Consider the following 70,222-nt stretch of genomic DNA (forward strand, 5'->3'; position numbering starts at 1 on the left):
CGCGGACAACTAAGATCGCGTTCGCCGTTGTCTTGGTTTATTCTAGAAAATTCTACGGCGCTATCCAGAGATTTACAATTGATATATTTCATATATTAACATTTAGTCGTCTTCAATATTCTGAAGTTCTAAGTTCACGACAACTGATGGTCTTTAAAAATTATTGTACAGGATATAGTCGATACAGATATTATCTTGAAATTATTGTTGAAACCTGTGTGATGAGCTTTTGCTCTAGTATTTGTCATAAGGAAAAAGAAAAGACCAGGCTCTATTATTTACAAAGATAAGTACCGTATGGGTTATCATGAAATACTTATCAACGCCCAACGGCCATCTCTGCTTTGAAACTTTCATTATTGTTGTTGACTATTTTTATATTATGATACAATTTCACTACTGCCAATTTTTGAGTTCGATGAACTTTTATGGGTAGATACTAATAATAAACTAATATGCCAATCCATGTGCGTACAATATATTTAATGAAATATATTTACTCCATTTTGTAATTTTAAGGAACATTCCAAAAGCTATATACATTAGCATACCATTGGTGACGATGTGTTACTTGTTGGTGAACGTGGCGTACCTCACCATTATGTCGCCTGACGAAATAGTACGAAACGAAGCTGTTGCCGTGGTTAGTATAAGCACACACACACACACACACACACACACACACACACACACACACACACACACACACACACACACACACACTCACGCGTGCAATTACATTTATACGCTCACATAATACATGATGATGACAATTTCTACTGTGAAATAAGAACATTTTTCAGATGTTTTTATTCGTACCGCTTAAGATATTTAAGAACAACTTAAAGTATGTATGGTAAAAAGAAAGTTACTAACCCTCGGAATATTCACTCCTCATGCGGTACGTTTGTCTATAATCAAAAATTGACATTATTATACCTACACTGTATTATATTATTATAAATACCTATTTCATGGGCGTTCGTTCGAGAGGCACTAGCTTTTTCTATACTTTACGGCCTTACGGGACTGTATGAAAACAAAATTAAATTGTATGTGCTTAGCTCTTAATATTATAAAATTGATTTTAATAAATAAATGCCCATATACGCACAGACGTGTTTGGTGTTTACTTGATTTGAGTAAAAAAATAACCAATGTGCTTTAAAATAATTGTTACTTTTGATGCCTACTTTAATTGAACGCCCCCCTCCCTTACCACCTGTAAGACGAACAAATATTTTTATGCCCACAATATGGTAATACATTGAAACGTTGTGTTTTATTATTAGACTTTCGGGATCAGAGCGCTGGGGTCCATTGCCTGGGTGATACCGCTGTCAATCACAATATCCACTTTCGGATCGGCCAACGGCACATTGTTCGCCGCTGGAAGACTATGTTTCGCCGCCAGCCGTGAAGGACACCTGATGCACGTTCTTTCGTACATTCACATAAAAAAGCTCACACCCATGCCAAGCATCATATTTCACGTAAGTCAATGAGTGACGGCTCAGATTTTAGGGTCGTCCGATTTCTCGAAGAGGCTGTTTTTTTTTTAAATATTATCATTGAGCAACGAACCGTTATAATATTTATAGTGATGGTCAGCGATACCGAATTTGTTTTGATATCATATTTTTAAAACGTGATATATGGAAAACGCCTTTAAAACTATTAACGATTCGGTGAAAATATAAAGAAATTTGAAATCAAATCGTCTTCACTATTAGAATCAATTATTACAATCCTTCACTATAGTACTATATACTTAAAATAAAATGCATCTCGGAAAAGAAGAATCCGCTAAATCTCAAACGATGCGTCACGGCTTTTCAGCTAATAGCATGTCGACCGCTAAGCCTCTTGCAGTTTAGCATAAATATTGACGTTTGCAACACTATCAGCTTATTTTCTTTTTCATTCTTTTCTCTCGAAATTCCCAGGCCTTTCTTCAAATAAATCCGAGAAACAGAATTGAGAATGTATATAATATTGAATCACAGTCACTCGTTCGTTCCTCGTATTGTGCTATTGGCACCATGAAGTATAATAATTTTACCCTATTTTAATATGTCCGCCCTCGGCTTCGAGCTACCAACTGTGATGCTGCCCGCTATTTGATTTTAGTCGATCATAACGATTGTGATGGTGGCCTCTGGTACGATCAACTCCCTAATCGACTTTTTCAGTTTCACGGCATGGATATTCTACGGAAGTGCCATGTTAGCGTTGCTGGTGATGCGCTACACGAGACCCGACGTGCCAAGACCATATAAAGTGAGCTCAAGTAATATTTAAGTAGGTATTTTATAATATTAAAAAAACTACTTGCTGCCTGTAACACCAAGACATTTGTTCAGTATAGTTTATACGTAACTAAAATAACAATAAAATGATGATGATCTACCGAAATAAATCGATTGACTAAATAGTAGGTTAGGTTTAGACCCTTAAATTATAAATGTATAATATATTGCATACTATTATCACAGTTTTGTATTACTTAAGTTAATACTAAGACTTGACGTATTACAAGATTTTTTTTATCGATTTTTAATATAAATAATAAACTGTAGACGTTCTTAATCATAATAATAAATTAAAAAATTGTTTTGAGTGAATGAACTGGTGAAATGTCGTACCGCGAGGGAGTAAAATTCAAGGGAGGATTGACAATCCTGACCGTTCTAGTGTATTAATAATGTCAGCTTACCAAATCTGAAAAGTAATGACAAAATAATGGAGGTTATATAAAAAAAAACTTTTCAAATTGATATTTAATATGTATATAAATAGTTACCATCGTACCAATATTAAATAATATTTGCCAATGGACAACAAATGACGTCCAAAATATTAGACATGATATAAATCCTTATTTGTCTTTTAAAAGTGTAGCATGTATCTTAAAACAATAAGAATTGTTTGTAATCTAAGATAACTCATGGGCCTCCACACGAGTTTTCCTCAGTGAGGCCCAGTAATCTTTCGATATTAATTAAAAAAAAATCAAACAAACAAAAAGTATTTTTAGTTGCCTTTTTATTAATAATATATTCTATGTAGGTACATTTACTCTATATAAACGTATTTTATAATTATAGAAACAACGAGTAAATGTGTTAAAACGCATGAATACTGCATAACCCGGGGTAGATTTCACAGTGGCAAAACAATTAATAACGAAAATCCAAATGGCCAGCAATATGTGTATAATTTTTGACGTTTCTTGGACTAGATCATTATTTTTTTCTGCGGGATCTGTATTAATGACAGGACTCAACCGCGGGAGGGTAAAACGCGTATCGAACAAATACCAAAGTACTCGAGTACCAAATAAGTAGAACATAAATATACATACTTTTTTTTTTTTTTTCGTTTGAACCGACAGCAGAGGAGGATCTGTGTGAACACTACTACTCATAAATATACATACTACATACCTATACGACTAGTATAACTAATAGAAGTATTTTTTATTTTTTCAGGTCCCCATAATCATTCCGTTAATCATATTTGTTATTTCCCTTTACTTGGTGGTAGCGCCTATAATAGATAAACCTCAGATCGAATATCTGTATTCGGTAATGTTTATGATAGCTGGGATGATATTTTACGTGCCGTTCGTACGTCTGGGATACAAATTCCGTATAATCGGTGAGCTTTATACTTAGTGTGGAATGACTGTGGCAATTCGGACACGGCACTGCGACAGTTCAAGTTATCTCCGTACAATACACCTCTTCATTAATTCGATTTTTTTTTCGTATGTATAGATCGATGGACGGTCATTATACAGTTGCTGTTGCAGGTAGCGCCCACTAAATTAGTGCTACCAGAGTAAAGTTGAATACGCAGTCAAGTCTTCCATTAATTGCATATCCAGTTATCAAAATAGAATACAATACAGTTTAATATGTATATCAGTAAAGTTGTACTGTATAATTTATCTATAGTTACACAAATCTAAACAATTTGTAAAAACGTCATTATTAAACAGTGGTTTTTATTATTTTATATTTTGTTAGTGATTATTATATTATCTAGTTAAATATTATGTTGTATACATATATAATATTATATTGTATCGTCCACTATATTAAAATACATTAATAAAGAGTTGTTTGGTGCGAATAAAATTGATACATTTGATTATTTTCTACCTATATTCTATATACACATGAAATATTATAATATGATGTTATATATTTGTTCCAAAAATAGTGCATATACAAAAAAATACAATTTTTGATGAATAAAAAAAAAGAATAATGTGGTTTATTTTTATAGTTTGATAGAACATTTGTATTAAATTTTTTTAATCCTAATTTTTTAGTATAAAAATTAAAAATTGTTAAGTTAAGTTTTTAATTACAATAAATAACTAAATGTTTTCGTAAACTGCAGGTATTGCATTTTTTTTGAAATCTATTATTTTGCTAAGTATTGGGAAAAACCTACCTCAAAATTGAGGATCAAAGCTTTTTAACTACTCCTAAAGGTGACTTCCGGTAGACATTAAAAATATACATCATTATGAAAATAAATTTCTATAAAAATGTAGTAAATATTGCTACTCAATACTCATCAATCCGCTCAGCATCTGTATAGTGTTATGAAAATAACATACAACAATCAAATTAAGTACCTACTGATGTATTTCATGTTTGTAATCTACAATGTCACCTCTGTTGGATACTGTTACAAATAATATATTTTATTGTTTTATTATTTAATTGTAATTATCAACCATTTATTAACATCTTGAATATTATTTGTATTTATTTAATATTTCATATTAAGCTCACTAACAGACACTTAGTAGGTACTTACAATTTAAATAACGTATTAATATACTGGACACAGTATACTGTAGCAATTTCAATGTCATACTCATATCTCAGCCTTAAAAATAATATCTAACAAGGAATTAACAAACGTTATGTTAAGATAGACGATGAGATGTACATACCTGAGTACTCTTACAACCCGTAGAAGACAGGCAACTGAAATTACTGAAAACAGTTCTAGTTTAATGCAAATATTTCTGTCACGAAAATTAAGATAATTAATGGTATCTGCAAATATTTTACTACGATAACATTAATCTTCATCGCGCCGTATGAAATGGATGAAAATTACGCAATACAATGACAGTAACGGGAGAAGAGACACTGGCCTGATAAAAAGTAAATATAAATGTGACGAATAATGTGGTATACCGGGCAGTGTACAAAATTCAGGCGCAATTTTATACTGCCCGAGCAATTTGAATAGCGAATAAAAACAAATTATTATTTATGCAACTTGTAAAAACAATACATTTATTCGCTACGCTATGAACCCAAAACTGATTTATTATTAATACTATAATTGCATTATTACCCGTGTATTAAAAATATTTAGAATTTTATTATTTTCTATATACATATTCGTACATGGTTTACTAGGAGTACGTATATTTTTAGTAACACATAAACATGACAACCTTAATGATTATGTAGTAGGTACCTATCGGTGTTGTACGGTTATACAATATACATGTGTGTAAAATAAAAAAGGTTAAATCTAAATTCCAGAAATAAAAACTTCCGAGTTTCCATATTGTGCAGGTCGACAATATAATATGAAATGTCTAATTTATATGAAAAATTAAAATCGATAAAGTGAAAGTCAAGAAATATTTAAGAAAAAATTGTGCAAGTTAAAAAAAAGGAATTATTATATAATATAATTTGGTATGCCAAGTATAATAATAACAATAGGCACAATTTCAAAACTTTCAACTCTGAATCCTAAATAATACCTGAAAGCTGTTAACCTTAATATCTAATTTAATTTTGAAGTGTATAATCCTAAAAACTACACTCTTTACACTTACTTATATATTGTAATAATATCATAAAAGGTTACGTTAACAAAAAAGTTTTATTTTTAACGAGGTTCGATACCAACCGTTTTAGAGTGGAGAAATGAATGTATTGATTTTACAATATTATGCAGTGTTTATATTTTTCCGTCGTCATCTTCTAGAGCAATAAAATACTTCAATTTCCAACTTTGAGTGAGGTTTCTGGTAGAAAACCAGATATATTTGGTACATTAGGGAGGAGTGGGTCAAAAGTAAAATATTACAGGTAGGTAATATTAATAGCAATCGGAGAAACACAATATTAAGGAAAACAGACATTTTTACTCAACACCCATGTTTATGACAAAATCAGTTTTGCTTCCAAAACGAATAATAGTAGATGCATGAAATTTTCACCAAACATTTTTTTTAACGTTTTATATACTTGGTAAAATTTTCAATTTATAAACTCTTTTAGAGCTTTTATGGATATTTTAAAATATTTTAAAATTGAAAACTAAGATCCTCATAAGTAGTTCATATTGAAACTAAAAAATCTAAAAAATATATTAGAACATATATTTCTTTTATAGACATTCTAAGTCAGAAGAATTACGATTTTGGTTATTTTTTGTAGTCCAAAAATAATACTCTTTTGGGCTTGAATCGTTTACGTATATTATTATGTTTTTTTACACACAATAACATTCTCGAATACAATGTTTTTTGTCAAAAATTAATTCAACCACTGTATTATTAATAGTAAAATAAATTACTTTAATAGGAATACATATATCATAATAAATAAATAAACAAACAAACAAACAAAGAATACATAGTAATATACAGGCCGTCTCCACTGAGAATCGTTTATAGTATGCAACGGTTTAAAATTCAATCGAATGAAATTGAATACATATGCATTTGTAACAAGGACTTACCTACTGTGTCGATACACTCGACATCTAAAACTGTATATGGCAAAGAGCTTACATACTTCTCCCAAATTTTTGTATGAATGCAATATTACCTGTCTTATTCATTTTGTGTTTAGTGATAAGAATTATATCTTTAAAAAAATAATAATACAACCCGGGACGTTTTTCAAAAACGATTGAACAAATAGTTGACTTTTTATTTAATGATTATTGACTATCGAGTTAGAAACAAATTAGAAATTTCATTTCCTGGAAAATATTCTTTTTTTACTTTCGTCATTATATATAGTCACCTAGGTGATAAAGTTATGTGTTATAAAAAGGGAGTTAAGTCTTTAGGGCACACTTAATATAGAAGGGGTTGCCAAGCCCATTCTTAACATACCTATGATAGCTATTGTATCCTTCCATTAAAAACCGAGCTCTGTGTCCTGCATAATTACGAGTAATCTATGAAATAAATTGTATAAAGTAGTGTAGGATAAAATAAGAATACAGATATGAATGTATATTATGGACATTCGTCTAGAGATTACAACGAGTCAGTGTCATTGGTATATGCTGTTGGTGGCGCGCGCTTTTGTTCAGTGTATTACTAACAAATTATAATAGTGTTTCGTTCTATCACACATATTATATTGTAGGATATACTAGCTGCCTCGAACTATAATCTATGTCTATACAAGATAGAAAAATCCGTGGGATTTCACTCGGAAAATTTATGATATTTGAACATTCAGTATTCCCACAAAATTACTTATACAAGAACAGCTTAGTTATTTAATAGCAACCGCTCGTCATCCTGCAAAACGAAAAACCATTTCACATTATTAAATTATTTGACTTTTATGGTACGTATGTGTGTCGTGTGTGCTTGTGAGGGGATAGGGCATTTATAATCGTATATATTTGTTGTAGTCACACTGATGCTTAAAAATCAGATTCAATAATACCCTAAAATTCACTAAAAAAGTAAAAAACGATCAAAAATTATTGTCAAAACAATGAAAAAAAAAACTCCTTATTCCGATAGAAAAATACACGAAACGTATATATTATAAAACAAGCATCATCTCATAGCTTTAGGAAACAATACAAAGTGCATCAAAATGTCCTCCCAACTTTATACTTATAAACTATAAATATTATTTTTGGTGTGCTGCAGTATAAACACACTCAAATTTCTACTATTTGTTACTATAAATATTGCGGGAATGAAAAAATCAAGTCGGTCGATCCGAAAGCGTCGTCGAGATCGATAAAAATAATATAACTACTCACTGTCCAAATGTTTTATTATGCCCCTGAGGCTATTTCCGAGAGCTGCTGTATTATAATCTACTCCCCTTTTTTTCGATCTGAGGGACGAACATGCAGTCCCGGTACGGTAGCGTCATTTGTATCGTCAGTTTTAACGATTCGTGTTTTGGTATATCACACTTGGTTGGACAGTCGTTTTTTTATGTGATCGTAGTGATGGTGGACAAGTAATCACCTTCATTGGCCATAGTGAAAGCATTGAAGACATTTCGCCTCCACAATTTTACCCACATCGAACAAACCCATAATGATAGTTTAGTTTCTCCCCTCGCATAGTCCAGCTAAAAAAATTAAAATCGTCTTCATTTTTCACATAAATATTTAAATAACTGTGTGAATAAATGTTCATATTTTCCGTCTAAGCTCAGGCTGGCTACTAACGTCATATTATAAACTGTAGGATACATTTTTTCTTTTCCGATGACGTTCTCCGTGCCTTACCATTACAATTTCATAACTTTTGGACGTATACTTCTAGAAATTAAAAGCAATATTTAAAGTAATTAGCTTATAATAGAACCCGTGTAGTGTATATTTGAATATTATATTGTACATTATATTATTACTTATAGTAATAAACTTACCACTTAATAAGTTATGTAAGGAATGAGAATGACTGCCCGTGAGGTCAAAGTATTTCTCGCAGCGGCGTTTCAAAAAAAAACAAAAAAATTATGTAACCAAACTACGACGTGATGACAGTATTTTTGGAAGGGTTGTTCGGTTTTTTTTTATCGGGTAGGTAAATGGTTAGAAGCTTAACTGTGTGAAGCCGAATGACTTACTACATATTTATGTTATGTATATTAAATATTTACGTTTGTGATTCGTCTATAATTAGTATAAATTTTAATTAAACCATTACAAAATATTACCTTTAGCATGTTGAAAGAAATAGAAATTGAAAGCATACGAGTGAATAATCAATCCTAGAAATATCTTTATTTAAAACACTTTATCATGCCGTGACAGTTTGTAAGACGTATTGTTTGATAAACCTTTAGTAATATCGCAATCAGTTTAATGAATGATTTTCCTGGAGGTGCGCCATATTTTTGAGTGTTCTATTTTTTTAACAAAATGTTCTGTGTGCTAAACACTGTTAACCTATGAAATAGTGTTAAGAACTTAAAAAAAGTCTAAACTAGAAAATCTACTACTTACTAGACTAATATCAAAATAGTATTTAAAACATTGAAAAAACCGCCAATATTTAGCTGTTGTGAATATAATAGTATAATGGCAGCACATTAAAACATTTTATTATATTTATCTCTTTTAATATTTAAGATAATCACTAGATATTAGTTATTTTGTTAACAAAATTTCATTATTATTGTATGGTAATGTTATTTATCTTATTCATTGATCAAATATTTACATAATTTATTTTTATTTTTATTTTTTCATGTCTGAAATTGAGTAAAATATTGTATTTCCAATTAATATTTATAACCACTATATTTAATAATTATTTAATTTATTGTATTTTTTTGCATTACCTGAAGTGTAGGTAACAGATATTTTCGACTTAAAAATAATTATATAAAAGTAATTGTATGTATAATTTTTTAATTTTTGTATTGGATAACTAGGGGGAGGGATTCGTCAGGAAGGTCATGTATACGAATATATACATATAAACAATATAAATATTAATAAATAATATAAGAGCATATAATTTTTACATTTTTTCTGTATTATCACGGAATTCCATCACCTGCAACAACATAAAAATCATTAAAAACGAAAAATGGTTAAATCCAATCAAAGTGTCAGTGATGCTAAGTAATTAATAACATGACGTAAATGTAATATCCAGAATACAAATATTTGAAACGTTTGGTAAAAAATCGTTAAAGCATTCGCCGAAATAGCACATACCGCGTAATCCATTTAACGTAAAACAATCGGTATTTCAAAAACTATTAACGTTTTTGAAAATATTTTTTTTACGTTTTTTACCGTTGTCATTTTTAAAAGGTTTCGCTTTTTCATTGACAACATGCATTTTTAATTCATTATTTCAAAGCAGAGTATTTTATGGAGTAGGTGCCTTGATGCGTAGAAAACGAATTTTGAATGAGTACGTTGTGATTTATAAGTACTTAACTTTAAAGTTTAGATGAACGAAATTGAGTGACGGTACAGGGGTACCCCGCAAAATGTTGGACCACTAGTCCACTCGTATGGAACTTAAAATACTTCAATGTTACAACTAATAAACAACTTGTCCTAAATTTATAGATTGAATACTTCGAAACGAAAATAAATAAATATGAAATTAAAAATGTAAAGTGTAAAAAAGAGTAATTTGAAGGTCAACGTGTCCTATGTTTGGGGTGATTTTGTCTTATACGATATAATATAACATGTATAGAATCGAAAGTTCAATCATGGCCTATGAATACGGAGCGACGGTAAAGCAAAATAATAATATACAACTTAATATTTGTATTAACCTACTGAAGTATATGCAATATGCACATGGCACAAGTACGTTAGGTTGCTGAAAGTGTGAAACAAGGCTTTCGATGGTTCAATTAAATGGTTGAGGTTACATAATATTATAATAAATTAGGGTATTATATATGTTTATATTAAAATATAAAAAATTTTGCCCCGGGTGAGGATCGAACTCACGACCTTAAGATTATGAGACTTACGCGCTGCCTACTGCGCTACCGAGGCTTCGAAAGCTTGGGCCAAGTTTGAATCATTTAAAGTTACAAAAAAATTGTTAAAAATTTAACGCTGAATCATATTTCCCTAAATATTATATAAAAGAGCTGTAGATACACATTATTTGAAACCCGAAAAATCTAGTAAAAATGTACAGATTTTGGAGTGGGAGCGCGGGCTTCTTTTTTAAAGTTGATGCAATGGCTCGAGTACTTGAAACACAGAAAAACAAATGATTAAATTGTGTTATTTAATTATATTTACGAGTAGTGTTGTTCAGATATTCAATTGAGCAATAATTTGGAATACATTTTGTATTTAATAGGTTCAATTATCCATAATAACGAATCCAAATAAGTTTTCAAATGTATTATCGCATTACTAGGTCGATCAGTATGATACTATGATGAACAAAATATAAGTATATCTTGGATAAAATAACTGATCACAACTTATTCCCTTAACTGGAAGAGATAGCGACTTTCGACCAGCGAGGTGCATGTGGTTGCAGTTGCGTAGTTATGGAGGGGGGAGGTGATACGGATAGCTCCTCCCCGAGCTTTTTATGTTTAATGCCCAACCGACAAAGGTATAAGAGTACTCATATTATGTTTTAATCCAAATGCCCTTATCTTGGTTCTCGATTGTGTCTATTGGCATTATAGTATCATGTGCATACGTCAAGCTGTAAACGCATACATACGAGTAATATAAGAATATTATTCTTATACATTATCTATGGGTAAATGAGTGTTTTTTTCAATTCCTAGTGATTGTGATGATAATAAACTGATAACCTCTGACACAATTTTTATAAATTGAACAATTGATGTTAATAGAATTGTCATGTAAAGTCTGAAATTGTTAAATATAATTATGTACTGAATTATTAAAAAAAAAACCCCAAAAAGAGGTGTGTGGGGGTTGAAGCCAAACAAATCCAACAAATTATACATCCCCCCTCCCCCCAGAACAAAATCAAAACTACGCCACTGTGTGGTTGGGTAGCTCAGTGGCAGAGCAAATGGCCCAGCCTGCACTCACTGATGACGTATCTTGTTATAAGCTAATAACCTAATGTTATGATGCTGTAGAACAGGAATTCTTAAAAAGTTTTTATCCTTTCTGTTTTTCACTTAATACGCAACTAATCATAAGTTATCTTTTATTGTACATACATTTTGTTCGCAATGTACCTAACATGTTTTGATGGACAACTGGCAAACCTATAATTTTTCATTGCAATTATTTTTAATATAAAATCGTGATACTATATTTCTTTTAAATGGTGGAGAAGTGGGTCTTACCTCTTTGTTCTAGAGTAGTTTTCGAACATGTCATTGTTACGAATGTTTTGTGTTATATAAACAATTCTGTCACACTATCATACAGTTGTATAAATAATCAAATTTAATAATTTTAAAAAAAAATTGATCAAAATCGAAAATATCTCATGACATTTTATAATGTGTATTAAATAGGTAGGTACATGATATAAAGATATATATATATAATGCAATAGTTATAATATTTCATTTTCTGTTGACGAAGTAACGTATATAGATAAATTTTCAAATACTGTTTTACGTAAATAATAACCATACTATATATTAGCATAAAACAGTAATATGATTAAAGATTTGCATTTCATATTTTAACGAATCAAAAGGAATAAAAATAGAGTCAATAGAGAAAGTTTAACATACCTATTTTGTTACCCCATCTATGTGACAAGGAGCAGAGTGGTGTGGTATGGGTGTACCCGCGGAAACCGTTGGTCCAATTGTCATCCATCAAACCACCAATAAAAAATCAATTTCGTGATTCAAAATAATCCGTATGAAACTGCTTATTCTATCCAAACGAAATATTAATCAATAAGTACGTATAGAACTTATATAATATAGGTTAGGTTAGGTTAGGTATAAAAAATCATAATAAATAATCCAAAATCATATTTTTCATAATAATAATTAATAATTGTCCACATAATATAATAATAAAATATAATAAAAAATAAATAAATAGTCGTTATAAATATTGTCATGTATGAAAACTATAATGATGTGACACAATTTGAAAATATTCTAAGTCTTGTATTTCTTTATTAGTATACCTATTCATAGCATCCTGAATACTGTCATTTTTTTTTTTGATTACGAATTTTTTAGCTGATTTACTTAAGATATGCCGTTTAGTTTAATATAAGTTTGGGTTTGAAATTCGATAAGAACTTTACTGAAAATGTGAACATTCGGATGACATTTATAAAATTAATTTCGGGTGACGAGGTGACCGAGTGATCTGACGCTTCCGCTGTGACGCAGCCGGTCGCGGTTCGATCCTCGGCCACCGGGAGGCATTTTTCTCCGGACAAGTCGCGGTGACCGGAGAACAAGTGCTGCCATCCCCCACCCCCGGGGCATGGCAGAAACCTACGGATGCCCCATTCGAAATTCTGCCAAAACAAACACACACGTGTTTCCCCCTACTGTACCAAAAACCTACAAACCATCAATAAAAAAAAACCTACAATACCTACTAATAGCTAATGGCCACAGTTGCCGGGCTCAAGATCAATAAAAAAAAAAACAAAAATGAACTTCTCGGATGACTATGAAAGGATTCACAGGCATTTGTTGTTCGATTTCAATTTGCATTTTGATCAGCCCATAAATTAGGTGGAAATGCTGCTTCATTACTTATATAATTGTCAACAAGGTAATCTGAGAACTAAGTTACTCTAGGGTCGGATAACATGATTGCTTCTAAAGTAAATGCAAATACATCGGGAACTTTTTCGGGAGATAAAAATAATAATCCGAAACATAGATGAAGCCACTTACTTATTTCTGATGTGATCACTGTCGCACTGACCAGGCAAAAAAAAAACTGGCGGAGTTCACCATAGACCTATTATTACCTTTTTATCTTGACCGATATTCTGGCGGAGTTTACAATCGCTCATTTCAGCTATAGGAAATATATTTATTTTTTTTTGGTAGGGTTTAACTAGATTAAGTTTATCAATTATCATACCCTCTTGGCTACGGAGTGGATACCTAAACCTTCCAAAGTTCTAAAACCCAATTTAATCAGTGTTTTAATTATTTTTTTTTTAACTCTTTATTTTTTATTCATTTCATTTGTATTTAATCCTAAATAATTGTAAACGAAAAAAAGTTTCAAATTCAATAAGCTCCATTGATTGCTTATTGATAATAATATCAATATGTATGAATAATAAACATTAAACATTTAATACTATTACATTTTAACGTTTTATCTAATCTTCATTATTGAAATGGGTCTCGAAAGTATTTATTAACTTTACTGCAGAAGTAGGTAGGAGAGCAACTGGGCCGAGAAATCATGAAAAGAATGAAAAAAATATAATATATTCACAAAACGACTTTATTAACGAGATTATTTTATAAAGGGCCCCTGTTGTGTATTCTACTTACAGTTAAAAAAAGCAATCCATCACAGTGAAATCGCTAAATAAACACTCAGCTTTTTCTGCAGTAGGTACCTATTGCAATCATCAACGGGTATGAAAATATATTGAATTCTGCTCATATCCATAGGACAATAATTTAACCCTCAGTAATTGAGAACATAATATTTTGTAGTCAAAAATATTAGTCATAAACATAATAACCCCCATGTTCATATCACTTTTGGCCTACCTTTATATTATATTATGATAACACAAGACACAAAAATTCAAATGTATTGTTTTCAATTACTAGTAGTTAGGTACGAATTCATATTGCAATAGTAAGTTTTTTTAGTAATGAAATAATTATTTATCAATGAATTTAAAAAACAAATCGCCCGAATCTGAAGTCTTCTCAACTTCTTAATAAACAATTTTTTTTATTTTTATTAAAAAACTAACAAACATTTGTTTGGAAAGCAATTTATTTACGGTGATAATAATTTTTTAAGTTTTGATTTATAGACGTTTGAATTAAAAACATAAATTTGGTGGAGAAAATGCATGTTAAAAAAAATCCGTTTGCAGTTTGAAAAAAATAAGGTCGACAAAAAAATAACAATCAATACACCACTACTTATTTTTCTTACTGAGCGTTAGATGCATTGTTAAAACAATACATTGAATATGCGTCTATTTTCTTTTCGTGTTAAATGGAATTCAATTAACTTTTAAATAGTCACTCAAATTTCAAAAACTTTGTACTCAACACTTCATATGGTAATATCTTATCATTATAAACGAAAAGAAGTAATACTGCAGACTGCTAGTAAAATTTTCTAATATTTTATTATTTTACTTTTTTAAAGGTATTACTCAAAATATAGACATTGTATAATTTATTTAATTTGAAAATTGAGTATATAATTTACTATTTTTTTGTATAGGACCAAAAAGTCATGGACATTTATTATAAGTGGACCCCGTTATGTAAAAATGTTTAATATTATTTTATGTTCACACAAACGACAAAAACCTAAATTCAGGTGTATTGTTATATATATATATTTCCTTAATATTTATGTCGCAAAATATATGAAAGTCCATAATGTGTATCTATATATGTGTATACCTACACTAAAATATATAATAATTCAGTCAACTGAATATTATTTTGTGATTTATTACATAACTAGTTCAAATATTAATCAAAACTTCAAAAACTTCAAAAGCCTTAATGTCTGTTAAAATATATTCAGCCGTATTGCCTTTATTCTTAATAACTTTAAAATGATCAGGTAGTAATATACTAATATAATAGCATGACAAACCTAATAAATATTAATATAAATATCATAATTAACTATATTAAAATACTTTTTTTGTACTTTTGAAAGTCACTAAGCTTTATTGAATTTAAGTTCAAAATCCATGTTAAAAATGAAATGTTTAATATTTATTATTACAAACTATACGTTATACTATACATAAATATTACTAATACATATATATATAGGTAATTATAGGTAAGTTAGGGACAATATGCATTATAAAACTAGCTTTAAATGTCGACTACTTTTAATAAACACACATTAAATTTTTAATTAATTTAACTACCAGTAAAACATTAATTGAGCAGTTTATAAATATTAATAAAAAATATAACAATGTAATACCAAAAAAAGTAAATTCTGTAAAATTCAATACTCTCGCTTAAATTATAAATACTAACTTTGATAGGTATATTACGTCTTAGTTAATATTTGATAATTTAATTTGTTCTATAAAATCGTTGATTTTATACAAAATTAATTTTTTGTGCATTTTAGAAAACATTTTTCAGTATAGAGTTTGAATTGTGTGAAATATATCACACTATTTTACATTTTCTAATGTTTTGGTTTATTTTAGATCATTTTCTCCGTTTTTCATTACATTTCGATCCTATTTACAATTGTATATTTTAGTTGATTAGCATAGAAAAGTAAAGGTAAAGATTTATTTTGAAGGAATTATTTATTAATCGATCCTAATATATTAAAGGTTTAGTTTACTGTCTCGTAATTTCCATTATTAATCTGGGTATCGGACTGCTGTAAATTGCTATCTTCTTATAAAACGTATTGCCTTTGTGTCTGTTTTCAGGCGCTTTTACTAATTTCATTGAAATTTGCTTATAGTTAAGTATTGGATTAAATTAATGAAAACATTTTTTCAATAATGATACACCTAGATATTGTGTATACATTGTATACGCAATGGTAATATGTATCAAAAAGTTGTATAAATTAATTTTGTGGATTTTGATCCTAGGATTGATAAAAATCAAAACTAATTTGTTCAGTCGAGATTAATTATTTAGCTGAATTACGCATGATAACATTTAATTATAACACTCATTATAAAATATACTAATATTTATAGGTATACTGATCATAAATTCAGTAATATATCAATGTGTATTACTAAAAAATCCATTTAAACTAAAACTTAGTTATTAATTATTTTATTATTTCAGCCATTTACGACCGATACACAAAATACTTTGAAAAACACTGTAGAGAAGAAATAAATAAGCTATAGACATGTAACAAATTTTTATATTATGTTTTTCGTCTATTATTTTCATTGATTAATTTACGTTAATCCAAAATAATTGTATTACCATATTTCAAATACCTGCTTGCCAATTATATGCATAACATTTATAAATACTAAAGTATAGTAACTAAAGAACTCGTAATAATGCTTACAAGTTATTAATGATTTGCCTGGCAGTCTAAAAATATTTAAAAAAAACATATAAGTAAATACAAGTAGAAATACACCTACAGTTAAAACAATTTAAAAAATTCAATTATTGAATTATGTATATTACTTATTTTTATCGTTTGAATGGTATACAGTTGAAGTTCTAATAAAATCGTTGTATCTTATATTTAATGGAAAAAGTTGAACGCCGCTTTGTTGTACAGTAGGTTACAAGTGTTGAAATGGATCACTATAATGGGCGGTGTTAAATTTGAATTCGATGATTTAATATCATTGCATACGAAAATTGATTCTGAGCAGGCACGGACTATCGATCAGCCTGTATAGTAATAATACTTTTTATTAAAACAAAGTAACTAAAATCGTTATTCTTCGTTGAAATATAACATATTCTAATACTCCTGGACATTTTCCATTTTGACCTTTCTAAAGTACCAACGAGATTAACTTCCACATCAGAAAAAATACTGAAGTTGAAAATCAAAGAATTATTTCGACTGCCTACGTATTATGAAATAAACAAAAAAACAACAAGTCATTGTGAAATCAATACATTCATCGCTACTCTCAGGATTTAAAATTAATTGTGCAATGTTAAAAAAGCCATTCATTATCTAATAAGTCTATTTATATTTTTTTTTCTTTTTAAGTGTGAACTAGTCATATTATATAAAAGAAACGCAGAATTACACTATATTATGTGAGCACTAAATGTGACGATAGAATGAAATACTTCAATATTTTTTTAAATAAAAACTTTTGTAGCTCATATTTATTACATATTATTATACAACTAGTTTTTATAATACATCTATATGACTATATCTACCTTTAAACCATAGTCACGTATAAATTAAAGTATACATACAAAAATATTAACACTATATGTACAAATAAATATTTCATTTACGATTTTAATACTAAATTCGATCTAAAGTATTATTATTTATTACTTATATGTAACTTAGGTAGTAAGTAATTATTATATGAATTATAAATACCTACTTAATATTGTACATATAGCAATTATCACTATTATTTGTGAATCACATAACTTTTAAATTAATTTTTAACTTGTGGAAGGCACTTGTGTAGGGTTTGTAATTTTCCCTGCCAACATAATAAGTCCAGTCAATTTGTTAAAAACAAAAAATACAAACGGCCTGTCAAATATTACTTTAGTGGCAATGCCTCGTTTTTGTCTCAAGGCAGACGGACGGATACCTGAAACAAATTAATATAGTACAACACTTAAGTAAATTGCTAAAAAGTAAAAATGTGTTTCGATATTGTAAGTAGGTATATGATTTTTACAACTTAAACTTTAAAATCAATATTTTTCTTTTTGAGTAATGTATTTATATCTAAACACAAAAATAAAATGTTTACTTAGCAACTATCAGATGTGATAGATAACTATTGTCGTATACCTATCTCTCGAAAAGGTACCAAAATATATAACCCACAACTATTAGATTAACATTTTCTTATTAAAAAACAAACACAAAATATTAGACACAAATCAAACATACATATATGCTTATGACTCAACTTATTTGCTTCATTGGCCTATTATTAAGAAGATTATACTGTTTTTAATTTAATTTAACTTTGTGTGCCCCGAACTGGTTAGCACATACAACCCTATACAGGATTAATGTATAAATATATTAATATTTTGTTAAATTCTAGGTAACGGTTGACGCAATAACTAACACGTGCGTCCTGGAAAGATTTAAAAAGTTGACTATCATTATAAACGCGTCACCATCAATCCCTTTAATAAAAGCAAGGTTTGTTACAAATAAAATTGCCATTTTAGGTGATTTTTTATGTATAGATACTCCTATAGTAACTAATATATAGATTTACCTACTCGGCAGTTTCCCGAATCATTGCTCCTCACTCAGTTACTCCTTGTTTGAATATTATTCGACACAAAACTTGGAATTTTTTTTATTATTTGTTTATTTAATTATTTAGGAATTCACGTCTTAAGAAATTTGAAAATAACTCATACAATTTAAATTTTAAATAAGTGATTAATATTATGTGCATATCGACGTAGGTGTTCATAAATAAATGTATAAATGAAGGGAACGATGGTATTTAGTTATCATAACATATTTATTAAATACTCGCATAGTCAACATGTAAGTTCAAAATGTTTATTCATACAGAAACCAATATCGAGATGCACCTAAATAATAATATAATATATCACTCATTAAATTCGTAAAAATAGACATACCTATATTATAAACATACCCAACTTTATTAACAACATGTTGAGAGTTGATTTATACATAAGCTATAGCCTTCATAAATATAAATAAATTCATATAGGTTATTGGTGTAAAGGGAGATGTGAGGTGGCTGTATTTATTTGTATTTCTATTTTATCAGCTTAACTGTTTGTGCTGAATTCATGTGCAAAATTGGTCGAAAATTAAAATATGACGTGTTTAAAACGGTTTCCATGATGTGATTAATCGAAGCGATCAGCGTGTAATAAACACATTGCGCATTTGGTTATCCAGAATGTGTTTTGCTGGGCGGTGGTAAACTCTCCCGATTTTATGGTAAACTCTCCCGATTTTTCAAAATAGTAAACTCTCCCGATGGTAAACTCTCCCGGGTTCACATTATGTTTACCTGAAGTAAATGTGTAAGCTCTCCCGGGTCAAAATTATGTTTACCTGAAGTAAATGTGTAAACTCTCCCGGGTCAAATTTATAGTTACCTATAGGAAGTATGTAAGCTCTCCCGAGTTGTTTTAAATGTTATTGCTACACTACCAGTTGGCTACACTGCAGAGATTGTGATTGACTATTTTTAATAGAAACTGAAATGTATATTGGATTTTTTGAAATTTTATTTTTTATTGTATTTTGACTATAATATCATGTTCATAGCAGCTAAAGACATTAATTTATATTGTTATTATTATTATTNATTATTATTATATATGATTGACTATTTTTAAACGCAACTTAAATGTATATTAAATTTATTTTATGATTTTTACTAGACCCGGGAGAGTTTACATGTTCTCTACAGGTAGTACTAAACTAGACCCGGGAGAGTTTACACGTTTTCGTCAGGTAGTACTGGAGTAGACCCGGGAGAGTTTACCATCGGGAGAGTTTACAATCGCCCGTTTTGCTTTCGAAAATTAGTTGGGTTAAGCTGCTGCGATTAAGATCTATTATGTCGAAAATAATATAATTTTTTTTCAAGGACTATAATAGAATGTGGGAATTTTAAATTAAAATATAAAATATCACATGTATTATACAATCTAGTGGTGTACGAAATTAATTTAAGTAACGCGTTATAGTTGTTATAAATATAAAAAATACATAGCAACGGCCAACGATATAGGTACCGGCTACCGATTATTGAATATAATTACGTGTCACTAGTTACTACAATAATAGTACAATAGGTACCTATAACACTGCAAATAGTTATAATTACAGGTAAGGCGTGATTTATTATGTACAAAATATTAAACGAACACATTTTAGCACTAACATTTTAATATTAGAAAATGTACGATACAAAATAGTAATAGACTAATAGATAATATTATGTCAAATAATATAAGTAATACCGAATTTAATAAAGACACATATCAATAGATTCCTTGAGACTCTGAGATTTTTTTTTCAACCTTCATACCGTGTTGAAGAATGCTAATATCTAATACTTATTTAAATAATATTCCATCTCCAAAACTAAGAGTAATAAACTAATAACATATACTTGCAATGTTCAATCAGTTATGATTTACTCTTCCGGGGAGGTACTTACTTCACACTTAAAAATAGATTATAATAATAGGTTTCTATAAATTATCTATTAAAATGTATTTTTAGGCCCTCGAGGTTAGGCTTATAACAAGGCTCTACAAACTACAAAGATTATAGTATAAATAGTTTAAATGCAAAATATTAATAACACTTTAATTATTAATTATGTTTAAGTTAATGAGACTTCTTCAGATAGATATTATAATACTAGGTACATAGTATAATTGGCATTTTTATTCCCAGAATGAAAAGCAGTTTTGTAAAGTATTCAAATAAATATTTTAAATTCTTAAAAAAAAAAATTATACGAATACTTATTCTGAATTTTGAACTCGAAAAATAGTTTATATTTGTGACAAGACCAATTTTTCTATTAAAAATCGGGCACATTATAGGTTATGAACAATAGTTTTTCTCTTCAAATGAAATAAGATGAATGACCCCTGTTAAATTCCAACCATTCCAAAACTGACAAATATTGGGGGGGGGGGGTATATTTTAATACTTTTTTGAGTATTCGGAAAACTTTATGCTTACATATTCGAATACATACTCCATATTCCGAATACAAAATAAAAGTATGCTTTACAATACTGATGAGAGGTAATATTTATCATTTATTAAAAATAATTTTTGTTTTGAGAAAATTCGTTTTTTACTAAAAAATTAATTTATCCTCTTTCAGTAATGACTTTATAATTATAATACTGTACAAAAAAGTTCATTAATATTATTCGCTTTAAAAATGTTTTTCTTAAAAAATGTTTTATATTCATCCTCGTATTTTATTTTTAATAATATTGTTAATTTTATTATAATATTGTATTTCTCATTATGAACTCTTATACAACAGATATACTATTTATATCACACATTAAGACCATAGTCCATACTCCTTTATAGTTAGTAGTCGTAGACCGCAATTGTATAATTATTTACTGATATTTAATTAAATAACCATTGTTTTAGTTGGTGAAATAACGTGATTAATATTGTTAATAGGTACGATAAGTACCTATGTATAACATATTAAAAAACTAGCAGATACTGACCTAACTTTGTGCCGACGGATCCGACGGAATTGATCGTGATGAACGACATTGAAAAGTACGCGTTCTGTTTCATCGACACCAACGTGACCGTGGGAGACTTGGACGCGTGATCGTGACTCGTCGACGAAGTTTTATTATTGATGTCAGCACCGCCACTGACCGTCTGGTTGAAGGCCGCCTTGACGCCGAGCTTCTTGAAGAACGGCTCCAGATCCAGACCGTTGGTGAACGCGGCCAGCTGCGGCAACAGGACCTCTGTGTCCTGGTATCCCAGCGAGTCCAGGATGTCCAGGAAGTTGTCTTTGGACAGCCGTTCGATCATTAGCTCGGAACCGTTAACGTCGTCCGGCATCATGATCAGCATGCTCACTTTGTCAGTCTGTGAATGGAAAAATACGACCCACAGTGATGATTATTATTAAAGTTTGAAGTTTGTACCAAAATTGCAACCCGACATTATATGAACGAAAAATTATTCGATTTTCGTGAGTCAAAACAAAATTTGAGACACCCTATTACAACCTCTAAAGGTTTAAAAAAAAATCTCAGAGTCTCAAGGAATCTATTGATATATATCTTTATTAAAATCGGTCGAGTAGTTTCTCAGATTGGCGAGTTCAAACATACAAACGTCAGCTTTATAATATTAAATGATAATACATATTAGGTAAAGATTAATAAAATAACAGTAGAATAATAATTGATGACGCAGTGCAGTTATCGGATTTTTTGAAAAGCTTATACCTGTATTGGAACTATATGGTTAAGTGTTATTGAAGTTTTCACAAAGAAGGTATCTTTAAGATATATTTATCAAAAAATTAAATTACAAATAATGTATGCACCTCCGTGATCATATCAATTTGTGAACGGGTGTACTCGTAATACCTATGTTCTTATTAATGTTGTGATTTTAAAAACTCGAAAACGAGAGTACTAATACAAGTTTTGTTTGGAAATATACAAACTAAACTTATTCCAGCAAAAAAAACATTGTATTATTATTTTAGATATGAAACCGAATGCCGAAATAACCGAATAGCGTGTACTCCCAGAAAAGACGAGAACATTTACTCGTCAGACTAAAACGATAGTGTGGATCATAATCGACATAATTTGATTATATTGTATGATACAAGTAGAATATAATTATGTATTAATTGTAATATGCCAAGTAATATAAAATTGATCGTCATATAAGCGCACACGATGACCTTATATTATATTATAAACTGAGATAACGCGATGGAAATCGATAATAATTCTTTACGGAATAACTTTAGACCTGCACATCGCAAGCACACATAATATTAAACACTCGTTCTTGAAATTCCGCCAATACACGAGTATTTCGGCATTGAACGACTCGATTGTCAAACGTCAACTCCATTGTTATAATCTCGCAAAATACGCGACACAAAATATCGTTTGTTTCATGACCAGTGTTATAGGTTTTTCTTGACCAATAAAATACAAATAGTAATTACTAATTTCTTTATAATAAATCAATATCAAGGTTTAATATGATAGAAACAATTGTCTTATAGTGCCAAAAAATTATTTACCTATTGTATACAATAATATATTAATTGAACGTAAAATAATTAAAATAATATTGCAATCCTATTTTAAAATATTGATTAAATTATTGAAATATTCATACACGTAGTATAATAAATCAATACTTGTTTCAGTTATTTCAAAATTTGAACCTCAACGGAAATGTTAAAAATAAGGTATGGATATTAACGGGTTAATTCACCTTTGCGGTACACCACAAACTATTGCTATTATATTAAGTAGGTACTAATAAATGTCAATGCATACATGATAGGTACAGATTAATATAGAATAGCTTGTAATAATAATGTACAATTATATGTACCTATATGTCATTAATCATTAAATTATGCTACAGGTATCTAATTATCAACCGTTGATATTTAGAGGACCAATAAACTTAATCTATTAACCATGGATCTAGCGGATTCAAGAACAACCACGAGCTTACCTCAAACATTAACTCGGCAGCTAAACACTTTAATTGTGGTACGTATCCAATTTTGAACATTCCTGTCTGTGGTATCATTGGGACGTGGACGATTGAACCGTCGGCTTTGGTAAACGGTGCTGATGGTTGATACGATAAGTAAGTGTACGTGGCTAGTTTTTGGTAGTCCTTCCAGTGGCTTATTATTCCAGTGTCGCTGCGTAATTCTAAAATATCAGCTAAAAATAAATCACATCTAAATAAATTACTGGGTATATAAGTATATGTATAACGTTAATGTAACATACTACGTTTGTGTATATAGGTATGATGTTAAACTAGATAGAGGTCTAGATTAAATCATAATTTAGATTCAGCGATTTTCAAATTGAGTGATAAATATTTATATTTTTTTATCCGACTTCTAAACGTATTAAACAAATAGCATACATTGTAAATTTCTATTTTTCTTCGACGAAAAGTTGAAAACCAAACACAGAATTTAATTTAAAGAGACAAATTTTCCTATTTCACAGAAGTACCTACATGACAAAATCAAAAAGAAAAGTAACTAAATATTTACATACTGTACAAAGAAATAGCGACTGTTCAACACAAATATTGGTAATTTTTGGATAACCGAACTCCATTTAGATTAATTAATGCTTTAAAATAACATTTTTTCTGTGTAAACAAAACAGTAAAGAATAAATCAATAATGGCAATGATTTGTTCTGAAGTATAACCTACTCAGTAGTTGCATAAAGGTAATTTTTTTGAGGCAAGGGATTAAGATTTAGTATAGTGAATAGATAATATAAGTATTTTCCTGGTTAACTAAAAATCCGATGTAAAAGTTCTATTGTTATTAATGTATGTGTACATAACTATACAAGTATTTTACATTTGTAAAGTCTGGTCATGGTGTGGGTGTAAATAAAATACTATGTCTCAAATAATTGTATTGGTACACTCCGCCTTTGTAAACCTACTATTATATAATAATAAATACTTGTAAACTGTTAATATTATCATCACTTTTTGGAGCCAATAAAAAGTTTTTGACAAATTTGCATAGCGGTAAAATTGAAACGTGTTTAAACCTTGTTCGTATCTTGCAATACCCACTTTTTATATAATATAAGTAGCAGTACCTAATGTATGATAATATTTATATTTAATTCGATTTTTAAGAATAAAAATAATTGGATTAAAAATGTAAATATAAAAAAAGGTACTATTTAACAAAATTATATTATTTGCAGTGCAAAACATAGAGAACTTTTAAACTTCAGATTTACTATAAAATAAAAACAACCATCTATGTATTAAAATTTCGTTTAAATTTCGAGATCGAACAAATATTATGAAAAGTAAGCAATCATGATTTCAAAAATGAAAGTATTTCATAAAATGTTGAAATTATTTGTAACTTACTGCTCAATGTATTATTACACAGAATAATGTTAGTTATAAGGACATATAGTTTAGATGTTATTACTTAAGCTGTTGTTCGAATTCTCGCTTCGCATGGTGGTAACGTTAGCTTGGTAATATTTCGAAAGTCTGTTTATGTATGACGATGGCATAACCCGGGAACTGGTCACAGATGCTTTGTTGTAGGATCCGGCAAAATCTCCGTCCGAATCATCCTATAAATACATTTTTGTTTCAAATTAATTTTGTGTTCACGTAAGTACAAGACACCAATAATATTATAAATATATTTTTAATATTGTGAGACCAATTCGGCCTAACTGTGACACGACAATGTTTTTTTGGGAGACTTCTTGTAACAGCGATCGTAAAAAATAAATAACATGTTTAATAATGACAAATAATTGTAGTATTTACACGGCTGTATGCCCTTAATGAATGGTTTTTAGTCTTACCCCAAACGTATCAAAAATCATTTTAAAACCTCTCCTCAGCTGTTGGCGCACTTCCTTCGCCTGAAGTCGGAACAACGCGGTTACCTCTTCGGCGGCTCGACCTTGCAAGCCTTCCAGCATCATGGCCACGTTAGTTGCCACCCCAAAAGGTGCAAGGACCAGGTTGTCTCTGCCTCTGGAATAGTGCTGCACGTGCAATTAAACACATTATTATTGTAAAAAGAAGTGAGAGCATTTATATGTAATATTAACATGGGCGTGTTTACGTGTTCGGCAACTCTGGAATTAGCCAGACCTGCGAATTAAAATTAACTAAATTCTGGTTTTTAGAATAGTTTACATATATGTATATATATTCAACATGGGAACTGATTTCATGTAAGAAACTTCCCAAAAAAATAATTCTTGGCCAGATCTGTTAAATTGATTTAAACACGCCTATATATATATATATATATATCCGCTGTACATATTAATCGACGATTATGGTATAAAAAATTAGAATAAATAAAAAATAAGAAACATAACACACGTTGAAGAGAGGAGGCACCAGGCTGTTGCTGAAATTAACTACCCGGATCACATCCGTCGAGTTGGTCCATCCCGAACCTGACACCGACGAAGACAGAGTCGCCACCGCAGCTATCAGCAGGTGCACTGAGACGGATGACATTATGTGTACGAAGGGTGCTGCAAAATAATATTAGTAGAAGACTTCATTAGTACGCGAGTACGCGTAAACATTATATTATATTAAAATGGGCAACAAAAATAAAATTTCAACAAAAATATATAAACACGCTGAGTATTTTGTTATATTTAGATGTACGACGATGCGTATATTACGAACACCGAAGCCGTAAGGCTGAAATTAAATAATATGTTTTGGCGATAAACCGAAATGCACAACCATATGCGTTCGTAATAAAATTATACCATTCTAGGGACGAAGATTACCTGTCGTGGATTGGACCGTGCTCCACCGAGCCATTGTTACAGGAAACTGCTGCAGGGCCCGAGCAATATTATAATATCGTATATATATCGTATCCGTTCTGGCGACTCTCGAGGACTGATCGTCGTCGTCGTCGTCGTCCTGGTCGTGCAGGTCGTCGCAGCGTGTGGTACGCGGAGCGGATAAAACAATATTAGAATATTATTATTATTATTATTATGATAACCATTAACTGGGTCAACAGCCTTGCAACCTGCCGGATTGGCGCAACTCAGCGCCGCGATAGACCGCGCTTGGTAACCGAATGAAATGAAGAGTAGCTAGTACGAGGAGTGTGCAGTGGCGAAGAAGAGGGGCACCTATTATTATTATTATCTTATACCCGTAGCTGCTGTAATGTTATTATTACGTTATAATATTTATCCCACTAGTGTGTTTTTGTTTGTTGTTATTTTACATTTTTTCTACTTTTACTTTCAATGCCACACCGTCGAGTGCTTTATTAGTGTGTTATACACTTATTATAGACAATATATAATATTCCTCAGTATATACAATTCGCGAACGTTTCTTTCTCCATTCACTACGCCGTATTTTGGTGTTTTTAATTTTTAGGTATTTCTGTGGTGGTGGTAGATCTACGGAGGTGGTAGTTGTATGCTTGTTTACTGAGCACGTATAAAAGACGCACTGGCGCCGTTATAATTTATTAAAAAATTTTAAATAGTAAGATCTTTTAGACAGTTTTACCCCTTTTGCGGGTCACTTCAGAAATGTCTCACTACGCCCCTTCCCCCTTCCCATCCACCCCGTAAAGTCGAACAAGTCCTAATTAGTCGCGCTCTCAGCATTAATTGCCTTTATGATTACACTGGCGGGATAGTAGAATATAATAATTTAATGTCATAAGCCATAAGGTTTTTTTATTTTGATTGTAATTATTGTATATAATATATATGTACAATTATGATAATAGTCAAGTCTATATGGCTTTTAAACTACAGCTCTTATTATCAAAAATAAATAAAATAATACTTTTAGTCACGATTATAAATTATAATTTTATAACATTTTTACCTTCAGCGTATACTAAAATTTCTTAAGAAAATTATTTTTGTAGCAGTAGGTGCATGTTGAGATGCAAAATCTAACCTATTATAAACTCTTGTGTTCTTACATAAACTCTGTCGTTTTGTAACCTAACCTATGACCCACTGTAGTAAAAATAAAAGGATCGTCATTATAAAAAGTATATAATATATCTAACGTTTAATTTTTAATGTAAATGATGACTGTATGTATGTTATTAACATGAGGTACCTATGTAATTTAAAAATCCGATGACTTAACAAAAAAAATATGGTATGACGTGTGGCCATAAACGTAATTGGCATATTTTGTCTTTAATACTTAAACGATTTAATCTTCTAGCCTATAAGAATAATAATTTAAAGAAGAAAGTATGAAAAGTTCATTTTTACCTAACAATTGAGACTATTTTTAGAATATTTTATATAATTACTGATTACATTTAAACAGTTATAACTATTAATTAGTTTGAATAATGAACAATCTAGTTATCAATATAGATTTCCAAACAATATTTATGCATAATTACATAGATATTTCTATTACTATGGTTGTACATAAATCACACACCTCATCCGCCTTCAATTACGTATAATTAATGAAAAACGTAATGTCTATTACGTTTAACACTAATTTGACACATTCATTAGTCATTACATACAGTGAAATATTTTTTTGTTATACTTTCTTCTCGGATAAACTCGTATTGCCTAAAATAAAATTGTGATCTATCGATCACATTATTAATTGCTATAAACTAAATTCATGTAGCAACCAAATGTATGTAAAAGCGTGCCTTGCGTTATTTCATTTCCTACTCAGTTGACAATTGAACATTAATAATTGAAGAAATTTAAAATTTGTGATTTTAAAGCGGAATTTTAGTTATTTTAATTTTAATTTTATATTAGATATTAAAAATAATTATAATCATCGTATGCCTAGGCTACATGATATCGGTTTACGGTGTACTTAACTACTTAAGTACCTAACCTATAATCTAAATGGCTACTCCCAGCATATTCTACTCACCAACAAGCTTAAGCATTTTTTGTTTAAGATTATTTCTATAGTTAATATCAGTATTATTAATTTAAGCTAATCAATTAAATATAAATTAATTATATTAGCTTACTTGAAGCTTAAATCAAATAAAAATATGAATATATAATATAAATAATAAATATAACTATTAATTATCGAACAGTTAGCAGTATGTACCTAACCAATGGCTTTATCGCTGATCGCTGATCACTTATCAGTGACGTGATTACGACTCGTATAAAAAGTATTATATGTAGTATAATATATGTATTGTAATTTATTAACATTGCCCGCTTCAAATATATTGGAAAAAATATGCTCAAAACCCAATAATTCCTAAGTGTACCTACATGGAGTAAACCTTTTTTATTTAACTGACCACGTAATGTGTTCCCAATTCGCCACTGTGTGGACTTTACTAGTTACTATTACACCAACTTATTGCAGAAATAAAACGTATTATGCCTAAAACTAAAGTTTTCGTCTTGTAAATGCCAGGAAATATAAATAATAATTATACAAACATAAGTCGTAGATATTTAGTTTTTATTATTAATTGAAAAAAAATAACTTCCACATAAACTAAAATGTGTGGCTAACTACTTGATAATCTGTACATAATGTCCAGTAAATTTTTATTATTTTTCATGGATAAATAAAATCAAATGACATTAATATTAAAATTAATGAATTTAATAATAATTTGTGAAGTGTAAGCTCTCAATATTAAAAAAATATACGAACTATTTTCATATATTATAAAACTAATATTTGTTATAGTATGTGTGTCGTAATTCGTCGTATTATTATTATTATTATTAAACTTTAAAAGCAATGACTAGTTTCTTGGAACATTTAAAAAAAAATTTAAGATATCAAAAAGTAAAAGCAAAATGTATTTACCGGTTTGTAGCATCTATATAGTAGTAGTAAATGTAGTAATAAATTGCTAATGTTATTACTAATAATGTATTTATGCATTTTTTATAAATATTTTATTTGGGAAATTAATGGCGTACATAATAATTTGAAACAATCTTAGGTACTTACCGTGTACATAGTAAAAACAATTGTATAAAAATTAATATGTGTAGACTAGTTATCTGTTGCTTTTACATAACTTATTTGAAGGCTATTTGAACATTTCTAATAACTTCTCGTTTCTAAGGCAATAGGCATTTAACGCATCAAAAAGTTACATAAATAAATATAGTTAACGATGATTTAAATAGTAATTTTAAACTCAATACATAACTCTCAACTAGGAATAATTAAATTTTAAACACATTCATTTTGTTCACCACTTTTCCCATAGGTACAGCGCAATCTGAAAACATAGTTATACAACAATTTACTATTAGATAGATATATATGCGTATACATATAAAATTATAATAATCTAATGACAATATTTAGTAGTTAAAAATAGTTGTTGTAATAAAAATAAAAATAACTTATAATGCAATTATTTAAACCCCATTAAATAATTTTAATTTACGAAATTTGTAATACGTTATCGTATGAATGAACTAGTTTGAGTTTGTACCTATACAATAACGACCAATGACCTACATTTGATTGTTGATTATAAGTTGGTGTAATAGTGACTTTTTTATGATAATACAGCCTAAATATTACATTTTTAACTTTCACGTTCACACAGTTAAATTGAATACATACTTTACTTGTATATCAAGTATAACATAATAACATATAGGCACAAGTAATGACTTACTAATTCTAATTTTAATAAACCTAGTTAATTTTTCATATTAAGTGAACTAAGACCAAAATTTTTCCAAATCGTTATACACAGTTTACATGTTATAACATAAGATCGAATTATAATTTTTAGATATATATATATATAATATGTGTATTGTGCATATTGGAAAAATATTTTTGTTAAATTTGGTTGTTTAGTCTGGTTTCACTTTGTAAAGAATTAAGGTCACTCGATATGTCTGGTCCTGTGGATTCTTATAAGTTTGAGTTTATTTTGTGCTTGAGTCTTGCTTCTTCATAGGATCTGCATTCATTTTGAAAATAAGTTTTACTGTCATTGTCACTGCATACGAAATGCTTATCATTAAGTCATCGTGAAACATCAGTTATCACAAATTGTTTACATAAATATGCATAAAATAAGTATGAACCGTAGTTTTGTTTTTGTAGTAAATTGGGTCCAAATTATGAGAATAAAATGTACCTGTGAGGCTATGAATGATCTTTTTAAGAATATTTATTACCGAGCTGATTGAGAAAAACTGATTAATTGATTTATTTATGCCTTATACGTCTTAATACAATTAACGTATAACATTTCAAAATTTTAATTTAATTTTAAAAAGTTTTCTTTGAGATAATAATAGCTACTTTGATGGTTCCACTGTGCATCAGAATTAACAGTTGCTCGTGCAGAATATACTTAATAAATGTAACACTTCTTACAAATCCATTAGTTATTATACGATTATATAATACTCAATGACCAGATACTCTGGAAACCTATACTCTAAGCAACAAAACGATTTTCCCGGGTTTTTTTTCCGTTCAACGTAAATACTTTACTATATTTATCAGTTCATCACATTATTTGTGTACATAGACAGAACCTCGACCATAACCTAGCCTAACCTAATTTAACCTAACGGTACACGCGCAGTGTCTTGTTAATCAAATCGATTTTTTTTGTATCCTTGTGTATTATAATGAAATTCTAATTGGAAAGTTATGTTAACCTTATCATTTAACAAAGTTCTTGTACTTGTACATATTAATTATTAATACATATCCTATACAATTATAATTACATTCTGCTATGGTAACTGTATACAACTGAATAACTGATGATTATAATTTATAATAGCACCGAGATTAATAATACAGCCAAATATTTAAATCATAGTTTACACTAGTAGCAGTAGAAGCTAATAGAAACAAATTTATTATCTACCTCCAAAGATTACCGACCTGCACTGCAATTCTTCAAAGATTATTCATATTTCATAAGTTGTATTATAGGTATATAGTAGGTATTATACTAATCAGATAATCAGATATTATGTTAGATTACAATTAATTTATTTCGATGTGTCTAACCTATAACAGATCAGTTACGTGTCCTGCCCAAAATGTTTAGGTGAGCGTATAGAGTATAGACTAATATAGAACTTGTTTTAAAAATTAAATTAAATTAACATATTAGTTGTTATGTAATATAATATTTATAGATACTATCGATACTGAGTGGGTGACTAAAAGCAGTGGTTTTTTCCACCAGAAACATTAGACACCAAAACTTAACGTTATTAAATGTTATTGTATCCGCAATCCGCCCGAGTAATATGTAATAATATTTTTATAAAATAACTTTTTCATACACGAAAAAAAAACACTTAATATCTTGCGAAATGTCTCATTCGTTGTAATCAAGACAACTGGTGACAATATCAATTAGTAAATATTACAGATTCTGAGGGGAGCTAAGGGGCCAAGGTCCTCCACACCTCAGATATAGTGGCAGATACACCACAAACACACACACACACAAATGTCAAACTCACACGTATATATAATAGTATATTTACACATAATTCCCTAAAGCTGTTTTTAAAGAAATGTATAATCTAACAATTTTAATTATAAACATAACTCAATACATTCAAAAAATAAAATAAAAAAGGGTAGGTAATCGCTCTGGTGTACTGTAGATGTGAAGTATACCTCACCATTGAGTAAATCATGAAATGTATGTATTAAATTTGAATTCGATAAATCATTGCATACAAGAAACAATTCTGAGCGAAGATTGTGTATCAGTATATTTATGTTGGTCGCTGAATTATTTTAATTAATTTTAGAGAGTGTATTTTTTGCCGAAAACATTCCATTTATTATATTATTAATATTTAGTTTTGTTTTATTTAAAGTAAGGTTTCGCCATCGTATGGGTTATTAGACTACTATTTAATTATTATATTAATAATATTAATCTTTCATTATTAGGATTAACTCTTGAGTCGAACAACATCGTGTTTACTTATTTTTGATTTTTCGATTTCAATATGAACACTTATTAAAACCCTGTATTAAATTTCTGAGCTTTTTGATCAATTATAAAAATGTACAAAAAAAAAAGGTGGTTACCGCGCTCTCTGTTGAACAGTAGGTGTCAAGTGGGTCGCTGTAAGGGATTTGTTACATTTAGATCCAGTGATATATTATCACTGTAGTACTGTAATTTACAAAAAACGATTCTGAGTGGAAACGGTGTGTCAGCTTAGGATAGTATTTTATATTACCTATATTAATATTTTTCATAGGTTGGTTGAATTCATTTTCGCAAAAAACTGATTATTCTATAATTATTAGTTATTTTTGGTTGCTTCGTATGAACTACCAATAAGAAACATAATATACACAATAACATTTTTTAAATATGTAGATTTATAATTGTGTTCTATTGTCTATTATAAAATGTAGGTATTTAGTCGTAATATAGTCTGACAAATCGTCTTCGCCCAGAATAGTTTTTCATATATTATGAAATGATTTATTAAATTCAAATTTCAATAATAACAATTCATAACAATCAATTACAAAATAATTAACTAGGTAATGACGAATTTGTGAAAAACTGAATACTGAAACGTAAAAATTATTACTACAGGGCGTTATAGTTAGGCTATTTCTTTACACCAGTGCCTTGAGTTAATTTTTTTTCTACTAAGTCGTAAGATATAAAACTTTAAAATGTGATACGAAATTTGTATACGGGTTAAATTAAAATAACGACTATGTAATTTCCAATTTTAGATAAATTAGAATGAAATAAAATGGTAATATTACAACTAAAAACTTAAATATAAATTATAATTTAGTGTTTGTTTATTATATTTTTTATTAAGCTGTGTCCTAACCTAACATGAACATTGAACACCTATACCTAGGTACAGAATTCCATACACAGTTGTAGCTGTGTCGTACTTATAAATTGCACTTTTGAAACACCATTTATAAGTGAAGGTTTTATTCAGTCCGAACAACGATTACGCCATAATTTAAAAGACTTCTGAATAGTATTGACGCGGTTTGCTGAGGTCGGAAGCACTAAGTACTCCTATCAATATCACCAAACTTTGGGATACAATCAGTAAGTTGACCAAGCCACGTCGGACCGGTGGCCAAGGCCGTGACTTGCCGTGGGTATATTATACAGATAACCAGATCTGAGACGATGGCCACCGACCATTACGAGTGACATGAGTACATTATATAACTATTATTAGTAGGTAATAGGTATTCGTAGTCGTTCCAAGAAAATCTAATACCCATTGTTGTGACTTACGGTGAAAGTCTTTTTGGGCAGGCTTTGTAAGAGACGGGGTAGTGAACTGTATATTAAATAATAAATAATATAGGTTGTTTTTTCTTTAAAATCCACATACTTAATTTTATAAATTAAAATTAAAACTGTTTAAATGTGATAAAAATATTATTTATTATTCAAGGTACTTACCTACATTTCATTGTTATTATAGCGGTAAATATAAAAGAGGGGTTATGACCCCCCAGCAAACTTTGAAATCCATTGTTTTATCCCCCTCAACTAAAAAATCCCGAGAACGTCAGTGGTATAATATCCCATAGACATCAAAAAATAAATATATAACAGATAGGCACAATTATATATAGGTACACACGTACTATGCCATTTTAAATTTTAACAGTTAATACTACCCTTAATTTTTCACTCTTCTTAGTTATTATAGTTTTTAAATAATGAATTTTCACAAGGTTACAAAATCACTATATGTGTACACTTTGAAAAACATTTAGTTGTCATTTACTTAATATGCGAAAATACCGTCAATAAAATTACTTGTGGTAAACAATTTCGAGTTCTGACATACTGTCTTAAAAACACCCAAAGTTTTGAAATTTGCCGTCTCTGAAAGGTCGAAGGTCTCCACGTTTGAACTTAAGAAGTTTAGAAAAGTTTTTTAATTACGAAACATTTACTAAATCGTTAACACCTAAAATTATTAACTCATATCAAAATTATGTCAGATGTGTACAACCATGCACTACCTACTACATATTTTTTACTTGGTATTTATTATTCATTCGCTTATCACTGACGATATTAATATATAATATATACAGCTATAAATTAAATATTCAAAATTATCAACCCAAAATATTCACGACAGATTTATTAACGCATCAACTGCAAATAACAAATTATGTAGCTAAAAATATTAACAGTGAGAAATTTTTTAAAACAATAAATTACTATATCATAGTGAAAATCAAACTTTTCTTCCACTTTGGAGTAAACGATATAGTTAGCAGAAACGGAAATTTGTGTTTTGGCAAAAACGAATAGGTAACTCTTGTAAATCCTCGGACTAATCCACGGATAATTATTTGTCACGTACAGCTATATAGTACCTACTTAATATTTAAATGTGAATAGGTTAGGTTAGGTTAAGTATTTAGATTTAAATATCAAATATTAAACACCTGACGAGTACATTTTGTTATGATAAATACAATATTAATTAATAATATAAATAGGGACCGTATTTATATAAAAATGCATATATGTATTGGAATGGGCTTTTTGAAATTTGATGAGAATTGTTCCCGATTAAATGTCGAAGAACTTAGTGAAGAGGGCGATGAAATATATTTTTATACTTTTATAAAACCTTTGTATACCTTTTTTATACTCAACTAATTAATACACATTTTTTATATAATTTTAAATAAAATGTTTCCGATATTTTGCAGCATATCACGGCATTTTCAGCAGCATATTTTGAGGATTTTTTGTGTATAATATAAATTCGGTCCCTAATAATTACGTATATAACAGTAAGTACTATTAAAGTTGTGTTCGTACACACAACAGATTTATTTCGGACAATACGACTATGGCTACTGCAGTACTGTAAGAGTTCGTTATGTTTTCGCGAGCACAGACCACGCCCACGCGCACGAACGTTCCATGTTTGAATGTTGTCCGTGGTCAGGAACGAGTATGATGTAAATACTTGGCACAAACGTACCAGGGTCGCAGCAAAGAATATGATCGTCCGTGCAATTTATTCGACAGCCGCCCGACCATGCGAACGCCGAGTATTGTTTTGCACGTAATTAATAATAATTGCGTATACACCACCGGGCCGGTACACAGCAGCTGCAGCTGCTATGTATTGTTCACTTGTTCGTATATTATCACATAATGATATAAACCTTGAAGGTATGTAATATATTGTACTGTGAACAACTCACATAAATGTGAGTTTTAAAAGCGAATAAATAATAATCATTTTAACAGTGCCAGTTATGCTAGACATGGTTTTAGAATTTTTTTCATCTTAAATAAGTTCAAAAAAAGAACTGGGAGGGGGAGTTGACATAACTAGTAAAAAGTCACTGCCACGGGTGAGAATCGAACTCACGACCTTAAGATTATGAGACTTACGCGCTGCCGTCTGCGCTACCGAGGCTGATATCCGGAAGTTGACATGTTAGTAAAACTAACCAAATGAATTTTATAATAATTAGTATGAGTTAATTGTAACTTGTAAGTAAGGTACGAATTGTATGAAACAATCAATGTGTACTGTATTATTAAATAAAATATAATATATATTTAAAGGAATTGGTAGCGAAGGGTTTTTAATTCGCAATTTTCAAATTACATGCATGCGGGTTTTGTAAATGTGTGCGTAATAAGATGAGGTCCGTTACATAAGCAACACCATATTCAAAAGTCCAAAAAAAAATTATACCAACGATTGTTATTCTGTTTGTACACATTTGTTATTCTAATATAATTATTTGTACCCCCCCCCCCCCCCCCCCAACACCAGGTAATTCGTTTTAATATATAGGTATTACTATTTCAAGTCGTTCATTCGGTTTTAAAATGATTAAAAAAATGTATTACTCATTATAAGTTTGTATTGTTCATTGATTTTTAAGTAAAATATTGTCGATATTATTTGAATTGGATTGCCGTGCTATATAATCATAGTAATGATAAATGATAAACTTATCCAAAATACAGTAAAATAAAATATATACACTGATAATTAATTATGTTTCACACTGATATACATACAAGTATAACACTTTTTTCTAATCACACCTCGACAGCTACAGCACTTGATTTTAACTTATTTTATCTTAATATGTTTATGATGACGTACAATATTACGAGCTTAACTACTCAATTTGCCATAATATTATGGAATATAAAGAAATATAAATTTATCATAAAAAATATTATATAGTTGTTTTTAGAATAACATATTTCAAATTGTAAATAAATAGCTAATTAATAATTATAGATAAATCTAAGTTAATAGGTATATTGGAATACGTATCATACATTATTTTCCAATTTAAGTGTAGGTACTCAGAAAAATATTTACGACTACACCACTGCCTATAACTATTTAGTTGTTTTTCTGCAGATTATTCTAATAATACTTAATATATTTTTGTAAAAATGTCCTTAAATCCGAAAAAAATACAATATTTAATTATATTAGACAACAGTCAACATTACTCACATCAGTAAACACTTATTAGTAGGTATACAACTTATATGAAGTTAATAATACAGTTCAAAATGATTTAAGTTAACTAAATCTTACTAGGTTTGTGCTTATCATTCGTAATTCGTAAATAATAAACTTAAATACAGCAGACAAAGGGCAAAAAAATGAGAAAAAATTATTGCCCCAGGTGAGGATCGAACTCACGACCTTAAGATTATGAGACTTACGCGCTGCCTACTGCGCCACCGAGGCAGTTATTTCCAAAGTTAAATTATCACTGTACTAAACAATAAACATCATGTTGATTATAATAATACAAAAATTATAAAAATCATAATATTATAGAAAATAATGCAATTGTATATTTGTATTGGTTCTACATGTTTACTTATCACGTGCACAGGCCGCAAACTTTAAAATTACTTAGTGCCCATACATTATCATCAGAGAACTATTTAATTTTTTTGCAAATTCATTTTAAAAATATAATCTAAAATGGAATTTGGTAATTTAGGTAGGTACTTATATTTATGATTTTATGACAAATATATGAGTATAATATACTTGGTATAACAATTTGTCTACAGTAAATAGAGTAATAATAAACTCAAAATCACAGATTTCTATGGAATGAGCGACCCATTGAACTATCGTCATTATTTGTTCTAGTCTTCTAGAGATTCTATAATAGGCAACATATTATCTTAGAATTACATTTGTATGTAAAGCGATATGCATAACATGTTTTTATTGAATCTGAAATTTCACTATGGACGACAGTACGACACTGCTCTGACGTTAGTGTTATACTGTAATAGTGTATATTATTAGCTACTTATGGCATATAAAACTGTTTTTCTTGTACTACATCACCAAATTCTGACTTCTCTAATAAATTCCAAGATTCAGGGCTCATTACGGGTACATTTGGAATTTTATCTTTATAAAAATTAAAAACTATTTTACAGCGATTCAGGTATGGCCCGTTTTGAATCGTGCACAACCACTTTCTCCCAGTGTACTCTAACAGTGTACTTACGATGAGCTAAAATGTAATTATGGACAATATTGAACATTGCACTATAATGTACCTATTTTTCCTATACATTCTGCCGCGTGCGCAGGGCAACACAATATATTTGTGCGAAAAATGTGGTATAGCTAGTTATTTAAAGTTATTATTTATAACATATTATTACCTACTAACTGACAACTTTTATTATCCGGCGTTTCCCGGGGCCACAAGGGTCTGGTAGAATAAATATTATCTAAACCTTCCTTAATTTGTCCAAATCGAAATACAAATATTTAATACATAAACCTCATCTATAAACTTTGCCCCCAATATATTATTATAATAACTGTCCAGTTCAGCGATATTCAAATAGGCTTTGAATAGCAATATAATTGGAGCAAAAAATATCCCTTCAAAAAGACGTGACCATAGTAAACAGTGATAAGTGATAGAGAGCAGCCTGTTTTACATTTGCACCCGTTAATACCCATATTTACGTGTCTGTATGATTCTTCAATAATTCTTGAATTTTTTTCACAAAACAAAATTCTACTCACTACATTTCAATTTAATTTATGGAACAAATGCACTTTACCGCGCCCCTCATGAATTTCGAAATTTTTTTTTAAAAAAAGACATGTTTTTCAAAACTGATTTCGAAACTGCTTAAATTTAAGTTGAACAGTTATAGCCTTCCAAATAGGTAGTTTGCATGCGTGCCACACTACTGCCCCGTGAAGCACATAAAACCACATAATCTGCTAGCGTTGCCACTCGCTCGCTGCGTTGCGCTCGGAAAAAAAAAAAGAAAATATCTCTCGACTTGTTTTGCAAAACCACCATGGATAAGCCTCGGAATTAAACAATGTTCGAGATTTTAACATAGTCGATGGCCAGTCTGTTGAACTAACATAAGTATATAAGTATATTATAGTAATTCGCCTACCGGCTCCGGACACCAAACTTGAGTTGCTTCGAGCGGCACTGCGGCAGTGAAGTAGTGTGGCACGCATGCGTATAAACGTAAAATCACATATATTGGAAGACTACAACTTCCAAAATAATGGTTTCCGCAAAAAATTCAAACATTTACGAAATCAGCGCTGAAAAACTTATCTTTCCAAAAAAAATTGAAATTCATGAGGGGCGTGGTGGGTCAAGTACATTTTAGCTTAAAATTGTAATTCTTAAACGTTAAACCAATTAATATAGTTAATAAATCTTAAATATAGTATACATATTATATGAAAATAGTAAAAATTGTATTAATTACCGCAACTCAATGTTTTCATGGCAAGTAGCGGTGTCGATGCCCAAAATCAGTGGCGATTTTTAGTTAAATATTTGTCTTGTATAATTGTATGTAAAGTCGATACTTATCTCTTCAGCAAAAACTTCTATAACTTTATTATTAAAATTTAAAATCAGAAATATTCATAACGAATTTTTTTTTCAAAAGATTTTCTACTGAACTCATATTTGAAGAAAAAATTATGTGTACTAACACTACTAACTACAAAGAGGAAAGAATTCAATTCAGAATGACGGGTAAAATATATATAAACATTTACTATGAAATAATATCGACCATTTGATGCAGAAATCAGATTACAAAATACAAATGGAAAAACCTCAAAATTAATCGTAGATAACGTTTTATTTAAATCGGTTAGCAGTACTAACTACTAAGTAGTAACAAAAACTGCACACCGAGTTGCAATGTATTTAGCGATCCCCACTCGAAAACCATACGTATTTTAGACGGGCGCGCGGTGCTGTCACTGTTGCGCACCGATTGGTGTGTGCATTTCGCCTAACTGTTTTTACTTTAGGAACAGTAATATTATGTTCACGACATAATAGTTGCTTACCGAAAAAGGCTGTAGAATAATTTTTTTTTTAATAGCACACCGATATTTTTAAATAGCAATTTACAAGGGTTGTTAAGTTTTAAAAAAATAAAAAATATTATTTTGATAAAATGGCACGTGGTGCGCTTGCACCTGCGCACCTACGCACGAGCCGCCACTGCCCAAAATGAATAATGTTAATTAAATAATTAATGTAATTGTAATTATATGTAATTATGTTTGACTGGTTCTGGACCAGTGCTTCACCCGTTCGTCCGTACAGTGATGTTCCCTAAAATATTAAACCAACACCTGCATATTCAAGTCAAATATATTTAAGTTAATTGAAAAATACAAATATTTATTTTGTTAAAATATATGTTGTACAATTGTTTTTAATAAATCATAAATGTGTTGACGTAATCTAATACAATGATTAAATATTGATTTATTGAAGTAGGTAATGGGTATAGCCGGTATAGATACCTACTTAACTAATTCCGTGTGATCTGAAAAACTTCCTTATGGAATTTTATGTGACCGAATACCCGCTGTAGTGCGCGATTATAAAAAATGAGGGCAAATCGGTGGCAGTGTGACACGCAAAAAAATGTTAAGGACACATAAATAATTAATAATGTTATTTTAATTATTACATTTTTCAAATATATTTAAATTAAAATGTTCTTTTTAATTATAATAAATTATTTTTCATAACTTAATTTAGGGGAAACAAATTGAGTAATCTTTGTCTTTTGGCACACAAGCACGTAGGTAACGTTGGTATAATTTTCCATCCATCCATTTTATCCTAATTATTATAGTAGGCATTTGAAAAAAAATTGTAAGAAAGTTTTTGACGCGGAAAAATGCTTATCAAAAACGGGAAATTTTGATTGTAAGGGAATATTGGTAATTTGCATCTAACATCACTGAATTGCGATAACAATGGTGGTCAGTTGGCTAGTGTCATCTAGTGGTGTTTGATGATTCACAAGTCACAACAACAACAACAACAACAGCAACAACTTACAAGCAGTGACATACTATAATTACTAATATTGTATAGTTGGTACTTGGTAGTTGTCAGTTGATAGTTGATACTACATATTTACTGACGACGGACGACTAATAAATTGGAACAAAGTCTGGACCCGAATAAAATTCGATCACTGAGAACAATTATTGCTCATTAGTCATTAGTCATTACTCACTGGCTACTCTCCAGTCTCAAGTCTCAAATCTCACTATTCTGGAATCCTGCACTGTTTACAAAACCAGCGATCAGAGTATCAGACTACAATTTCGCATCGAATTTTGACGTTATTTGCCAAATCACTGCCTCGACGAATTAATTTTAAGAATTTCTCTTTATCGGTTAAATATAATATTATTGTAATATCTATACCTAGAATCCTTCCTTAATTATCGTGTATCAATATATTCGATTTTGATTTCGCGATGGAGAAAAAAGGAAACACCGAACATTTGCAGTGAGTTGACGATTTTTTTTTTTTATTATTGTTTTTAATTTTTTCTTCATATCAATACCTTTCTATTATTTCAGATACGAAAATGGCAACTCCGTCACTACAAACTGCAGCACACAGACAACGCAATTTGATGGATTAACCGAGTTGCACCAACCTTCCCACGACACGGCAGACGCTTTTGGTTCATTGTGAGTGATCGCTATTTCTAATTATTTAATTGATTCCCTTTTCTGGTCTTTACACAAGAGACATTTTTCATTAATATTATTAGAAATTATTATAATGTCTGATCAACTTCATTTCTGCTAGGACAGTCCTAGTTTAACTTGTTATCGAATAAAACATTTCAAGGCGATTTACCAAAGTTGATTTGGTTTTGGATCCTCAGATATTGATCCATTCTTATCTAATTTTAATTATACAATACTTATACTAAGTTAAATGGAAATATTTTGCTTAATACATACTTTGATTTGTTGAAAATAATTGATTCAATTTTTCGCAACTTATATTTTGGCATTGAAATACATAATATATATGTATACAGTATATATAGAGTAATGGGACAAACATGGTGAGGACTATGTTAGGCCTTACTCAATTCCCACCATTTTCATCTTACCAAATTCGGAACCCTTTGTATGTAGTGAATACAAAATATTTTAAACAAGGAAGTACTTTTCAATAATACTTGAATGTCGTCATACTTGACATAACAGTACCTATTATGTTTTATTTACTTAACTGGACATATAATTAGTATTTACTTACCTTCTTAACATCTTATTTATTGTTAGTTGATTATTATACATTAATTATCTATAAATTGTATTATATTATGTTATTTTCATGTTAAAAATTCAGAAGCGGGAACTTTCTCAAACATTTGATAGGCAACTGTTTTAGGTAAGCCACTGTATTGTTTAGGCATATTATCAAAATTAGTATTGTATTATTGTTAATATCTTATTATTCAAAAGCAAAAGTAAGTTGTTATAAATATAAAAGATTATATCTGGAAAATGGAAATCGCTAAGGTAGTTTTCTATACCTAGTTAAAATTCATTAATTTAATAACTGTATTAATGTTCACATTTTTGAGATATTTTGATTTAAATATACAATAAAAATAAATCAATTTTTTAAATCCAAAATCATCTTAAGTTAGCTTATTATAAACAGAAGATAGTAAATAAACAATTATGGTTTCTTTTGTATGAACGCTAAGTGTTATCATTGAGTAAATATTGTATATACTATATTATACAATATATACTCAATGATGTTAAATATAAGTATTAAGTACCAATAATCATTAATTAAATACTTCAGTATTATTATCTTTTGTATAATAGCCTTTCCGATTTGAATTTAAATATATTCTCTGTGTAAACATATAGGTGGTAATTTACAATTGTTTTATAATTATAGATTTAAAAGTACACCTCGTCAAGGTTACGGCATTAGTTCAACAGATAAGGATGCATGGTATTACAATATGCATCATAAGTATCGTGGAAAAGCTATAATATTTAATCACGAAAACTTTCAAATTAGAGATCTTAAATCTAGAGCTGGAACTGGATTAGATTGTATTAATTTAGAGGCGTCCTTAAAAAACCTTGGATTTGATGTTACGCCGTATGTTGATTTAACATTAGATGAACTGGATAAAAAACTTGACAATTGTATGTATACTTGTTTATTAAACCTTTTTGATATTATCCAATATACATTTATTATTTATTCAAAATATATTGATTGCCTTTCATATTTTATTCCTATTGCCATAGATTAAAGAACACTATAGATATGCAGTGCCCATACTATATATTATAATCCTTTATTGCTCATTATTTTAATTTAGTTTTGACTTACTAGTTGCACAGTGGCCAGTGTAGATGAGAAATAATCAAATATTGATCTACTCATCTACTACCACTATGCACCACAATGAAGTCAAATCCAAATTAAAAAAATAGGTAAATTTTGATTGCATTGGCATTGCCTATCTATAGTGTTATTTAATCTATACTATAGAATACTATTTTCTTCACCGACAAATTTGATTCGTATTTTATATTTTTTAATTTATTTCTTTTTACAGGGGCTAAAGAAGATTATACCAATTATGATTGTCTTTTGATGGCAGTTTTATCTCATGGGGAACAAGGCATTATTTATGCTAAAGATGGAGCTTATAAACCGGAAGATAATCTTTGGGGACGATTTACTGGTGACAAATGTGTTACATTAGCTGGAAAACCAAAGCTTTTTTTTATACAGGCTTGTCAAGGAGACAGATTGGATGGTGGAGTTCAGTTAAGAACACAAGTTGATGGATCTTCTTCATTCAAAATACCCGTTTATGCCGATTTTCTTATAGCGTACTCTACAATTCCTGGTTAGTAGTTATTATAGGTAGGCTAGGCTAGGGTTATGGCCAGGGTCCGGGCTTTTAGGCTAAATATTGAAGATAAAAGGCTATATAAGGTATATGATGTTATATGTATAATTTATTACTCTGAAAAAACACACAAATATTCTTTATATTATCTATAGAATAAATGAGAAAAATATGCAAAAATAATCTAACATCAAATAACATCAGAAAATGCTTTAATGGAGCACAAAACACAAAAAATATGTTTTTCAATTTGAAATTAATAATCGACCCTAAGAAAAATGGTGTATGTTTAACATTTCTACTAGCATTTTTCAATAAGTTATGAAGAATTGAACAAAAAAAGGTGTGACGTCATTGGGCATATTGCCTATCTCAAATGTGTAAAAGTTTCTTACTTGACACTATAATTTAATTACTTTTAAAGTATATTTTTGAATTTTTGTTGTATATTTGTGATATTGTATTTTTATGCACTGAAGACTCTTAAGTGGAACTAGAATTTGTCTATAGTTTCCAGTTTTTGTTTAATATTTAAAATATTATAAAATAAATTTGTGTTACATATAACTGTAACTGCAGCTGTCACTTATCGCGGCTCAACATAACTGGTCATTCTTGATTTCTTGATATTTAATAAAAACTAAATGTGTAAATAGCAGTTCTTATACTTCTATCGCCTTCAGCAAAAAAAAAAAAACACATTTATACATAAATAAGACTTTAAGGGTGGTAAATTATTGTGGAAGATAGGTAATTATATCGACATAGGCCAAATAACAAAACCCAGCTATTCTATGCACCCTAATATCACCTTAAGCAATGTTTTTTTCCGTTGTTTTCAATAGTTCTGATTACTATAGTTCAATATTAAATAATAACTTACAGAAAACCTTTTTTTGTGTTGTGTGCTCTTTTAATAATTTACATTTTTAAAACTTTTTTTTTGTTTTTAACAAAGTTTATACCTTTGTTTTTGTTTTTTAAACATTTATAAAAGAATTATGTATTATTTTAATATAAAAAATAGTGAGAAAAAATCACTAATTGTTGTAATGTTTTAAATGTATTAAATTATTAATATAATTAATAAATAAATTTGGTTTCAAAAATAAAATGAATAAATATTTTTTTTCATAATTTGCAATATATCCCATGATAATATCACTGATTAAATAAAACTGTTTTATATAATCTGTAATAATATTATGCTAAATATACTAAATATTCCCCAACTGCTAAAATATTCTGAAATATTAAAAAAAAAATTTCCCTTGGAAATTGTGTTGAATGAATCATCCACATGTTTTATTATTTTAAAACTGCATAGAAACATAAATATCTGGACTCTCGTTATAACTATAATATATGTATTGTATTGTATTTTTAAATGAATAAGAACTTAAACTTTTAATTCAAAATATGCGCTTGCAACAAAATTATGGTTTAGATAATTTTGGTGTTTTTATTTATTTAAGTTGAAGTTTTTTTGAATTTAATGTAAATAATATTATATTAAGATAAATAATTTATTTTTTATTTTTATGTTAAATTATATTTTCTTCACATTTCATTAATTTTATCTTTTTTCAGGTTTTTATTCTTGGCGGAATACTCAAAAAGGCTCTTGGTTTATGCAAGCTCTTTGTGATGCTTTCAATAGATATGGTTATCAACTAGACCTTTTAACTATTCTGACATTTGTGAATCGTCAAGTGGCTCTGGACTATGAATCTAATGTTCCTGGTACTGTTCAAATGCACCAGCAGAAACAAATACCATGCATTACATCAATGTTAACAAGATTAGTAAAATTTGAAAAGAAAAATTAAAAATGTACATTCATTAATAACATTCCTGTTGAATAAGAAAAGTATGGTTGTTGTACACCCCATAGAACATTCATTAAAGCACAAGTCTTAATGTAAATCGTTTTGATTTACTAAATTATAATTTATTTAGAAACTGGTTCAGAACAATTGTGTTATTAGAATCTCAATTATTTTTAACTAATATCTGATATCAGTTTTAAATTACAGTTTTAGAAAATCATTAGTACTGTTTTCAATTAAGTATTATTCAAAAATGTGTTCAAAATTATAAAAGATTTAAAGTTAAGCATAAAAGATACTGTGATTTAAACTCTCGCTAATTTACTTTAAGTAACTAAAACTACTTTTCGATAGTACTTAATTTTTTTAAATAGACGATAATATTATATTATCGTAGAACAAACCTGATGAACTAGTGATATGTTTTTTTTTATATATTTTTCAATTTTTTGGTTAGTTTATTATTAAAGAATTTTACCAAAAACAATTCTTACGAATCAATTTTGTTATAACATTGAATAACTATAACAATATATATTTTATTCCCATATCATTTATATTAATCTACCTCTTTACTATTATTTGTAGTATTTTATAATAAAATTATGAATATTTATAAGTTATCCTAAATACACCTTAATCACAATAGTTATATGTACTTAATCTTAGTTATTAGTTTATATTTTACTAAAATTAGTCATTTGTATTATTAATATAAGAATACATTTATAATATTTTTGTTTAAAAACTCATTTAATTTATTTTTTAATTATTTTTTCCACACATTAAATTTAACTCTGAAGTCATTCAGTCATATGGAAATGACTAAATTATTTGCAAACTATAGAGTGATTAACAATTTGCTCATTCCAGTCTTTCAAATTAAGTTTTGATGTAATGCTCTATTACTTAATTGCTTCATTAAATCTCATTCCTAACTTTTTTTAAGTGTAAGTATGGAAAAATAATTATAATATTAATCAACAAAATAAAAATTCATGTTTTCATATTTTTGTACTAAGTAATTCAATAATGTTTTACATTTGAAAGTGAGTTATTTTTTTAGACATAAATTGTATTTTTTCATAATAAGACATTGTTACACCTATTTTATATTTTATACATTATTGATTTTAGTCTTGAATAATATTTTGTTTTAATAAACATACTTTTGTGATTATTTTTGTATATTACTTATTTTAGATTCTGAGCGGAGTACTGTATTAGTTTTACAATGATGTGTGATGATTTTTGAAATAATCATTTTCAATGATTACTATCTCATATTATATTCCTTCACATTCGTCATTCGTTATTAACTAACTTTACCGCATTGTATCAAAAATAGTATAAATTTGTTCTTTAGCCATATTATACATTTGTAACACACCAAGAAACTAAAAGATTAAATATAAACTCAAAATGTGTAGGTATAAGAACTTAATTTTATTTAATGTACCTACCAATGTTTTTTTTTAAATTATCGGCAGTGTGCTTTGTTCACAAACCTTTTTGATTGCTAATGTTGCCAATCAAAATACCATTTTTTCTATACTTAGGTGCTGAACTCCCACTAGACCACGATAGAACGGTTGTGATGTTTAACAGTTTAACACAATTAATTTTCAGACTATAATTTATATTTTATTTTCGACATCATTAGTATTCAGTAATCACTAATTTTAATTTTGATTGTGTAAGAGGCCGAAAAAATATGTTTCTTAATGTCAAAATTATCAATGTTAAAATCCTAATATTAAATACAACTAATTAGGTAGGTAATTACATTTAAATATTTAATGAAATGTACATTTACGATTTACGATTAGGTATATTGTAATATATTGTATATGATGTACCTATTTAAAATGAAAAAGTCAATAAAAAAATAAGACTTCCTATATAATTATTAAAAAGATATGACCAAAATTCAAAATTAGTAATAGAAAAAAATATGATTATAAAATTATTTACACTGTACTTTTGCCAATTATTGCTGCTAGAGGATCCAAAATTTTAAGCCCTGAATCGTGGAATGTAGACAGAGGAATGTAAGACATGATTTGATTTTATATTATTGCGGAATAATTAATTATATTGCATATAGTTTGTATGATAATTAATAACAGGTACTTAAATGTATATAGTCATATCATATCTATCAAAGTATCAAACTTCCACGAACATTAATAATTTTCACACGACTGCACTAACAACACTTAGTGTGCATTAAAGTGTGTTCGCCATATCTAAGTAGGTAAATACCTGCACTCGTTACCGTAAGTACCTGCGTAGGTACATGTTCACACACAGACACAGACTGTAAACGGTGAAAAAAAACCGTTTTGATCAGTACGATCTATACATAATACATATTATGTACAAATGATACGTTGGTATTGTACTTCTTAATCGCGTGCGTAAACAATCGCAGTGAATTTAGAACAAACGATGCCCTTGAATTGAAATTATTAGGCATATAATGTACTTCAACGTGTATGCCGCACATACTACAGACTTATAAATTATAATTGTTTTTTCTTTTCTATTTGTTCGAACAATTGGTAAACGGCACTCGCGGTACCGATTTAATTATGTGGTTGATTGCCGATTGGTATAATATAACACCTATATACCTGGTATAAGTATAGACTAAATTATAGACTACAATAGGTTTAGACGAAAATCGTTATCATATTTTTGCAAAGCAGAATAGATTTTTTTCTGGACGAAGGTGATGCGAATAATACTATGTAGATAATTATCTATACAATCGTCAGAGAGATCATATCATAGGTTATTCGTACTTCGTAGACTCTGGAGGTTTATTGTCTCACACTTTCGCTGTCATCATACTTATTAGTTATTTCCTACATGCCTACATCATCCTATAAATAATACGTATTTGTAAGTTTAACCAAAATTATATTATGTGTGTGTTTGGGGGGGGGGGGGGAAATCTAAAAGTTGAAATACTCGAAAAACTGAAAAACTTCGGGGTGTGGGAGGTAGTCTCTCCCACAGACTCAACGTTAGTACATCATGCTGACTTAATAGATAATTTAGTTATTACCAAGGTAGGTACTTCTTATTATTTCTTAGAGTTGACTAGCTGATGACGATGCTTGTACGCTACTTAAGTAAGGCACCATTAAAAAGTATCTATATTGCATAGTGTCATTAAGTCATGAAGCATGACCTACAGCTCCTATTTCTATAATATATACCTATTATATAAATGTACATCTAGTGACAGGAACTCAGTTTATTTTACCGATATTTTTTTATCATATTCACTATATTATTTTACTATTTTTATTTTTACTTATATCAATTTATTAGCTTAATATAAAAATGCTATGGTCATGACCAGGGCTCGAGACTTATAGCACTAAAAAATCATGAAATATGCGCTATTATATGCACCGAAAAATGTAAAATGTGCGCTATAATATGCACTCAAAATATGAAAATATGCTTTAAAAATTATTTATTTAAAATTTTTATTTAGACATTTATGAATTTATAATTATTAAAATTTAAAGAAAAATTTTTTTATAATTTTACAGTTTTAATTTTCTACAAATAATGACTTAAAAATCTTTCCTGCTCTCATTAATTTGTATGTGTCAAATTTTGTCAATCTGTAAAATATAATTATTTAAAATCAATAAATCATTAAAAAGTAACTTACAGTTTGTACCTTCATAATTTCACTGTATTATTATGTATTTCCGAATATTTTCAAACTTGAAAGATCTTCTGTTATTGCTTAATAATGTTTTGTACACGGAAAATGAGCGCTCTACATCGACCGATGTGATGGGAGCGTTAGACCATTATTTTTTTCAAAAACATTTTTTAGTTTTGACTGTATTTTTGACCCAATTTGACCACGTAGTGTTTCGAATGATTTTTCTACATCATTTATTATTTGAATTGAGTCAAATGATAACAAATCCTGTTCTTGTAGTTTTTTAAAGATGTAGTCAGAGTTGAAAAATTTGATTTGATAAAAATAAGGTCTGTATTTATACAGTTTTTATTGATGTATTTTTTTTCCTCTTTGATGCTGACTGCATCGTCATTGTCAAATTTTTCAAAAACAGAACGAATAATATTTAAATTATCGCAGTAATAAATATAGGCCGTTATCCATGTACCCCATCGGGTAATGATAGGTTCTGTAGGAAGACTTATTTATTATTTTTCACAATTTACTTTAATTTCACAGTATATTTGCAGACAGGCGCGGATCCAGCCCGAGATTAGGGGGGGGGGCGAATATTTTACATACAAAATAAAATATCTAATAAAATATAATATGTGGCCAAGCGCACATATTTGTGTTCAAAAATAACTTACACGAAACAGTTATGGTTAATACAACTTTATAATCAATTGATAAATTCCAAATAATGAACTTAAAACTAAAACATGAGCCATGAATATAAATATTAAAAAGATAAAAAACGTACATAGTCACTAAATTTAAATTACAAAATCAAGTCTTCTATTAGATTTTGCAAATACATCAATCACATCCTCAGAGTTTATTGTTATATCACGATGAGCATGTAGTAAAGCCAGTCCATTCAATCGATCTTCCGAAATTCTTGTTCTCATCCATGTCTTTATCCGCCTCAGAGATGAAAAATTGCGTTCTGCTGATGCAGTGGTCGCTGGTAATGTCAAAAGTATATTTAATAGAATATTGATTTCAGGAAAACAGTCGTAGTCACAACGTTTTAAAGCATCAACATGAGTCACAGGTAGTTGCTTTTCGTTGAGCCAATATTCGTGCCAAAGGGTTAATTCTCCAGTTATGCGTTTTTCAAATATATCATGAGATATATTTAAATAATTTGATACTACATCACCAAATTGATTAACCACGTTTAAAATCTTATTTTCTATTTTAGTCTTATCGTTAAAAATATCTTTTTTCTCAATTATATTTGGCAGGACTACATCAAGATCATATACTGATAGTGAAGCTTCGTCAAATCTTGATTCTAAATCAGCTAATAATTCATCCAAAAAAGGAATAAAAAGGACAATTTTATAGTATTTTTCAGCTGTTTCTACTTGAGGATTTTCTCTATTTTTCATCGAGCTTGTTAATCTTGGCATATTTATGTCTGATAGTCCTAAATTGACTAGCTTTTGTTTTGTGTTTTCAAATATTTTATTGAAACATTCATCACTGTTCAAACGCTTCTTTTTCAAAACGGAAATTACAGATTTAATTAATGTCGTAGCTGATAATTTATCTTGACTTTTAGATTGTAACAATTTAGCGATTGGTGATGTTATTATAAACATTTCAGAAACAATATTTAGCGTTAAAAGAAACTCAGGAGTAGTTACTGATTTAGATAAACAAAATGCCTTAGATGCGGTGCTAATATCATCCCAGTCTGATATTTCATCTAAAGCATCAATTATTGAACCTAGTCCTGAAGAGAACTGTAATATACAATCGTATTTTTCTACCCACCTAGTTTCACATAAAGATTGCAATGAGGAATTCAAAGTTTTTTTCAAAACAAAATTTTTTTTAGCTGAAGAACTGAAAAAATGTATAACTTCTTTTATCAAACCAAAAGCGTTTCTTATGAATTTGATTTTACATCCTTTCATAATCGATAAATTTAGCGCATGACTATAACATGAACATTTTATTGCGTTTTTCATTTTTACTCTTAACATATTTACAGCTCCACATTTTTCTGATAGCATGACAGAACAACCGTCTGTTGCTATTCCAACACATTTATCAAGAGGTAAACCAAATTTATCTAAAATATTTATTACTGATTTACTAATTAATTCACCGGTGATTTTTGGTTCAACTTCTCTTCCAGTATTACTATAATTATCCTGGTGGCAATCTAAAAAACCAATAAAATCCTCAAATACTTCATTTTCATAAACATACCGAATAACTGTAACTAGTTGAGAAATTTTTGACAAATCGGTTGTTTCATCGAAAATAACGCTGTAACATTTAGATTGTTTCACTCTGTCTAAAACTTTTTTCAAAATCAAATTTCCCATGATAAATATTAGTTCATTTTGTGTAGTTTTACTTATATATGTAGCTCTAGATTGAGTAGTTAAAAGATGATTTTTTAAAGTTTCGTCTCCAGCTGATATTCTGAAATTTAACAACTCTCTGAAATTTCCTTTATTTTCCGACGGAGTATCAGAATCGTCAAATAAACTACCATCATCACGATGCCCCCTAATAGCAATATTCTGTCGACCAAGAAATGCTATGGTTTCAATAATAGGTTTTAATCTAGCCCTATTTTCTAGAACTTGTTGATGACGTGCACTATTAAGTATATTAATTACTTCATTTTTAGGATTGTAATAATTATTTAAAAATGCTTTTCCATCTTGAATGGAGTTCTTATGATAAATATTTTTATTATGTGTTTCGAGGTACCCATCTTTCCCAAGTAATTTTGCGAATTTGATTAAAGGATTAGATACAAGACATTTTAAGGGCATTACGTTATTTGACCCAGTGCCAGTTTTCGTGTGATTAAAAATTGCACAGTAAATACAAAATAAACCTCCTTCTGATTTTGATAAAACAAGCCATTCATATTTATCTAAATGCTCTTTTTTCACATATCTTTTTTCAATACAACCATTTTTTTTATGTGTAGAAAAAAGATAGTTATAACAACTTGGTGGTTTCCAATGATTTTCTAATAATTCTTTTTTTACTAAATCCGTAATAATTGTTTTTGATTTTAAAACAAAGCCTATATCTAGTACATCATAAACATAATTAACTTCTTGTTTTAACTCACGTGGTTGCAGTTCCACACTATTTAAAGTATCTATGATAGAACTATTGTCAACATCGGCAGATATTTTTTCATACTCATTATTTGATGATGATTGATTACCTTTACTTGGTTTACTCGCTACATCATTTTCAATAATTTTGTTGGGGTCACTTTTATTTTTTTTTAAATAATTTAACATGAAATCCGCACTTCTTTTGGACATGGTAATATTATTTGAATTAAATACAGGCGAAGCGTAAACTTAATTGAAAAAATATTCAAAACTTGATAAATAAATCAAGTCGGTAATTAGACGAGACTGTAAAAATTATGAGATAAAATTACGAAAAAATATTTAAGAAAATATCACGACGCGATGATGTTTTGTTCATTACTGATAGCTATTTGCCGTACCGCCCGCACCGTGATAATGCTATGGCGTTGTCCATCGACTATCGTTATCGCTAATTCCAAGAATAGCTCTGAACGTATTACGTCAACATACCTAATTCTTATTATTATTATTTAGTATTTGAAATAAAACTATACTATAACTTTACAAGATTACAACTGTATATTATAAGAATAATATATAAATATAATATATTTATGTATACAATGATTGTCGAGATCGCCGTCATCGACAGTTTTCTGGGAAAAAATAACGATTACTTGTTAAAAATGAACGAAAATAAAATCCGAATCCACCGTTGAAAAGAAGACGTTTCACTGAATAACCACGTATATAAACGGAAGAATTGATCTGATAACCGAGTAAATTATAAGGCCAAAAATAAGCCTATACAAATTGACAATTGTCTACTACCCGTCGACTGCGGCACTCAACGTATTAAAATTAGTTTTAAATCTTTTTACTGGGCATTTTTCCTAAACAAAACACAGTTTACGGGGGGGGCGGCCGCCCCCTCCGCCCCCTACTGAATCCGCGCCTGTTTGCAGAAAAGAATAGATGAATCGTGTGAAAACGTATCTGAACCGAATTCTTGTACATAGTTTCTTAACCATCGGCCTAGTGATAATTTATCTTTTGGCATGGTACAAAAAATATGTATTAATGAAAAACAAAAAGCTGAACAAAGAAAAATGTATAAATTCACAAATTCACTATACGAATAAAAACGTACTTTACGTACATACGAGCGCAATCAAAAGTCGACGTAAACTAATCGATTACGTCGTTGTAGATCGGAACAGTCTATAATTATTGGGTGTATAAGTAAGTATGGTCGAAGTCGATAACAGAAACAACATTAAGATAAAAGATACGATAAACGGAATATTGTCTTGCATTGGGATATTTTAGGAATATTTTTTTCAATCGACAATGAGTTTTATAACGTCCCAAAACTCTCGATCACTGATTAGTGGCCGAAATATGTATTTTTGCAGGACTGTGTTTTCGATTTTTACATTAATTAGCAATAAATAGCAAAATAGTCGAAAAAATAGCAAAACTTTCAGAATATGCAAAAATATGCACTAAAAACTTTTGGTATTGAGTTCATTTTTGTCTGAAATGGATTTATTGCTTACTCTGCTATCTTTTCATAAACTACAAAAAGCAAATGCTTCCATTCTCGAGCCCTGGTCATGACTCATGAATAAGCTGATACTTTTTGGTTTTTAGCGAATCTGAATTCAAGGCTCTATTATATGAGGAGTTTATTCTCTTAAAGTATAAATATAAACCTTACAAGTTATCAGGTCCTTACTTAAACTTTTTTTAAACTTTTTAAAAAATAGAAAATAATTATTATTATTCTGGCTTACATTGTCCATCAATAATCTTATGAGCTGTGGATTGATTTACCATTTTATCGTTTTTAAATTGATATTTAAATTCTTCACATGTCATTAAAATCTTCATAAAAAAATATAAGGGCACCTTATTATATAACAAGTATAGTATGTATAATCTATAGTATTATGTTTTGTTAAGAAATCATAGCCAATCAAGGTAAATGTTGTATTTTTGAACAATTGGCCACTTAAAAGCTTACAGCCTCGAAAAATGTACTGAAACAAAGAACCTATAATCTACATACATTATAATACCTAGGTACCTATAAAACTTATTAATTATTATACTTTATATCCAGTATAAAATAATATAATGTTATCTCTTCGCCGATTATTTATAGGTGGTGTATACAATTTTCATCCTAATCATAAGGCAATTAACTTAGGTAATATCTATCGCAGTCGGCATAAAAAAAAAAAAAAATAATAATTTTCCGAACAATAATAATACTAATGATAGTAATAAAATACGTAATATTATAATAGATATTAAACTGTCCAGTGCATGTTCTTTATAGAGCCAGTGGACTATGGCACGAGGTTATGATGTAAACCCCGTAGGTATCGCATGACTATAAATGCCTTACTTAATCACAAACGTTGAGACTTGATCCCATTCTTGCACTTTTAATGTTCTCCAGCAGACCGTTTATATCGGTTGCGAGCGAGCTGGAAATGACATCCAAATTGCCCGCGTAACGCGTTTAATGATTTTCCCCGCCTGCACTTTGCACAAAGCGCCACATGTCGTCATAATTAATTTTAGGATAGGTATATAGCCCAATATAGGTATTACGGTAGTTACCTACCACCAGAATAATTTACGCATAGGTATCAATACATATTTTCTACTATTTTAAATAAAAGTACCTATATTATCTGTAATATACCAGCTGTGAAATACCTGTATTGCCTACCATACAGGTTATGTTAACACTTAAGAATGATCCTGTGACAATTCAAATTTCAGTTTTTCAAATAGGAACTTCTTTTTTTCATTATTAGGCAGATATTCTTTTTGAGAATTTTGATGTATCCTAATCAAAATTCAAGCTAGTAGTTTTTGAGTTATGTAACTTTGTATTTTAAGGATAATTTGTTTATGATAAGGTGTAAGTAGATAAGGGGCAGTACATTTGAAAAAGTTAGCAATTACTATTGATTTCGCAATATCAATAATTTGTAAACATGTTCCAAGTATAATAAACACTAATTACATATAGTTTTTTTTTTATAAAACTATTTTTAAGGATTATTATTCGTAGTATAAACATTAAATGTTAATAACTCAGAAACTTCTCATTAGAATTTTGATTTAGATACATCATCATTTTCAAAAAAAAAAATTGTCTAAATAATTTTCAGTAAAAAAATGGGTTGTAATTCGAACAATAGAAGTTTGTATTAACGCAAGATACTCCTTTAGTAGTACAAAATATATTAGACATTTGAAAATAATATTGTATTTAGGTCTTGGTACTTAAAAATTCTAAAAATCAGAATTTGAATAAATGTACTATTAAACGTAAAATTCACCTTGTATTAGAGTATTTATAGGTAACCAAATACCATCTACCTTCAAACATCAAAGTTATAATTCATTATAAAATATAATCCATACACTATAATAAATTATGATAATATTATCATAGACGCTATAGTATTGTACGGCATTTCTTATACTTCTATATAGTATAAATAAACGTCGTTTACAAAATCTACAAGTCTGCTCTGTATAATTATGTAATATGCTGGGTACGTGTGAACATTTTTAGTATTTGTGTAACCGTGTAGGTATTGTATTTTGTAAGTACCTACTGCCTAGGCAATTACATTATTATTATTGTATACTCATTATAGGCATTAGTGTATAACTATTTATTTATAACCGAACAAAAAATGATTGAAATTGCATAAGTTGAGTAAATACAAAATTATAATATTCCATATAGGTGTTCACAATCTGAACGATCGGCTGCATACGAATAATAATATATAAAATATGAACAATACATATTATATAATTTCTTCCCACTTTTATAGACTGAAGACCGTCATTTGTATTATAACGATGTGATCAAAAATTTTAATTATATGTTGTTTTAAAATGTATTTATTGATTTTATAAAATGGGTAAATTGTTGAACGAACGCAAGAAGCGATACATTTTTGTTTTCAAACTGAGTCATAGTTTTTTAAAATAAATTCTTCTTTTTCTACACACTTTTTTCATTTGTTCGTTGAATTTGAGTTTAGCATTTTAATATAAACGTCAGTTTGAATAATTTTCAATACTTCTACAAATTGGAAAATGTTAAGATACCGAGAATAACCCCATTTAATTTTGAGTGAAACGATTCACATGCGTTGGTGCACTAACGAGTTTGAATTTAAAGAGCAGAGTTGAAATTAAAAATATTTTGTTGGATAATGTAAGTTAAATGATTAAATGTTGAAGTGTGACTGATGGCAACATGAACAAAATTAGTTTCCCGCGATAAATAATTGTAAGATAAGGTACATTAATCGAGGTCATCTACGAGTTTTCGCCAACACTATTCTCAGCAGCTGAAAAACCCGTGGACGCAACTCGGACAAAATGACGTCATTTATGGACGCAATTCGAATGCACCGGTATAATCCTATATTGCTATATTTTCTCTTTGCTCCTTTTCTCGACGACACTTCATGTAAAATTATCATTTTTGTGCGTGTATGATAAAACTAAATCGCCACCATGTAAGCGTTGAATAACTTATAAAACATATAAAAAAAAAATGTAATCTTGTATGTACCTATTTTATAAAATGTAATGTAAATCTCAGGACTTTATTTTAGAACTAATTTTTCAATGCAATAGCCAATATTTGCATTAAAATGTATTATTTATTTATTATTATCATACATATTCATACATAAATACATAAAAATAGTATATGAAAATATAAAATAAACACGATTATTCAATGATCGATCTGTTTTTTTCAGTTGTCGGGTTATTATTTTTTAATTTACATTGCAAATTTGCAACAATAAAATACATGTTTTGTCTTGCAAATTAGTCATACATTTTATTTACAAAACTGTGAGCCAGTAGAATCGATATATTTATTTTTTTTATTAATCTCAAGCTTGACAACTATGACCATACATTTTTTTTTTGTCACTAATTTACATTTGTACATAAGATTTTTATTATAGTTATTATATTATAGTTGATGTCTTGATGATGATCTTCGAAAACTCGGTTACTACCTATGCTATTACAATGAAACTTGTCTTGTGCGGAATTGCACGGGACCAATAAAAATGTCCGTTTTAGGCAGGTTTCCTTACTACTGAATAAAAAGGAAAATTCCTAATATTCTGCACGAATAAGGTCGTTACATTTTCCGGCCAATAATAAAAAATATCATAGGCTACATATCATAGGCCTTAACTTCAACAAATCTTTGAAGACATAATGAGAACAAATACAACGATACGAAACGACAGGTAAACTACGACTGCGGTGACAATAATAAGCACTGATGCGTAGATTCAAGATAAAATGTACTTATCTGTCGATACGCATTAATCGCTGACCTTAATAATTGTTTAGTAGCAAAATAAATGTGGGTATCAAAAATATTTTTGTTCATTTTATGATGTGTTTTTCCGTGTATATGAGGTGTATATATGATTTGCGGGACCAATAAATAAGTTTCTGTTTTACGTTAGACAGGTTCCGTTTTATCAAGGGTTTAATCCTATGTTAAATTATAGAAATCTGCCGGAACCATAATCAATTTCCGCACAGAAAAGGATTCCGTCTTATCAAGGGTTCGGATAAGGCAGGTTTCACTGTATTATTATTAATTTATTTTAGCATAATTCAATTTATTACAATACAATAATATTAATAATACTAAGAGCTGAATCGTATACCTACTGAGCTAAGCTTTCATCTGGTATAAATGCATTACATTTTAAATAAATATTTTATATTACCGATAAAATGTTGAACTATAGAAATTAAAAAGTTATGGTTTTTGAACTATAAGTAGATACATGATTATGGGTAGGTAGTTTGGTTAATTGGAGACGTAATAGTAAAATTGATAAACCGATGCCATTTTTAATTCTAGGTTTTGTAATTCAGTAATTGGTACATTTGTAAGAGTAGTGGTAAACCAAATTCAAGCCAAGAGAATTAACCATTATACTGCGATATAGGCATAAATACGATAGGAAACAATCATAAACTAATACAATTAGTAATTTCCATTTTAATCAACAGATCGTGAGTTGCAGTTTTGTATTGATTTGCTCTGTAAATATCAATAAAACTAGAACTAGGCTACTAATAACTATGTAATATTATGCCACAAGCATTAATGTTAATTGATAGGTACGCGGGTGTTGATATAGAGAAATTAAACATTACAAATATTGGTTCACTGTTGCAAGTTATTAAATTATCACAGTTATTCGAGAAAACCATTATTATTTTTTCTTATTTATATCTCTCCCCATAACGAAATTTAATTTAAACTTCAATTATAAATACATATACCTAATTATAATTTATAGCAATGAGCTAATGGTTTAAAAAATGTTTATAGAATTGGATAATAATAATATGTAATCTACGATTTTGTGTGTTGATGGCCGATGAGCGCTGACCATAATAATAAAACTATAAAATACTTAAATACCTAATGTGATTACAATGTAATTTGAATCACTTATAGGGAAGAAACGGAACCAAGGTCCTGGAAACTTACAGTCATTATTCATGTAGCTGGTTAATTTAAGAAAACAAGCTATGTTTTGATTGTTTTGGATAATTCGATATTTAAAAAAAATCACCGATGCGAGACCGTTGTGTAAATAATGGACGTAATAATAATTAATATTATGTTTGACAAAAACGTATTGTACAAGTACGTAATCGTAACCATGAAATATGATATGTTATGTTTAATATATTTCAGCTGAAAGTTAAAATAAATAACAACATAATAATACATAGATATCCTTTAATAGTTTTGAAAATAAAGTAAAATTTGGGTAAATAATATAAGTGTCCCAGATAGTAATAATAATAATAATTTATTATAATAGATAGGTACAATTCTCAAGTTTATATTCACTTATATATTTTTCGTCGTAAAACGCATTCATGTATTAAATACCTATATCTATTTAGTATCTACGAAAGACTGAAAAAAGAGATGTATACGCGTACCTAACTGACTCGTGGATGGAATAATCAAGGACCAAGGCTATGATAATAATTATATCCAACTGTTCAATCAAAAGGATGACAACAAATTACGACTTCGAATATCAAAACATAATAAGGTCATAATCATGCGGATCTACAAGGACCATGTTCTTAAGACAACTACCATTTCCATAGATCAATACAAGATATTTTATGTGTTTGTTTTATGTAAGGATTTTTTGCCCGAAAGTCCTGCTTTAAAAAATCTCATAACATTTGTATTAAGACAATGCTGCAGCATATTCATATTAAGCATCTTATCTCTTTGAATATGTTTTTATGTAATGTAAATACCTGTATACCAATCTTTACAAACAAAAGTATCACTGGTGGTAAGTGATGATGAATTTCTCACAGTAAACAAATAAACATGACAGCATGTACAACGAAATCAAAAATATAAATACTATATATTGTTTAAATACAGATGGCTTAAAATAATATACCCGGAAGTCGATAAAAAAAAATTACGTCGTGTAGTGTCACCCTATTAAAACGTCATTGTGGTAAAACTTAGACATAGGAGAAAATTGTATTTGGAGCTGAACAGGATACTTATATAGGTAGGTATGTCGTATGTGGATTGTTGAAGTGGCTTGAGTATAAGGCAGGAATTAAGTTTGAAAATTATCCTTGATGTTTCTTTTTAGATTCTGATCGAAGCTTGTTATCCATTTGAATCGTTTTGCATTTTTTCTTATCATGGTAATCGGTTAAAAAGTCCGTTTTGAAAAATGTTGGACAAAAAGTCCAAAAATACAAAATATTCTACTCAATTTATAATCAATAATATGATACATTATATATAATTTAAATATAAAAATGTTTATATTTTTTGTTCATAACAAGTATATTTTTTAACTTAATTCAACTTTATCCAACTTTTTTCAAAACGGGCCTAACCTAACCTAACCTTTTGTCTATGGACTTTTTATCTCTGGACTTTTCATTCAGGATTCCTGTTATCATATATATGTTACTCAAGTATTAGTATATGTAGAGAATGAGTCCTTACTTAAAACTTTAATTTAACTTTATCCATCGATTAGAAAGTTTATCACGTTGGTAATTTAAAAGGAGTTATCCTATATTCAGCTATCATTATATAAGTTTATATCGTTGGTTCTCCGAGCATAAAAAAAAACCACCGAAAAATTACAAACAAATGAAGAAATCAAAAGATAAATGATTTTCTTCGGTATTATTATTATGAAATTATTAATTTAATTTTTAGATCTGTATGTAGTTATTAAGTAAGATTGGCCGTTAGATATTATTTGGGTTATTAAGGTAAAATAGGTTAGATACAACTAAAAAAATCATCACAAAAAAATTCAAATTCAAAATATTTATTACTTGTATAGATGTATAGGTAAGTATACTAGGTACCTACTCAATAAGACCTATATTTTAATATGAAGTTAATCTTCATGTATTCGTTAATGTGTTACATATTAAAATATCAAAGCTAATAACCGTTTACATTTGAAAATTGAAATGTTTGAACTGTATCTTCTATATTAAAGAAAGCAGAGCTCAGCTTGTATTTTTTTACTATCCAACAAAGAAACAAATTCTTAAATAATAGCATTATATAACCGAGAAATTTTCTAACATTCAACATATGTTTTCATCGAAGTATCTATTGATTTATTTATTAGATAATGCTTTTTCAGACATAATATAAGTACCTATATAGCCAGGTAACTTGTGTTTGAACTGTTTAGTTTAAAAATTAATAACTATATAATATAGTCAAGTTACTTTCTCATGTTGGTTTAACTGTTTAAACACAAAAGTCCCAATATCCACAATATCGTGAAAGCCTATATAGGTAATAAAATAATATAATATTTAACAACTACTCCTTTGTTTGAGCTCCAGCTACTCTATATTCAGATTCTTCCAGGGATGCTAACAGAATTGAGAAACTTTGTTTGTACTTTTAGATAAGTTTATTATATTATTATTTTAATAGAATGGGTTGATCAAATTTAACCATGAATAGGTATATTATAAAGTATAAACTTGGCTTTACCTGTGTACATTATTGTAATAAATTGTATCATATCTATTTAATTGTTGTATTACTTTATCACATATTAATCTTACAAATACCTAATACAATTACAAACTAACTGCAAACTGCTGTGATTTATTGTATGTAATAATTGATAATTAATAATATTATAATATTAATATTGTTCTAATAATCACATTATTCGTTCGTCAATTATATGTTTTTATCGTTATTGTCGATAAATTATTGTTTATAAATCAATAAGATTATAATATGTTATACAACAATATTAATGTAATAATGTGTAATAATTTATAGTGCATAAAATAATGAATCTAACACAGGTAAAAATTAAGTAGGTATCAAATATTATTCCGATGCAGGTGTAATGTATTAATGACTGCAGAATACCGTTTGACTCTATAATAATATTATATTATTATAGACCATTTTATACATTGTATTAGCGTGCAAGTACATTTTCGGCAATTCAAATGTCAAATTTCTGACGAAAAACTGATGTGTTGCGTCATAAGATTAATTGGTAATAAATGCACGTATAAGCACAAGTCTAATTTATTATTACTCTGCCCTACAGCTTGTGCGTGCTGGCAATGCGAGGAGGAAGATATTATAAAATGTAAAATTAATATAATGTGCAGTGCGATATCTGACCACGCCGCAACATAAATAATAATGCAGTTGTAATGGAACGGCGGAAGAACTAAGAGTTACTCATTAGATTCTTAACGATTGTAAATACGTAAAAAAAAAATTTAATTCGACAGGACGTATTCATTGTATTTATAACTTCACTGTTATGAATAAAGACAACACTGTTTTGTAAAGTTTCAACTTATGTCAATGCTGTGTACTTTGTACAGTATGCAATATGCACTTATAATGAATCTAGGACGTCCCCCACCGTAACTCTACCCGATTCATCGGACGTTTCCCCGTAAAACGAGACAATTCCCACCCGGACTAAACATTAAGAGTAAAAATATTAAACAATAATTTGCAATATTCAAATCAGTAAATTTAAAAATATTGAAATAATAATTAAAATAACGATCCAAAATTCATTACCTAATATAAATATTAAACAGTATACAAATTACAAATATAAATAAACAAAATATGTACGTAGGTACATACTTTCTACGAGATTTTTCATTAAATAACTACACAAATTGTTAAATTTATGATAAATATATTTCAATATTACTTTTACATAACTTTGGTTGATCAATCATTAAATACGTCCATAAAGTGAATGATGACAGTCTATAGATGACCATATATTTTGAGTAAAACTAAAGAATCTATTTTCCAGTCTATTATTAATTACTATGTACATAAAAATTATGTATTGATTCTGGAGGGAAATGTCTCAGTCCAGGAGGGAAACGTCCAAGTACCATTCATAATATGGTATTTACACACTTCAGACACAAATTCAATTTGACCGATATAATTCATGATGTATACATTTCAACAAGACATTTTTACACTGAGATGAATCTATGACAATAGCTGCATTATATAATGCACTGTCCTTGACGAAGCACGCAGTGCCTTAAATAACTAAGTGGACGGTGGCTTCATTAAAATGGCAGAATACAACATTAAAATATGATTATCAACATGTTCAACCAACAATTTTAGGCACACTTACTAGGATTATGTTTTAAAATTAACATGATAGCATTAAGTCAAACGTTTAACGATGGTTATTAACTATTAATTATTACCAAAGGTAAAGTTAACAAAATCATACTAAGTTTAACTTACAAGGGTAGTTTTTAATGTAACAAAGTAATAAACATTAGGTGCATATTCATAATTGTACTTAAATAGGTAACTGTTATATAAAATAATATGGGGGGGGGGGGGGCGTACAATTATGGTTGACCCAGGGCGCAAAAATTGTGAATAATTCCCACATGTTATTATATTACTATATTACGGTTATCGAGTGACGTAACTATTTAAATACAGTTACTGAATGATAAGTTTTACTGTATTAAATTATACAACTAATTTTCTAATATTCTTCTTGTTTAAAACTTATTCTTACAAGCGTACATTAATACAGTTAAATATCATAGACATTTTAAATTTCAAGTATTAAGATTTTTTCGACAAAAATTACGTACTTACATTAACACTATTATAGGTCAAATTGGAATATTTAGAAGATGAATATACTTCATTTTATTTAAGCCAACCAATTTTCGTGGACGTGATTTCCTCTCGAACGAGTGGCATTAGTTACTAGTTATTGACTTATAACATTTATAGTTATATCGTTTAAGATAAATGACAAGTGTACCTAAACGCTTTGAATTACGATTTATTGAGTTGTGCTAACCTGGGAATTGACTGGGATATTTAAATAAAAATATACAATGCACAATAGTTTGATTTATAAAATATCTATATACTTTGAAAACTATGGAAATATATTATTGGTAAACTTTACTTGTGACTTGTCATATTGCGCGGTACTCATAGTTTTTACATTTACTGTTATATGTATTATTATTATATGTAATATATTTATATTATTACCTTTAATATAATTAGGTATATCAAACGTAATTTATTAATATTATATATTAAGTATTATTTATTTAATAAACATTAAATAGGCACTACGTATTATTACTTAATACACAAGTTGTTAAAACTATCAATATATACTGAGATATTTCTTAAATCTATTAATATCTGAATAATTTTTCGTTATTCCAAAATTAATTAAATTTCTATTAGTTATACAAATCTGGCCTTTTATCATCATACTGGTATATTATTACTGGTATATATCATTATGTAGGTATAGCCGGTATAGGCACACCCACTGCAAGACATGTTTGAGAACAGAAAATTCTTTGTATGTTTATTCTGGCGAAAAACATTTCTAAAACGACTTGTACCATGAATTTCCACATTGACATTTTCACTTATGAACCATCCATGTATATATAATATTGTTTATTTATAAATATATATGGATGTGATTTGTACAGTTGTGTGTTTCTTCTTTACATACTACTGTAATTGGTGTTTTCAAGCTTATTCGAGTTTTCTGAGTGAAATCACTGAAAGCTTTTCCGTGCGAATTCACGGGACATCTAAACATCAACAATATATTATTATTAGTATACACTAACCCACTGCAATGGCCTGTGTAATCGGAATGAATGTCAATGAAAGTTTGGCTATACTTATTTATTTTCTTTTTATGTAGTAGGTATTATATTCGTATGCGCGTACCTACCTGCCTAGGCCCTCTACTGTGCTCGTGAAAATAATACTAGTTTGACGGTAATGCGTTGATAATTTCAGCAATTCATACTCTAGATAATTCAATATCGTGTACTAAACCTATGTCTATATCAATAATTGCGGGTAAAGTTTGTTCTACCCTTTCACGTAAAATATAGACGTACCTACCTGCATAGTATTGCAGTATTGCAATTGTCGATTGCAATTTGAATCAATAACCATCATGCTTTATAGTATTGTACAACACCTACGTATATATCGAAGTGCTCCGTCGTTGCAAGGCAGATCAAATGCGTCATAATATTATACAAATTCATCGGAAAGTCAGAAGTTGTAAGAATGATACAGCTTATGACTCTCCAATTACTTTACATACTGTATAATAATTTTATGGCATTTACTTATGTATGCATAAATCTGTTAGAAAGGAAATTATTTAATTCCATTCAGGAGAATCAAAATACACATTTTTACGGTTGTCCAGATGTCGTATATCTATATCAAACTAATTATACATATTTCCCTAACAATTGATTGTTGTATTAGGTACTGAACAATTTGTGTATCTTGCTATTATATTGTTTAATTAACAAAATATCGTTTATCGTTCACGTTATAACTGATGCTCAATATATGACGTTATCACGTATCTGGCAGTCTGGTACCTATTCGGGCTATTGACTTGTCTGTTGTCATTTTCCACATGTATACCACACGTCAGATCAATCACTACACTCATTCATATAATATTATAATATAATAATCCCCCGTAGAAGGGCCACGCACCTATCCATGATGGAAATAGCAAACGAAGACCCTCATCGTTTTTATTATAATATCAGCCCTCTGTATTTTGTTATTATAATTGTTTTTATTGTTACTATTATTGAATTAAATTATTGAACTCAAAACAATCATTACTTTTAAAATTAATCATAATTACCTATATTTTATAGTTAATTAAATTATGCCAGTGGTTTATTTTGTAAACGGGTAACTATAATGACCGTATTTTCATAAAATGTATATAGAATTGTATTATTCTTTACATATATAATACCTTTAATATTATTATGACATTTTTAGTTACAGACAATTTCATTTTATGATGAAAAAACATTTTATATATATTAAAAGTTCGTCCGTTTGTGATGAATACAAAAACTCTATAGAGCAAAAAAAAAAAAAATAATGCATCATGTCATTCATAATTCATATAATATAGGCAAGTCTTTCTCTTGGTAATTTTCTTTAAATCCGTTATCTTACGTACCTGTAATACAATATAATTTATTCTAACTGTTTATTTATTTCAAACGTTTGTATTAAGCTTATTCTTAGGGTATAATATGTATTTCTGTTATATTTTATTACACGTTTTGTTACAAAACAATAAGAGTAAAAATGAAGCAATCGAACTCTATGGTTACACTATAGTCTTGTTTTATTTGATGTAAAACTAATGTGGGTGATCTCTATTTGCATTGCTTCACCGACCTCTGTTACGAAATTATACTCGCACGTTTGATTCCAATAATTGGATTTTATATTACTAAACACCAAGTGTCAATTATATAGTTCTATACTGAACACGTAAACTATTATTGTCCGATAAAAAGATTAACGCATTTGCAGGGTGAGTAAACGGTTTCAATGGTATATTGCAACGCCTACCTGTAATAATGCTTCCATTTATATTTAATACATATATATGTATGGACAATTTATTCATTATTAGCGCAATTTACACCGAAGTATAGCGATTTTCACGAATAAACACTTATTTAACTTACTAGACACTTACTTAGATGGTTTTGTAGTTTAAATTGAGAACATGAGGAATATTTGAAACATATTTTACTATATACAGTTTATGCTGCGATATTAAAAACTACTATATTTGTTATTGATATCTGAAGTTCACATGTCGACCACATGACAATTTTTATATTATGAATTTTATATTAGGTATGTTATTTATTTACAATGTTTATAAAATATATGCAACGTAAATCGTAATGCACCAGTCCTTTGGTATTTAATATAATATGTTTATAAGTGTCATAAAATAAAATGTCATCCCCCCCTTTATACATACCATTGATCACCGCCCAAACGTTGTCATCGAGTTGTAGGTCACTAGCTGTAACATTTGAATTTAATGATGGGGTGAAGACAGCGTGTCATATGGCATATCTTATTATTTCCTAGAATATTTTATAATAATTATAAATTAATTATTTATATTACTATTACCGACTACAGTAGGTTAATTAATTTTAATACATCATATAATATATTATATTGTTATTAGCTTATTTATTTATAAGTCAATATTGACGCATAATACCTATACCTACCTACAACAGTTTACATAACTTATAACGGCTCGTGGTATAAACAGTTCAAAATTAGTCTAAATATTTTCGAAATTCCATTGTGTATGGAAAACACTTAAATAAGTAATCTAACCAACCTTTCTTTATAGTCTCTGAATCCTGATCTCCCAGCGATTAATATTTTTTGTATAACAACGTATTAACTAAAAAGTTATTTTTAATTTTCATATTAAATTTTATCAAAAATATAGAACTATCTTGAGATTAATGCATTTCATATATTTTTTAAATGTATACTCTATCAAGGGTGAAATAGCTGAATAGGTAAGTACTTATTTAAAATTTAAATATGTATTTTGCAGAGTGATTTTTTTAAGTACTCTCACCTCTTATGATCTTATGTGTTTTTATTTATTTCGTATGGTAATAATTATATACAGTTTACACCCAACAAAAATCGATAGACAGCGTAAAACAATGTAATAAATTCTAAATACGCAATGCCAATAATATACGTCAAAGCGTAACTGTCTATGCTCATTATACAAGGGACCCGTGAATGGAAAATTATGTGATGTGCGTCTTGCATATAATTGTTACCAGCGGTTAATACAACTGAAATTATAATGACTTATATGTTACACCAGCACAGTCTGGATTTCCAAAAATCACAACATTTCCATTGGGTGAAAACTCGACGGAAGGAGGAAAATACAAAAATTTTAGCGTTAAATAATTGCAATCAAATATTATGTGCTAATTTCTTGTAATTATGAATAGCTTAATTTTTTTACCAGCATGGCTAAGCTGACGAAATGCTGCCTCACCCGTTAATTTTTTGGTTTTGTGGTAAGACAAATGTCATTCGGATTTTTAATTTTGGCCTCTAAAATTCATTCTAATAATTGCATGCCAAATATCTGTGCAAAAATAAAGAAGGATTTCCATAATGATGAACGTTACATAATCCTCGCGAGAAACAACGCCATAACGCATAGAACCGGAAATGATAAAACTATTTACAGCATAATGTATAATTTATTGTGTTAACACTTTTTGTATTTATTTCGACCTGTAAGACGTTGGTAGAATAGAGCAGGAAACGCTGTTATTAGTATAAAATTGAATTTTTATCGGACAATAACAACTATAATAATTATCACTCGTACAATGTACCTCTATACTAATCATAATATTTAATAATTGTAATAAACAGGATTGTTATTTTCAAACTTAAAATTAAATATTTTTATGTTTTAAATTATATTTTGTTAAAAATGAGTATAATAAAATTCGAGGTTTAGGCAGTAGGTACTTATGTCAATTTGAGGCGCATCAGGTTGCAGTTGTGGTCCACGGAAGTTGAACATTATATTTTTGTCTTGGGTGATGACAAAAATAAAATGTCGGTAACGGAAATGTCGTAAGTTTATGTCATTTAAGATGAGACATTTCAATTATTCAAGTCATCATAGCTTAATTTCTCAGAACTAACGAGCTGTTAAATCGGTAATTTTATATGGATGATGCAAGTTCGCAAAATATTTAATATAGTATATCATATTTATATCTGCCCCACTTCCTAAAAAAAAAAAACATTATAAAACATTAAATATTTACTAAATGATAATGGAAACGTTTTGAGAGAAAAGTTGCAGTTGAATTTTTACCTCGGTCGATACGACTCAGATTTAGTGAGAATTGCAACAGTGCAAAATGTAAGAATTAATAACAATAGTACCAGGACACCAGGTATACCTACATCAAAAAGGTGGAATCACATAAACTTAAATTCTCTCTCTTGCTATCAAGCCATTGTAATTCAAATGCAGTCATTGCTTTCGAATTAAAAATCACAACATACAGCTACCAGCATAATGTATATACCACAGCCATCGACATGGGTGTGATGTTTAGCACCCAATACCCTGTTCTTTTTTTTCAAATTCACAATACACGCTATCATATAATGATATTCGAATGATTCGTATTATTATTATCCACGCAGTCGGAAAATCATATTTAAACTAAAAAACATTATTAAAATATTGTTGAAAGAATAATATTTACAATTAGGTGCTATATAAATATAACACGTGTATGTATATTTCTACATTATATAGAAATAAAAAATAATAAAGTGAACAAAATAAATATATAACTAAAAACTAACGACGTTGAAATCAAATCTTGCAGAACATCTATACACACGGAGTTCGACTGTACGCTATTTTGAAAATTAAACGTCAACGTCCCAAATAGCCGAAACTATCAACTACATACCACTTTCATAGTGGTTCATACATTTTTTCTAACCTAAGCAACTGACAATTTTTGTTACGATAAAATATTATATATCATAAGATCTTTAACATGTATCAACTATATTACATTATATATTATATCCGAAAATAAACTGAAAGAGCGATTTCACTATAAGTTGGGTCCGACGTACCTATATATACGAGTAGAACTTAGTGTTGAAGATATACGGTTTTCAGCAGTATACAATCTATGCGCGGAGTAATTATAGACATTTAAATGCACCATTAACAATTACACGGATTCCATGAGCAAATGGGTATTATAAGTGTTCACGCAGGAGCAGCTGCAGGATTTATAGACAAAATCGCATCGAGGTGCAAAATGATATACGAA

The 70,222-nt window shown here is 29.0% G+C and overlaps 4 protein-coding genes and 3 non-coding genes across 8 annotated transcripts in view; 2 read left to right on the forward strand and 5 right to left on the reverse strand.

The window, feature by feature from the left end:
• Positions 1-4,000, forward strand: part of LOC111032766 (b(0,+)-type amino acid transporter 1) — a 12,778-nt gene extending 8,778 nt beyond the window's left edge. Inside the window, exons 6-10 of the mRNA XM_022313256.1 lie at positions 520-643; positions 1,293-1,493; positions 2,131-2,280; positions 3,492-3,660; positions 3,780-4,000. Coding sequence (XP_022168948.1) covers positions 520-643; positions 1,293-1,493; positions 2,131-2,280; positions 3,492-3,660; positions 3,780-3,847 — 712 coding nt within the window. The 3' untranslated portion in view covers positions 3,848-4,000. The remainder of the gene's footprint in view (positions 1-519; positions 644-1,292; positions 1,494-2,130; positions 2,281-3,491; positions 3,661-3,779) is intronic.
• A 6,730-nt stretch (positions 4,001-10,730) lies between these two features.
• On the reverse strand, positions 10,731-10,803 carry Trnam-cau. The gene has a single exon. It is a non-coding gene; the product is annotated as a tRNA-Met (tRNA).
• Positions 10,804-17,982: 7,179 nt separating this feature from the next.
• LOC111029266 (plasminogen activator inhibitor 2 type A-like) lies at positions 17,983-26,745 on the reverse strand. 2 transcript variants are annotated; one of them, XM_022308258.1, is made up of 7 exons: positions 26,712-26,745; positions 26,287-26,444; positions 25,755-25,940; positions 25,364-25,514; positions 23,884-24,101; positions 21,873-22,251; positions 17,983-18,229 (listed from the first exon to the last, which is right to left on the reverse strand). In XM_022308258.1, the coding sequence occupies exons 1-7, from the start codon at positions 26,743-26,745 to the stop codon at positions 18,075-18,077; spliced, it is 1,281 nt and encodes a 426-aa protein (XP_022163950.1). In that variant the 3' UTR covers positions 17,983-18,074. The 2 variants fall into 2 exon arrangements, with proteins under 2 accessions (XP_022163950.1, XP_022164011.1); XM_022308319.1 differs by lacking the exon at positions 26,712-26,745 and having other exon boundaries at positions 25,755-25,929; positions 26,287-26,401.
• A 9,544-nt stretch (positions 26,746-36,289) lies between these two features.
• Trnam-cau lies at positions 36,290-36,362 on the reverse strand. The gene has a single exon. It is a non-coding gene; the product is annotated as a tRNA-Met (tRNA).
• Positions 36,363-37,600: 1,238 nt separating this feature from the next.
• Positions 37,601-37,673, reverse strand: Trnam-cau. Its single transcript has one exon. It is a non-coding gene; the product is annotated as a tRNA-Met (tRNA).
• Positions 37,674-41,287: 3,614 nt separating this feature from the next.
• Positions 41,288-46,871, forward strand: LOC111029969 (caspase-1-like). The gene is made up of 5 exons (XM_022309277.1): positions 41,288-41,779; positions 41,854-41,967; positions 43,211-43,467; positions 43,887-44,183; positions 45,777-46,871. Exons 1-5 carry the CDS (start codon positions 41,748-41,750, stop codon positions 46,013-46,015), a joined length of 939 nt encoding a protein of 312 aa, XP_022164969.1. The 5' UTR covers positions 41,288-41,747; the 3' UTR covers positions 46,016-46,871.
• A 3,635-nt stretch (positions 46,872-50,506) lies between these two features.
• Positions 50,507-54,434, reverse strand: LOC111026843. Its single transcript, XM_022305035.1, has 4 exons — positions 54,376-54,434; positions 51,719-52,355; positions 51,002-51,484; positions 50,507-50,920 (listed from the first exon to the last, which is right to left on the reverse strand). Exons 1-4 carry the CDS (start codon positions 54,432-54,434, stop codon positions 50,507-50,509), a joined length of 1,593 nt encoding a protein of 530 aa, XP_022160727.1.
• Positions 54,435-70,222: the final 15,788 nt, after the last annotated feature.

The sequence above is a fragment of the Myzus persicae genome, unplaced genomic scaffold (genome assembly GCF_001856785.1).
Source record: "Myzus persicae strain clone G006 unplaced genomic scaffold, MPER_G0061.0, whole genome shotgun sequence".
In the NCBI taxonomy this organism is placed as follows: Eukaryota; Metazoa; Arthropoda; class Insecta; order Hemiptera; family Aphididae; genus Myzus; species Myzus persicae.

Bases quoted from the DNA above. Each gene is read 5' to 3' on its own strand.
- LOC111029266 (XM_022308258.1), bottom strand. From the start codon at position 26,745: ATGGCTCGGTGGAGCACGGTCCAATCCACGACAG. The intron at 26,445-26,711 runs GTAATCTTCGTC...ATTATTTTGCAG, and splicing joins CACGGTCCAATCCACGACAG to CACCCTTCGTACACATAATG. The intron at 25,515-25,754 runs GTAAGACTAAAA...ATGTATTTATAG, and splicing joins TGATTTTTGATACGTTTGGG to GATGATTCGGACGGAGATTT.
- LOC111029969 (XM_022309277.1), top strand. From the start codon at position 41,748: ATGGAGAAAAAAGGAAACACCGAACATTTGCA. The intron at 41,780-41,853 runs GTGAGTTGACGA...CTATTATTTCAG, and splicing joins GGAAACACCGAACATTTGCA to ATACGAAAATGGCAACTCCG. The intron at 43,468-43,886 runs GTATGTATACTT...TTCTTTTTACAG, and splicing joins GGATAAAAAACTTGACAATT to GGGCTAAAGAAGATTATACC.
- LOC111026843 (XM_022305035.1), bottom strand. From the start codon at position 54,434: ATGACCAGGGCTCGAGAATGGAAGCATTTGCTTTTTGTAGTTTATGAA. The intron at 52,356-54,375 runs GTAAGCAATAAA...TATACTTAATAG, and splicing joins GTTTATGAAAAGATAGCAGA to TGCACGTCATCAACAAGTTC. The intron at 51,485-51,718 runs GTAAAAATGAAA...TGTATATTACAG, and splicing joins GAGCTGTAAATATGTTAAGA to TTCTCTTCAGGACTAGGTTC.